Below are 72,089 nucleotides of genomic sequence, written 5' to 3' on the forward strand. Positions count from 1 at the left end.
CACCTGAAACCAGGTGTACAAAATAACACTGAAAGAAAAATAAAAGAGAGAAGTGAGGCTTTAGGGGGAACATTACTCTTCCATTTCTTAATCTGCATTGAGCATCTTCCCCCTGGTGGTCAGTGTGCATCATAGCAACCAGTCATTCCACAGGTCATTCTGTAGTTGGGTTGATTTGCATATTAGGATTTTATTATATAAGATTTCTTGTGTAAGGTTTGAGGTAAGGGCTGAGGTTCATTTTTTGCATGCGGATGTGTAATAGTTTCAGCACTATTTGCTGATCCGAGTATACTTTTCCTTTGAATTACCTTGGCACCTTTCCCATAAGCCAATCAAATATAGTGTTTACCTTTCATTTTGGGTTAGTTGAAAGATAATGATTCTGAAGTTGTGCTAGATTTAAATTCTGTCTCTTTATTTCCTAGCTGTGTTTTCTAAGGCCACTTATTATAATTAGATTTATGCTCTAGAAAAAAAGTGATTATAATAAGTAAATTTTTAGATTTCTTTAAGAATCCCATGAAATAGTAAGATATAACTAGCAGAAACTAAAAAGTGGTAATTTATTTGCTTTTAACAATTTTTTAATCCTCTCTTCTTAGTTAGATTAGTATACTCTAAGTAAAAGACTATTGTTGCCTCTCTCTACTTCTACAATAAGACCCACAATCTCCAGCACAGAAGTTTTGTTCTATGATGGACAAGATACTGAGAGGGTTTAAATCCTCAGAGAAGGTAGTAAAGAGAATGATGACTGGCTGTGAAAACAAATTCTTTTTAAAAAAATATATTTTATTGATTGTTTACAGAGAGGAAGGGAGAGAGATAGAGAGTTAGAAACATCAATGAGAGAGAAACATCGATCAGCCGCCTCCTGCACATCTCCCACTGGGGATGTGCCCACAACCCAGGTACATGCCCTTGACCGGAATCGAACCTGGGACCTTTCAGTCTGCAGGCCAACGCTCTATCCACTGAGCCAAACCGGCTTCGGCAAAACAAATTCTTAAACTAATCCAAGTTCAGAGGAAATCAGGAATGTTAGGCTAAGGTTACACTCCTTAAACATACATATACTGCTTTGTTAGCCTCTCCTAAGACAAAAATTCCAACATGAATCCTAGTAGTTTAGACCAAGATCAATAGCATTTTATTCTCTATAAGTCACTTTATTATTTTGCAGGGTCTCATCACCATTTCCAAAGCCTGAAATTAAATGTTTGTTTAAAATTGCCAAAATTCTGATCCATGTCAAACAGAATTGTTGATTTCTTTAGGAAGGATTTTATGAAGTTAAGATGAGGGAGAAGTACATTGCCTTAAAGGAATTTTCAATTAAACTAGATGCAGCTATGTTTCAAGGATAGATTATTGAACTGGGGGTCAATTTATTTTGGTTCAAATTCCACTTCTGCCTTTGAATAGAAAGCAAGTTGTTGAACTGCTTTAACTGTCAACTTTATTATCCTTAAGTTGGAGCTAATTCACCTCAAAAGGCCTTTGCATGCTTGAATGAGATAATAAATGTGAAAGGCCTTTGTAATCACTAACATCCTATACAAATATGTCATTATTATTACTAAGACTCAAAGCCAACATTAGAAAAGAATATGTTATTTGTTGATCAATGAAAATGAACCTTGGTGACCTTTTTCCCCAAATCAACCCACACTCTACTAAGATGTAATACTACCTGTCATTTTACTATGTGTAATGAATTGCTTTATGCTAAGTAAGCCTTCTCAGGTTTCCATTTATAAAATCCATTTATAAAATGGAAATGCCTCCTAGAAGAGTAGCAATTAAAGTCACAGCTCAGAGTGAATAGGTCTGAAGGACTCATATTAAATACCTGGCACCTACGCAACATATACTTGTGTCTTTCCCTCTACCCTTTCTGACTTGAGCAGTACAATACAAAGACATGAGTCCTATAAAACTTTTAAAAAATAGAAGAAAAAAACACTTAGAAACTGGAGAATATGTCGGAGAGAGCTCAAATGGACTCTGCTTTTCCAATTGTCCAGGGTGAGCCCTGTAAAGGGCAGATATTATAGATATATTGCACTGATTATTATAATTAGTCTGTATTTTTAACAGCTTTATTGAGATATAATTGACATAAAGATGAATTTTGGCATGCAGACTCGCACGAAACCATCACTATAATCAAGAAAATGAACAAATCCATCACCCCCTTATACATTTTATTCCCCTTGCTCCTCCCACTCCCCTCTTTCTAAGCAACCACTAATCTACTTTTTGTCACTCTATATTACTTTGCATTAACTAGAATTTAATGTAAGTGAATACTATAGTGTTACCAGAGAATTAAACAACCCTGTCGCTTGTGGGAGTGAGGTACAGGTTCTTGGGGTGCCGCTGAAATAAGAATTTTCAGAAGCCCTCACGGGATGATGGGATGTGGAAGAAGGCTTTATTTGCATGACGTTACATTTCTCGGGTTCTGAAGTCCCCTGCCCCATAAGCCAGTCCTGGAAAAGGTAGAGCTGGGGTTCCCGGAGAGGCAGAAAGAAGGCCAGTGTCCGGAGCTTCCATTCCATGTTGCGGCCAGGTGACATTCAGCACTGGAGCTAATTAAAGCCCATTGGTCCATGTGTGGAGCGCCACATGGCCATGAGCCATATGGGCTCCAGGGAGCACATCCCCTGCAATAGGAGTCACAGGAACCTGAAGCCAGGAGAGGGTGGCTCCTTCCTCTAGAAGTTTTAAACATTCATGTTTCCCATGCTTACAGTGGCCACACCCATCCTGGCCACTAATTTGTTTCCAGGTATGACTGGCAGACACCCTCTCAAGTCACTCAGACCTTCTGGGGCATGCTTCTAAATTGCCTTTGTCTAGTCCCTTCCCCCTTAAATCAGCAGGGAATATACTTGGAGAATGTTAAATGCAGCTTTTTTGACACAACTATATAAACGGCATGCCTATATCTAGCCTTCCCTTGCCTCCTTTCTTGTTAAATAATCACCAGCTTATTACAACAGCATCATTAGTACATATCTTTTTAAAAATCTGGTTCTTTTCACTCTTTGTACTACTTTGATAATAAGAAATGTATACTCGATCTTCCACCCGCTTCCCGGCACAGAGCTCCTAAAACCCTAGTAATTTACTGTGAGGAGAGTAATAAAGGTGTCTATTGTTATGTTACTAAGGCTGCTTTTACAGTATTTGGGAGAGGAGGTCCTCGTTCCTTCTCAGTTCTCCTCCCATATAGCCGTCTCCCTCACTTTGCCCTGTGAACTCGGTTTGCCCTGATCTTCCAAGGCTCTTAACTCGAATTCATCTTAGAGAGTCAGTGCAATATTGGGTTTGCTCACTGCAATCTGGAAATTCTCTCAAGGCACTATGGTGTGGCAATCTTAGGGCTACCTTATTCCTTTTCCCTCTCTCAGAGATTACTCTTCAGTGATTGAAATCCAGTGGCTTACAAACTATTCTTTCATACATTTCATATATATTTCATTGTTTCAGATGGCGGTAAGTCTATTTCCTGTTGCTCCCTCTTATCTGGAAGAAAAGTTTGTAGACTGTAGTAATTAGGTAACTCTAATTATAGCAAATAAACACCACATCTCCTTAAAAATTAGAAATAACTTTTTTTTTTACATCACCCAAGGGGGTCACTACCTGCCAAGTAGATGGTATTTTTTGAGTGGTAACTTAGGGAGCCAGGTTCTTTCCAGAGAATGGCTCTATCATTACATAGGTCCCAAGAGTATTTTGCATTCTGCTGGCAGGCAAGACAAGTGATCACAGAGAGGAGACACTGTTTCTTAATTACCTGGGCCTGAAAGTGACCTCACTTCTGCTCACTTCTGATTGAGGACTTGAAGGTACCATTTAGATACAATGGGACCAAGGAAATGTAGGCCCTCACAGGACACCCACTTTCCATGAACAACTTATTCTATGGAAGAGTTTGGGGTGGACAATAGTATACTTACACTACATGGTCCCCCCCATTTTCAAAATACTGACATTTTATAAAAATGTGCACATACATGACTTCATTTTGTCCTGTCAATGTTATTTAAAGTGTATTATCCCCAATGTCTAGTTGTAAAAAAAGGCTCTAAGACTGGAATTATTTTTATCTCATTTAGCTAGTGAGTGGCTTTATTTGAGACAAAAGCAATACATTGTTCCATGATGTCATGCTATTCTCAGTGGATCCTGCAGAATTCAACCAGATTTAATTACTTCTACTGAAACCAATCCCCCTGACCAAGAATATTGCAGATGAACTTGAATAAAAGTCATAAGAAAATTAAAACCATACAATTATTTTATGATTTCCTTCTACTTGTTCTTGACTGATTTGGGACAGAAAGTAATTGAACAAAGTTTAAATATTGATTTTAGGTATTATAATCCCTTTTATAAGTTCTTAAAATGCTGGGACGATACTACCTAAATTATGTCTATTTTCTTAATCCTTAGCACAGTGTTTGGGGACAAATATACAATTTGTTTTTGTCTGAAGACTTATTATTAGGACTGAGATTGGGTGCGAGGATAAAGCAAAGGTAGAAAAAATTAAGCATTTGTTCCTGGAGCTGATTTGGAAAAGTTACATTTTTTTCTTTAGCACATTTTGAGCAAAATAATTCCTAATCATTTCATGTCCAATTTTCTACTCATGGATATATAGGTTAGATATAGACACTGAAAATTATTGGCCTTCACAATAGCTATTGAGCCAATTAGGAATCCATGCTCCTGTATGTGCTCTAAGACGACACAACTGAATGAGAGGGTGATTGTCTCTGTGCTGGTCCAGAAGTTCTTTTATGGAACTTTTAGTCAGGCCATTTGAAAAGTCAACTTTCCTTTGCCTTGGCTGACTTCTCCAATTTAATAGCCTGGTTCCCATTCTACTGGAGACAAATACAACTCAATAACAAGCCTGTAACCAAAGAAATATCATGGTGTCCACCCAACTTCTCAAGTGAGAGAAGTGAGACGTACCAGCATGTCACCATGCTAGGCTTAGGGACAGTTGCACAACACATTTCATAACAACGAACAGACCAAGCAACTGCCAAAATAATTTAATTGTTAAAGCAGTCAAAACCCAGCAACTTGAACTTTATACAGACTAAATAATGTGTTTTCTTCCAACAGCCCAAGTGGCAGAAGGGCAATCCCCTAAATTATTATATGCTATACAGAAGCCAAGGTACACACTTCTTTCATTTGTCCCATTATTCTTATGATTATTTACATATGCGATATCTTAAATGTGTGCATCCATGAAGTATTTAACACTCTACCTTTCTATTATTCCACACAGTTTGGAATATGTTTTAAAAATCATTATTTTTTACTAGAGGCCCAGTGCATGAATTCGTGCATGGGTCGGGTCCCTCTGGGAGGCCTGCAGGGATCAGGCCGAAACCTGCAGTCCAACGCCTGCATGCAGCTCCTACCTGCCGCTCTTGCTCATCCCGGACACACTGTGCCTGCTGCGGGCTCACGCCCAATCAGTCCCAATCAGGAGAGGCTCATGTTGCCAAAGCAGTGCTTACCAGCCATGAGCCCTGCATCTGGCACCCTTCCAAGGGGAGTGGCCTGCAGGATTGGGCTGAAACCGGCTCTCTGACATCCCCCAAGGGGTCCCGGATTGCGAGAGGGCGCAGGCCAGGCTGAGGGACCCCACTGATGCACGATTGGGCCGGGGAGGAACGGCAGGAGGGCTGCAGAGCATGTCCGGCCCATCTCGCTCAGTCCCGATTGGCCAGACCCCAGCAGCAAGCTAACCTACTGGTCAGAGCATCTGCCCTCTGATGGTCAGTCCATGTCATAGCAACTGGTCAGCCAGTTGACTGTCTGCCCCCTGGTGGTCAGTGCACATCATAGCGAGTGGTTGAGCATTCTTAGCATATCATTAGCATATTACACTTTGATTGGTTGTTCGGTTTTCTGCCGTTCGGTCTATTTGCATATTACCCTTTTATTATATAGGATTGCCTGTGATTGTATAGAAAAATAAGGCTGAGAAATAATAAATTTGGTTTCTGGCCAAGATGGGAATAACAAGCAAAGTATTTAACCTGCTACCTGAAACAAGCAAATATTCTAAACAAATATAAGAAATAAAAATTTAGAAGACATTGGAAATCGATATACAAAGATTGGTGATCCCTGGAAGATGAGAACCAAAGGAGATGAATCAAGCGATTGGTCCAGCTTACTGCTTTGAGAAAATCTCCAAGCTTCAGTGCAGGGAGCTGGAACCAAGTCAGAACCCAGAAAATTCTCTAAGTGAAGAAGCTAGTGCTGCATCCATGAAGACCAAAGTGCTGTATTTGCAGAGCAAAATATCAGAGAGGTGAAGACTCTGGAGAGTCTGTGGCATTGGTGGTAAAGACAAACTACTGACACAGAAAAGGGAGTGTAGTATAGACTCACACTTTTGAAGAACTGATTTGAAATAAGTGCAAAAATGTAAGAGTTTAATCGTTTCCACAAATGTTACTGAAATGACTAGGTAACCTTTCGTAAAAACAATAACTCTGATTCATACCTAACAACATATACAACAATTAACTCTAAATAAATTACAGTATTAATTGTAAAAGTTGAAGTGGCAAAACATCTAGAAGAAAACGTGGGATAAATTCTTTGTAACATTAGGTGGTTAAATAAAAATTTTACAGGTATTACCCCAAAAGCATGGTCCATAAACACGTACATCCACACAGATAAATTGGTAATTCGTTAAATTAAAAGTGCCTACTCTTCAAAAGACACTGTTAAAAGAATGAAGAGACTAACCATAGAGGAGAAAATATGCATAAATGTGCACAAATCAAATATTTTATAAATAACTTACATTAAGAAATCCTATGGCTCAATAAAGAATCAACCCCACTAAAGGGTTGTGTTTTCTTCCAACAGCCCAAGTGGCAGAAGGGCAATCCCAACTTTGCAGGTCAGCAAATGCTCTAGGTCCCCTGTGCGTTTGTTAGACAGTTCCTATACACCCAGGTGGGTTTCTAGGGTTTCTACCTCAAACACCTGCATTTTCTGCCTGAAGGTTTTCCTCTTAGGAGCATACCAATTAGCACAGAGGTAAAGCCTGAAGTGCCAGGGGGTACTGGAGAGCAGCAAACAAGAAGCCATGACAATTGCTTTATATGTAAATGTTTCGGCTTCCTTGTTCTTGTATGGGATAATTCCTAGTTGTGTTGGACGTGACTCCTGAGACTGGCCCAGGGGTTGAGATCTAGTTACCTACAATGGTAAACTGTCCATTAATGCAACACTTACAGGTTTTCCTCCCCTCCTGCTTTCACTTCCTTGTTTCCTCATCATGCTTTCTGATTTCACCTTTGCTGGGATCTACATGTACACAAACCCTTGTTTTGGGGTCTGATAAAAACAATAACACATTAAGGAATTCAGTGAGATTTGCATTTAAAAAAATACACCTCACTTGTTGGTTTGTAGGGAATGTGCCCAATTTCATGCAGACAATTAAGTGATAGGTGGAGACAAATCTACACTAATAAAAGAGAAACAGCCCTAACCAGTTTGGCTCAGTGGATAGAGCGTCGGCCTGCGGACTGAAGGGTCCCAGGTTCAATTCCAGTCAAGGGCATGTACCTTGGTTGCAGGCACATTCCCAGTGGGGGGTGTGCAGGAGGCAGCTGATCGATGTTTCTCTCATTGATGTTTCTAACTCTCTATCCCTCTCCCTTCCTCTTTGCAAAAAATCAATAAAATATATTAAAAAAAAGAGAAACATGCAAATTAACCATCACTCTGCCACTCTGCCACACCCACCAGCCAATCATAGCAACTATGTAAATTAACCAAACAAAGATGGTGGTTAATTTGCATATGTAGGCACGGAGCGAAGACTGAAGACAACTGAAGATGGTGGTGGCCACCGAGCTGGAGCGAGCAGGAGGCTTGGATTGCTCCAGCAACTGAGGAAGCCAAGCTTCCCGCCCGCCCTGGGCTCCACTCAAGGAGTGGCTGGGGGCCTGGGTTGCTGGGGGCGACCAGGGCTTCCAGCCAGCCCTGGCCTCCGCTCGAGGAGCTGGAAAAAAAAAAGGAGGGGCTGGGAGCAGCTGGAGCAGAGAAGCCAAGCCTCGCTGCTGCAGCCGGACCAAAGGCCTGGGACCCGGGTGCCGGAGGAAAACCGGTGCCGGCAGCCAGGGGAAGGAAGGCCTATTACGCGAATCTTCGTGCAATGGGCCACTAGTATACATATATTTTTTGTCTACACAGCTTCCCTGGGACAACACCACTAGACATGTGCTGACTAAATTCACAGAAATCAGTGGGCTGTGAGGGAGGCAATGCTTGAGCAGCAATAACTAAACTTATGTATATTTACCTTGCTTCTGCCGCTAACTAACTGGGACATCATAGCCAAGAAAATTGCTGTCTCTGGGCATCAGCTTCTCCATCTGTAAAATTATGATGTTGGTCCAAATAGTCTCCAAATATTATTTACTAGAGGCCTGGTGCACGAATTCATGCACGGGTGAGGTCCCTCGGCTTGGCCAGCGATTGGGGCTGATTGGGGCCAATCAGGCCGGCTGGCCTGGGGGAGGGACTGCAGGAGGTTGGCTGGCCAGAGGGAGGGACTGCAGAAGGTTGGCCAGTCATGGGAGGTTAGCTGTGGGAGTGCACTGACCACCAGGGGGCAGCTCCTGCATTGAGTGTCTGCTCCCTGGTGGTGAGTGCATCATAACTACTGGCCAGTCGTCTGGTTGTCTGGTCATAAGAGTCACTTAGGCTTTTATATATATATATACTAGAGGCCCAATGCATGAAATTCGTGCAAAAGTAGGCCTTCCTTTCCCCAGCTGCCAGCACCGGCTTCCTCTGGCACCTGGGACCTGGGCTGGCTTCCCTCCAGCCCCTGTTTTGTCTGGAAGGAAGTCCGGTCTAATTAGCATATTACCCTTTTATTATTATAGATATAGATAGATGTTCTAACAGCTTATAATCCTACAAGTCTACAATCCTATAAGAAATAATTTTTCAAAAATTCATAGGTAGGGACTTTTTGGAGATATTTGATTCAGAAAAGATATTAAACAATATTGATTGAACAGTGTGTTTACAACCAGACATGTCTTACACACAATTCCCAAATTTAGGTTGTTGTTTATGTGTCGTAATGGGAGATAATTATGATTACAGAAAAACAGACTAGTATAATTAAAATGAGATGTTTCTTTAGAAACAAAATAGTTTGATCAAACTTAAGTTCTGTCACTTTGTAGCTGGGATATAACATGTGTCCTAATATTTTTGTGTATAATTTCCTAAAATTATTAATGGGATTAATAATATTTACCTTCCAGGATTGTGAGGATCAAAAAAATAATAACTGAAAACTTCTGGAGAATTTCATATACATGAGTTTTTGTCAAAATGTGCATATAAATTACTTTGATACTTAGGTTATTAATTTTTATGTTATAGAAAAATTAGGAAAGATGAAATATAATGTGTAGTGAAATGATGAATAACTTTTGGCTTAGAAAACTAATCATGAGAACATGAATATTTTACTCTGGGAATTTTGCTGCCCCCATGTTTGAAAACACCAGACTCAAAGTCAAGCTGTCATGGGCATTTTGGAGAAAACAGAAAATTTTGGTCTTTACCATATTATCCTATGTGGACCAAGGCTTAATTTTGAGTTTAGGTCTGGATCTCTCAATTATTTTTGTAAAGGTACGGGGAGAAGGACATTGACAAATACTTGTGGTAGAGATGGGACTTATATTTTACTTAATTCTCATAAAGTCATTGTATCATAGCTGATATTATGTATTTTGCAGGTGAGGAATCTGAGGATGAGAGAGGAAAAATATTTTATTCAGGATTGACAGACTGATTGGAAGTTGAATGGAACATAATCAGTCATGAAAGTCTATGGAAAGAGCCAGAGCTTATGGAAGGAGTTCTCACACTCTAGGTAACTGAGAGAACCCTATAGACAGCCATGGGCAAACTACAGCCCGCGGGCCGGATCTGGCCCGTTTGAAATGAATAAAACTAAAAAAAAAAAAAAAAAGACCGTACCCTTTATGTAAAGATGTTTACTTTGAATTTATATTAGTTCACACAAACACTCCATCCATGCTTTTGTTCCGGCCCTCCGGTCCAGTTTAAGAACCCATTGTGGCCCTCGAGTCAAAAAGTTTGCCCACCCCTGCTATAGGAGGAACTTTATGTTTATCATAAAGCTCTTTGGTTCTGCCTTACCCTTCCCTTAACTTCCATTTCCCTTTCATAAATACCCATCCAAGATGGCCAGAGTGTGCATGTGTCTTGCCATGTCTACATGCAGTGGTGACAACCTTTCTTTTTCCCAAATAAACCTTTTTTGATGATAAAACATCTAGTCAATGTTATTTTTCAGTCGACAGAATCAGAGTCTTGCTGGTGGAGCCAAAATTCAAACACAGATCTACTTGATTTATCCTTGCCAATAATTCACCCACTTTCTGATTAAGTTGGAACATTGGATTTTACAATCTTCTCAATGTTAAACAGTCTTTTTACTCCTACAAGTGCTAAGAGGCTATTTTCCTTTTGAAGCCATTGCCCTTTGGGTGGGATAAAAGAGGCATCTGCCTGAGGACATTGAGTGGAAGAATATAGGATGCCCTTGGACAGTTCAGTTATTTAGTCCCTTCTCCTGACAGCTGATCATCCCTGATGACCTTTTCTTTTGCTGTTGCTCTTGAGCCAGAGTAGGATCAGAAAGAACCTGGGTTTGAAGCCTAGGATGATTTTTATGGAGACCTTAAAAACAAATATTTTTAGATTCTCTCCACATTTAATGATGATGTTGCTACAGTTTTTAGACACAGTATTATTAATCCAAAAAGCTGTTCAAACTTAATCAGAAATTGGGTAGGTCAAGTAAGTTGAGGAGTGAGAACTGACCATTGAGTTTAGCAATGTGAAGGCCTCTGGTGACACTGACAAGGGTCATTTTGTTGTTGTTGTTATGGAGTAATAAAAGCTAAATTCTGTTCAGGGTGGTGGATTTAGGAGAGAAGAGGAGATGAGGAACTGGAGACAGCCAGTCCAGACAATTCTTTCAGGGAACTCTGCTATAAAGAGACCAGAGAGTTGGGGCAATACAACAAGGGGAAAAGTAAAATCAGGAGAAGTTCCTTTGTAATAAAATGAGAGAAATAACAGTGTGCATGGTGACAGCATTAACTCAGGAGATAGAAAAACTTGATACAAGGAGAGAAGGTAATTGATAGAGCGGCACACGAAAGTAAAAGGGAATAGAATCTAGTTTACAGTGGAAGGATTGGCCTTAACTAGGGGTATGGACAGCTCACTGATTATAAAGTGGGAGGAAGCAGAGTATGCAGACATTAATACTGCAAAGTAGATAAAAATGAGAATAGGAGTTTATAGAAGTTTTATTCTAAATTATTCTTTGGGAGGCAGTGGTGTTTTATGACTCCTTTTGCCCTACAAAGGCCGAATTAAATAGCTATAATAGAGTCCATATGGCCCACAAAGTCTAAAATATTTACTATATGGCCTTTTTCATAAAAGATAAAAAACCTTGCCAAAGAGATTGGAGCTTCTGTGTTCCAGCTTAGTCATGTATACAACAGATTTTTAATGTCTACTTTACACCATGTTCTTTGTCAGGTAATGGGACAGAAAGAGCTAGTGCAATTGATTTAATCTCCCATTCTTTCCCTTGCTCACAATGCTGATTATCCACAACACACCATCAAAGCAGCTCCTGCCAAGGTCATTGATGATAACTTAGTGGCACATACACGGGACAGCCTCTATCTTACTTGTTCTCTTGGCCATTTTGAACAAATTAGCATATACATACATTGGATGCACCCATATTCTCAAGACCCTAGAGTCATCCTTACATTCTTTTTACATGAAAAATTTGACCTGATCTTTCAAGAAACCAGGGACTATCACAGATGATTTACAAATTACTATCTTGGGAGTTTAGAAGGCATTCTCTAAAATGGAACAATGGAGGAAGTGTTGGATCCATAGGAAGAAGTTAGAAATAGTGATTTAGGCCAGAAAGAAATTCAATTTTTAGAATAGATGACAGTTGAACCCATGAGAGTAGAAAAAATAGTAATTTATGGGTTACTCAAGGAAATTAAAAATAATCAGCAGACAACAGTGTAGTGCAAGTCATTTCAACTCAACTAACTGACCCCCACCCCCGCCCAGTGCTCACTATTTGCCAGGATGTAGACTTTGAACAAAATAATATAGTCAAAAATTGAAGAAGTGATAAGGTGAAAACTCAACCGCAATCTACATTACTTGGCAAAAAATAATTGTAACGTGATAATTCATTGAATGAATTTACAACATGTACTGCATTTAGTCATATTTTGAACCCATTCCTATAACCATAAATTACTTAATGCCTTATCCTTACATTCACACAGCCAAACAACCCAAACAGTATCTTTATATAAATTTTACACAATTTATTCAGAACATCACATTTCTTATCTGAATCCACTGCAACTGGAGGTTCCTCAAAAGTGGCATCTCTGCTTCCTTCAGGCCACTGTTTGTATTTTGCCTCTGACTCAGAACCTGTCAAGAATGGCTGTATTTGTTGAATGATGGCCTATTTTTTTTAAAGATTGCTACTTTCCCACTTATTTTTTAGCCTTAAGATATTGTTTCCCATGATACCAGAATCAAAGCAATGTTGCCTGGTGATAATCTTTCCATCTTCTTGTTTCAATCTATAAGGAGCAGTAAAACTGTCAACTTCTTAATTCTTCCTCTGCCCACCTCTCTCTTTATGACCCTGAAGTTCATTTATAATGGGGGAAGCTGTTAGGTGCACTGTTGGTGGGCTGGGTTCTCAGAAGTATACAATTTCACAGAGAAAGCAGGCCTTGGCTGTTTCTCTCCTTTAATTTGTTAAAAGTTCTCCTTTTAACTAAAGACAAGAGACACAGCTAAACATGTGATGGATCTGATTAGAAAATTAGAAATCATGTGACACTGATTCAAAACAATTTTGTAGAATGATTTAAAGTAAAACATTAATTTTTATTTTGATTAATGCATTTTTAAACAAGGCATTTTTAAAATACATATAAATAACTTTATAATTCATTATTTGATTCTTGGTTTCTCAGTTGCCACAGGGAAGAACAATTGCTGTTTTTACAAAACTGCCATCTCGCTCTAAAATGATATTAATCTCGATCAGGGTTTCCCAGCCTTGGCACAATGGCCATTTAGGGCCAGAGGTGTTCACTTTGGAGAGGCTGACCCGTGGTTTTTTTTTTGTTTGTTTTTTTTAACATATTTTATTGATTTTCCACAGAGAGGAAGGGAGAGAGATAGAGAGCCAGAAACATCGATGAGAGAGAAACACCGATCAGCTGCCTCCTGCACATCTCCCACTGGGGATGTGCCCGCAACCCAGGTACATGCCCTTGACCAGAATCGAACCCGGGACCCCTCAGTCTGCAGGCCGACGCTCTATCCACTGAGCCAAACCGGTTTCGGCTGACCCGTGTTTTAGAGGATGTTTAGCAGCATCCCGGGCTTCGCCCCACTAAATGCTGGTAATGTCCTCCAAACTGTGACAGGTAAAAAATATTTCCTGACATTTGTGGGTGGCAGAGGAAGAGGGATTCTATTCAAAAGTAATTATTGAAGGAAGAATTTAATGAAGAGGTTTTAGAGTTTTGGCTTATTTTAGTTTCATTCTTCTGTTCCTACCTCCCTCTTCTCCTTCTCTTTACCCTTCCTTCCTCCTTCCTTCCTTTCTTCCTTCCCTCCCTCCCCCCTCCATACCAAACACACCAATCCTGAACTCCCTTCCCTGTCCTGCCTGGCATTGCCTGTGGAATTACCAGGACTGGCTGTGGCCTACACTTGCCCCTCAATCCTGTCTCCTGCCACCTGACCAAGTCCTGGCACTTCCCCTGTGGCCCTGCATGTCATGTTGTGACCCCTCTCTGGGACCTTCCTTCCGAGCCTCATCATCATGTCTTCCTGTGGCCACACCGACTTTACCATAAAAGTAAATGTGCCAAATTTTACACGGAAAGCATTAATGTACGAAAGTCTCACAGATGAACTGCTCTCCTGGAAACAGTGTGGTCCTGAGACTTCCTGTAAGAATCTTGTGTTTTATTTCTGTATTTTATGATCTTTCTGAATTATAACCAATATTCCATTCCTAAAACACTTACTCTCTCAGATCTGCCTTATCCTCCAAGTTATCCAGTCCTGTGACCATTGGACAGGTGCTGTCTATACCTTGGCTTCTTAAAGAAGGGATTATCATCCCCAAATTATAGAATTTCAGATATTAGAAGGTTGCCAAAATTTAATTATTTTTCCATTGCAATATACTTTCTTAAATTGAATTTTAAATAAGGGTGAGCCACTATAGTAGGCTTGTGCTATAAATGGTGTGTATGCCTATAGAAAAGATTAAATGTTGCCATCATTTGTTTTATGGATTAGTTTCAATCTCATCCATCTCACTTATCCTTGCCATTAGTTTACTTCCTCACAATTGACTGCATTCAAACTAAAATGCCAATATAAAAGTGCTGCTTTTGCTCAGAATTCCATGACTTTCCATCATTTATCATGTATGAGTTGAGCATCTTGTGGTAACATGTGAGGTCTCTATGACATAACCTCTGCCTACTTCTCCAGGTTTATGATTCTAATAGTATTCAACTGCTCATAACTTTCCCTGTGTCTACTCCTGCCTTTACAATGATTGTTTCTGACATAAAGGCTTATGCATCTTGCTTGGAAGAGACCCTTCCTTTTAGCTAATTCCTTTTCATCCTTCACAACTCAATTTATAGATTGTCAACCTTGGTAAAATCTTTCTTAACAACCCTACTCTTAACTCTGGGTTATATACCCTTTTATTCCTAATATCATTACAATAATCTGTTATCTTTCTATTATTACTCTTAGTACATAGCAATATAATTATTTGTTTTGATGCTTACCTCCTCTAATATCTGATATGTTTTTGAGAACAAGGTTGTGTAATTATTTGTATAATCAATGTCTTAAAAAGAGCTATGAATATAAGAATCATTATATAAATATTTGTTGGGTACGTGAATTAATTTCATCTCCATATCCTCAACTTACAACTAGGTTAAATTTTTATAATGATATTTTTAAAATTATCTTTTGAAAATAAGGCAGCCTCCCTAACTTGCCTAAAAAGTTCTACTGAGTGCAAATCTCAAGATAAGAAGGTGTGAAGAGATCTTCAGAAATTCATCCTTTTTTGAAAAACAATTATGACACATTTTTTCTTATTGATTGCCATACAATCAATAAGATTGATTTATCATCTTTGAGGATAAAGGATGGCATGTGATATTTCAGACAATTTTAATAATATTCAGAAATAGCACATGATTCATTGAGCCTTTAAGTGGAAGGAAACAGTTTTAGGTTGGTTTCCCATTTAGATAAATATATAAGCCACCTGGAAGGCATATGTTTTAAACTCTGACATTAAAGTCCAAGAGTGAAGGGAGGGGAGTCATGAGGGAGTTAATGGTTTGTAAAAAGTATAGATTTAGGTGATCTTGCTGAAGCTGTATTCTTATAAAACCTTAAATGATTAAGTTCACAGTATATAAAAGCTTAGGCAGTCCTTAAATGAAGTTAGTGGTTGAGGGGCGGGGGGTGGGGGCAGGGAAGGGGGTTGTAATCAGGTAGGCACAGATTTCAAGGTGATGTTTGTTTGGTAATTTAAGATTGTCCTACTCCAGGTGTTTTGTCCTTTATGAATCCTTCAGTGACTCCTCTCACCCACGCTTTCATCCCCTAAAACTCTTCTTATGGTGTCTTTCCTCCCCAATATAGTCAGAAGACTGCACTGGAAGTTCAAAGGCAAATCATGCCTTACCTTAACCAGATAAACTTCTTCCTTCATCTCTGGAAATGAAATCTAAGCTCTCATTGATTATACCTGTGAATTAAGGCTGACACATCATTCATCAGGGATCAAGGCTAATGATCTGTTCTCAGAAGACACATCTAGGCTAAGATCACTAAAGCCTGCATGGACCCGACAGTGATGTAATGTGTGAACGATTATACATGAGTCACTATGATTCCCCACCTTTGCAAAAGCATTTCTTTTGGAAAACCGGTGTTTTAAGATTATCTTTGCTTCCTCTGCTCTAGAGCCTCCAGGGCTCAGCATTTTACTGCCAATCTTCCTTGAGCTCAAAGTAGATGCCTGAACTTTTCCAGCTGGTCATGTTTGAACTTAAAAGAAGGACACCTCTGCTACAACGGGAAAGTTGAAACTAGCATTTTTTAAATAAGTCCTTGCATCTTTATCATAATACTGTGAGGTAGGTTGATTATACCCATTTTACATATGATAGGAGCAAGTATCACTACATTACCATGATTGTCCTTACCTTCTTCTTAGAATATACAACTAGCTAGAAGAAAGGAACACTTCAGGGTTACAGGACAGTTAGGCCTTGTGATTCGGGATACCCAGCCAGGACTGGAAGGGATGCTCAGTGCCCTTGAAGGACTCCCAAAAGACTTATAAAATTCATTTCCAAGCTCATACAGAATTAATAAAAGAGCTCTTTAATTCCAGGCCACTCTGACCATAAAATCTCTGCTTTCTCTGCTTCATCATATTGAATTTATTTCAGACTCTCCAAAGTTCACTCAGACTTGCTTCATTGGATCCCCACTGCAAAGATTTATGATTGATTGTGTATATTCTGTCTTCCTAAATCTGACTCAACAATTCCCATTTTCTTTGTGATTCTAATTACATTTTACATGCTGACTACATTTTTATTAAATGTCCCCCTATATCTGCTTTGCTAATTGTATAAAAACTGGACAGATACATGCAAAAAAAATGAAACTTGACCACTTTCTTACACCATATAAAAGAATAAACTCAAAATAAATCAAAGACTTAAATGTAAGACCTGAAATCATAAAACCCTAGAAGAAAACATAGGCAGTAAACTCTCTGAATTGCTCTTAATAATATTTTTTTCTGATATATCTCCTCATTTAAATGAAACAAAAGAAAATAATAAACAAATGGAACTACATCAAACTAAAAAGTTTTTGCACAATAAAATAAACCAACAAAACAAAAAGACAACCTCCTGATTGGGAGAAGATATTTGCCATTGATACATCCGATAAAAGGTTAATATCCAAAATGTATGAAGAACTCAGACAATTTAACACCAAAAAATCAGAGGACCTAAATAGACATTTCTCCAAAGGATATACAAATGGCCAATAGACATATGAAAAGATGCTCAATGTAATTAATCATCAGAGAAATACAAATTAAAAACACAATGAGATATCATGTCACACCTATCAGAATAGGTATCATCAATAAAATCAACAAATAGCAAGTATTGGTGAGGATGTGGAGAAGAGGAAACCTCGCACACTGTTGGTGAGATTGCAAATTGGTACAGCCCCTATGGAAAGTTGTATGAAGGTTCCTCAAAAAATAAAAAAAACAGCTCTGATTGGTTTGGCTCAGTGGATAGAGCGTCGGCCTGCGGACTGAAGGGTCCTAGGTTCAATTCTGGTCAAGGGCATGTACCTTGGTTGCAGGCACATCCCCAGTAGGGGGTGTGCAGGAGGCAGCTGATCTATGTTTCTCTCTCATTGATGTTTCTAACTCTCTATCCCTCTCCCATCCTCTCTGTAAAAAATCAATAAAATACATTAAAAATAAAAAAATTAAAAAAAAACAGAACTACCTTATGACCCAGCAATTCCACTTCTGGGTATTTATCTGAAGAAATCCAGAACACTAATTTGAAAAGATATATGCACTCCTATATTCTCTGCAGCATTACTTACAATAGCCAAGACAAGGAAGCAACCTACGCCCATTGAGAGAAGATTGGATAAGATATGGTACATATATACAATGGAATATTATTTAGCCATAAAAAGAAAAAAATCACACCATTAGTGACAACATGGATGGACCTAGAAGATATGCTAAGTGAAAAAAGTCATACTGAGAAAGTTAGCTCTAAAGGGTGCTGGGTGGCTGGGTAAAAAACTTAAAGGAATTAAGTACAAATTGGTAGTTACAAAATAGTTAATGCAGAGACTATAGTCAAGTACAAATTGGTAGTTAAAAAATAGTTAAGGGGATATAGAGTACAACGCAGAGAATATAGTCAGTAATATTGTAATAACTCTGTATGGTGCCTGGTGGGTGTTGGAAACCCAGGGACTATAACTTTGTAAATTATACAAGTGTCTAACCACTACGCTATACACCTGAAACTAATATAAAATATGTCTACTGTAATTGAAAAATACAAAAATAATATAATTTTTAAAATCTTTATGCTTTGGTTTTTGCATTCATAAAACAGGGGTCTAATATGCACACAAGAGTAATTGTGGAGTAACTGAATTAAAATCGACAATAATTAGAAGAGTGCTTGTCACACAATAGACACTTACTAAGTATTAATGGCTTCATCACCATCATCATCATCATCACCATCATTATTATATCTATTCTCACCAATATACAAAAAGCTGTTTTATCAACAATATTTTAGCTAACTCTTAACTTTTAGAATCAATAAGTATCAATCTTTGTTCCTTCTGATTCACACTTGTAAAATGTGGTCCTGTTGATCCTTGCTTGCGTCAGTAAGTGTCCAGTGCAGAAACAGAAACCACTCATATTTCAAGCAGCATGGGATCAAATACTGGGAATTAGTTGTGTGATGGCCTGGGGGAGTGCAAGTCAGAAAGGAGAGCACTATACTACTGAATCCAAGAGTATGTCATCATTGATATGACTCAGAGGCCACGATGCTGCTCCTTCCCCTGCCACTTTCATCACTACACATACCATTCCCACTCATTAAGCTAGGGTCTGGCTACCAGAAAACCAAACCAATGACTAACCTGTTTCTAAACTCACATTTCATACTGTTACTGTTAAGAGAAAGTGCAGCAGGAAGGAGATCAATAGCATATCATCTTTTCAAACCTCAGGCAAAGGAGTTTTGGACATGTAGTTTTCAGCTTCTTTTCCTTTTTCTTTTGTCCTGAAAGTTCTATCCTGTTAACTTCCAGTGGTTATTCAAGTATAGCTAACTACCAAATCCCCATTCATAGCTCCGACCTTCTTTCTCTAATGTCAAAAACATCATTCCAGGAAATATTGGAAATTTTCATATGCATATTATATCACTGTCTCAAACTCAATGCATTTAGAGTATAACTAAACAAAACCAAATTCAACGGTCTCTTTGTAGGTTAATGATACATTTACCTTTTAGTTAATGATACATTTTCTCTAAAATGTTCATGTACAAAATCAGTTTTTATCACAACCTCAAACCTCAAATTTCTTCTACTCTTGTTTGATAAATGGTTCAGAGTAGAAAAATCTAAGAAAGAAAGAAATAGAATGTACAGTCTTTAAATGATCTTTCATAAATATCAAATCTCTTATTTTGGCTTTTCTTAAAAATAGTCAGTAGCAGCTGAAATTTATATACCTTACCATAGAGCAAGATATTACAGTGAGTATATTTTAGCTCTGATTACAGTGAATTTTTATGTTTAACCATAAATAATTGGGAATGTTGACATCCCACTAGGAAATTGAGAAGTCCTACAAAGAGACTCACTGGATGGAGAGATTGTTATAACATATGGTATAAAATTACCAGCTAGATAGATAAAATCAGGATTTAAATTTTATCTTTGATATTTACTAGATGTGTGACCTTGGGAAAGTTACTCACAGTCATTAATCCTGGGTTATTTAACTGAAAAATAGAGGTAAAAGTGGAACCCACATCATAGGGAAGTCATTATGAAGATTAAATGTGATAATGCTATAATAAATTATTTAAATACAGTACTAGTCTCCTAGCTAAAAACAACCAATACATTTTGGTTAATATTAATATTATCATTGCTGATATTGATGCTATCACTCATTTCTTTTGAATATGTTTTAGGGCAATGCTGCAGTTGATATAATTCGATAGTGATTATTATGTCTTATAGATTCACATCTATAAAACTGATTAGAAACCCCTAGGGACCTGGTTACAATTCAGTGTAGAATCCTAAGGTTTCACATAGGTAACAGATGTACTATGTTGCATAGATTGGAAGATGATAAGAAATAAATAAGTCTGGCTCTAGTCCCCACAATCAATTTATAAATATTGGGAGTTAATGTGTGTATGTGTGTGGGGGGAGGGGGGATTTAGGTGCTAATCAAAATTTGAAAACCATTAGGCTAAGTCATCAGTAAAAATTATCTCTTCTACTAAGTAAAATGGTAGATTCTGTTGATACTTACTAAAAAGATGCGCATGTTTTATTTTAAGTTCAGCTATACTCTACAAATATGTTAAACTGAACAACATATAAAGAATCTTACAATACTAGAGAAAATGTTAAACTCTCACTTAAACCTCTATTTCTCTCTCTCTTGTAATCTTATTATTGAAAGTATTACATATGTCCTCCCCCCTCCCTCCCATTGACCTCTTCTACACCTCTATTTCTCAATTTGATAGTGGATTTGATTGAATGTTAAACAGGACTGAGAGAGCTCACTATAATAATTTATTATAAACCACTAGGAATTATACAGACTTGTATTTTGGGTCAGGGATTGTCTTACGAAGATATTGTAAATGATAAGTGAAGGGGAGCAGAATATGCCACCCCAAAATAAGCCACTTTGGCATACAAGTTATTTTGAATTAAAGCTACTTAAGAAACAGCCATTGCAAGAAGCACACTCTGACCCTTTGTCCCAATGAAAGCAGTGAATAAATCCCCCGTATGAAAGGTATGCTCCCTGAACCAGAAAGGTAGAAAGCATCCTTATCACCAGAGATAAGGAATTTAGGGCCCAGAAAGCTGTATAAATAAATCTTGTTTCTTCTTCACTAATTTACTTCTCTAAACCCAAACCCCTTTGTCTTGTCGAAATGTATTATTTCTTTGTTTAAAAGCTGTAAAAGCTGCCTTCTTTGCTCACTTCTTTGACTCTTGTATTTTAGTGGGTTCCCATATGTATGAAATTAAATTTGTTTTTCTCCTGTTAATTTGTCTTATGTCAATTTAATTACTAGGCCAGCCAAAGAACCTGGAAGGAAAGATGGCAAAAGTTTTCCTCCCCTACAAAAGATGAGTTCCCGTAACTCTATACATGGAGTTGGCTCAACAAAAACTCCTTCAATAAGTGAACAAAATTTAATTAATTAGAACTCAATTATCTATTATACTTTTGACCTCCAATTCCAATTATGAAAAAAAATTTACATTTTACATTAAATTTCTAATAACTGAACTTTGTCCAATGTGGGCAAGTTTCCCCCCTGTCTAACTGACCAGCTTTTAGAAGCACTTTTCTTTCTCTCTCAGCAGCTCCTACGGTCTATAATTCGACGCAAAGTTGGGAGGCAACAGAAGAACAGGGATGAAGTCATCAGAACATCTTACGGAGGAGGAAGTCCTCACCAAAGCATGAGCACACTGTTCCTTTCCAAACTGAGCGCACCCGTCCACAGAGCACACTCTGGGACATCCCACTGTAGACATGTGTCTGGCTTCATCTGGGAGAAGCAACAGAACGACAGTCTGTTTCCTCATGCAGTGAGAGACTTGCTGAAAGCCGATATCGTTTGCAGGGCAGGGAGTTGTGGGGAGTTGGGGCTGGGGCGTGGGGGGAGCTCTGCCTGCTTGGCACAACCAGGTATTTAACGGGAAGGCAGCAAAGTTTTGCAAGGCAAGGGAGCTAGGGGAATGCGCTGAAAACCACACCTCTGCCTTTTGGCACTGTCAATCAACTGGAAAACATTCTTTGGGGACTGATTTTGGAAAACGTTTTATGCTCATGATGAAAGCACACGGAAGGACTGTAACAGACCAGAGCTTAGGAAGTAAACTGTAAGAGGACATTTTTAAAGAAAGCCAGTGCTCTCAGGAGACAGCAGCCCACTGGGAACAGATGATGAAGGCTATGTTGGGAATATAGACATGCCATCATGGAGTTTGCAGTAGAGTAGGGAAGTAAAATGCACAGAAATATATATATATATACACACACACAAGGTATTGGATATGGGGTAAAGAATGAAAGAACACTTACTTTACAGAAGCAATGCATCCTATAGACATTATAAAACATAAAGATGAGGTATTTAAAACACACACACACACACACACACACACACACACACACACACACTGGAAGGATAAGTTTGAAGCCTTCCCATTTCAGGGAAAACAATTTCTGTGTCATGTTATTTTACCTTTATTAAATTAAAAGTAATTAGAATCTATTCAACTAAACAATTCTATTGGCATTTTCAAGGGTATTATATTACATTTATAAATTAACTTGGAGAGAATGGATATCTTACAAATATTTAGTCTTACTCTAAAGGCTTATCTCACTGAATGAACCCACGCTTTTCTCTATGTGACCAAGAGGAGTGTGCTGGGTTCTTGCTTTCTCATATAATATCCATTTCCATTGTTTCATCGTGCAGTTTGTTTTGTCTTGGTAAGTGTTTGGATTTCTTGTCATTAAAATTGATTGGGATTGGAGTATGGGATATAGTCATAGACCGATCCTGTCCAAAAACAATGTCTGCCTCAGGGGTAAGGGTAATAAAGACTATGTAGCCTCGAGACAGAAAATGTATTTTCCAGTGAGATTCACTCTTGTTGTGTGTTTTCTTAACCTTTGCTACACACATCTTTCTCTATATACTCTGCCTTCTCAAGTCTAAAAACAAAAAGGCTAAGACTCCCTGAGTGAGAGTGGATTAAAGGGATAAATCTGTGTTGAGAAATATACTCTCCACTGAGAGGATATGTTTCTACCCACCTTCCTGGGGCCCAGCCTTTGAGGCTGGCCATTCCTGTGAGAAATATCGACCACAATCCATTTTTAATTCTCAACTAAAATATGCTAAAGAGATAAGGTTATTTTTCTCTAAACTAATAAACTGTCTGAATTTAGGCACCAGCACCAAATCGTCATAGTCTTTAGAAAACGAGTCAATGAGTCAATATTTTCATAGAAGATTATTAACTGTTTCATAGACATATAAGGAAAACACACACACACACACACACACACAAAATACACACACACACACACACGGTTTTTGAGTCAATTTGAGGCATTATACTGAGATCTAGATGTCTGTTCTTGAACCAAGAATCAATAGATGTAGGTCAAGAAATCATGATCTATATTAAAATTATCTTTAAAGGTATTAGCAGCAGGTACAAATGATGGACATAAGCTCCAATGTGAGATGATCATAGCCACTGATGAAACTAGAGGGGGTCTGGACATAAATAGTACCTATTATAAAGGACTCAGGAGCCCTAGCTGGTTTGGCTCAGTGGATGGAGCATCGGCCTGTAGACTGAAGGGTCCCAGGTTCAATTCCTGTCAGGGGCACATGCCTGGGTTGTGGGCTCCATCCCCAGTAGGGGACGTGCAGGAGGCAGCTGATTAATGATTCTCTCTCATCATTGATGTTTCCATCTCTCTCTCCCTCTCCCATCCTCTCTGAAATCAATAAAAATATATTTAAAAAATAAAATAAAGAACTCAGGAGATAGTATTCACCCAAATTGCCCCCAAAATAAAGAAAATTTTTTTATTGATTTCAAAGAGGAAGGGAGAGGGAGAGAGAAAGAGAAACATCAATGATGAGAGAGTATCATTGATCTGCTGCCTTCTGCACGCCCCTCTCAGAAGGTGTAGCCCACAGCCTGGGCATGTGCTCTACCCAGGAATTGAACCATTACCTTCTGGTTCATAGGTCGATGCTCAACCACTGAGCCACACTGTCCAGGAAAAGAAAAGCTTTTAAATAAGTTATATTCATATGATTTAAAAATAATCACATAAGACAATAACCTAGATTGTCAGACAAGCTATTTTATATCATGTGTTCAAAACCTGGACACCAATGCTAATTTTAACAGAAAATAAAGTTTTATTTTACAAATTCAACAATATTCTTCACTATAGTCATCATCATATCTTGGTCAATAGAAGGAAGCTGGGCCCAGTGTATAGATGCTTTAAAAGAAGGTGATGTAAGTAATTTTGATGACATATTAAAAAATTCATCTATTTGATATTCAGAAATTTCAAATCACTTTCATCACTACTGTTATAATCAATATGGTACCTTTAAGTGAAAATGACAACATTCCCTAGTGATAAGGGGGGATACTTGGACCAGAAAATAAAGCCTCCAAAAGCAAACAGTATTGGAAGAGAGATCCAGATGAAAGCTATGTTTTCTTATATGGGGTAAGAGCAATGCTCAGAGAATCACTTTCCAGTCTTTCTCTCACACCCCGAAGGTTAGAGAAGAGTTATTGGGAGCATTTCTTTGGTGGACTGGCCAATTTGCTTCACATTCTACCACCGTGCTTTAGCATGGTGATGAGGTTAAAACAATTTAGGCTGAAAACCTAGCAATCTTGATAATGAAGAGCCCCAGTACTTCTGTCCTGAAAAATAATGAAACTCCTAGAGGAATAGTCATCTGATCCCAATGAAAGAAACTAAGCTTTCATCCAAAACTTTGATCAAATTACAGGAAAAATCAATGAAGTAAAATTAATGCTGGCTCTCACTGAAAGCCAGTGCTCAATTTGCACTGAGCACAGGGCCAACATGAAAGAATCCAAAGCCCTGAACAGCACCAAAGGCAGATCCAGGTTTTGTGGGGTCCAAAACTTGTATAGTCTGTGTATCCCTCTTTTAGAAAACTAATTTTAAACACCATACTTTCAAAAATTTACATACACAACCAAGCACACAGTGTTATGGCCACTCTAAGAATCTTGGAAAGAGCCCACGTAAGTTACAGGTCTGAAACTTAAGAAGCTTTTTTTGCCTTTGAGACAGATGGGGAAAGAAATACACAATTCAATATCTACTTTGTGCAACTGTTATGGAGCTTGTATGAGATAATATATTCCCTAGAGTATAATTAGCACACATTTCAATAAATTTTCATTTCTTCTCCTACCCTTCCTTTTCTATTTTACATAGATATCAATAATTGATGTTTCATAGAGGAAAACTCTATAACATTTTCATATACTATTTTTGAAATAGCTGATATTTTGATAATGAGTATGTCAAAGTGGGCATTATCCAGCAGATGGGAGATTTTGACATTTTTAAAAAGCACTTAAAGATTTATTTACTTATATATTTGTTTACTGGATGAATGGATGGATGGATGGCTATTATTGCAGACATGGTTCCTGGGGATACAGACTGAGATTAGCATGCAGGAATTTTATTAGAGTGCTCAATGATTAATTAAATCTTGGAAAAGGAAGGTAGCATACATTGGGCAGAGGGAGAGGCTGAGCAATGTTGCAGTCACACTGAAGACCTCAGCCAAGCCCCCAGAGAGCTCTGAAGATAGAATTTTTATTGCTAATCCCACCAAGGTGGGGAGAGGGTGCTTCATGACATGTGGGCTGCCTCTGGGAAATAGATGTGACCTTGACGAGGTGGGTCTTTAGCCAGGGCAACTTCCAGAGAGTTAACAAATTAGAACTGTCAATCAGCTGCCCTCCCAGCATCTGGGGGACAGGTCCTTTCATCCTGCACACTGGATCTGGGAAATGTGGCACAGAATCTGCTACAGCCTACTCTTTGCACCATCTAAATCCACAGTGCTCCTCCAGGATATTGGCAGGTCTCTTGATGGGGATAACATATAAGGTTAGCAGGGTCAACTACAGCTCATCTTTAATGTCCTTGTTCACAAAGACTGGCACCATGATGCTCATTATCTCTTTCCTCTTCCATCAATTATAGATTCATCGTCCCCTCCACTAGTACCTCTACAGGTCAGGGTGGCTTACCTAGTGATGTGACCCTAAAGGGTCACCATGTCATTCTAGGCCAGTGATGGTGAACCTTTTGAGCTCGGCGTGTCAGCATTTTGAAAAACCCTAACTTAACTCTGGTGCCGTGTCACATATAGAAATTTTTTGATATTTGCAACCATAGTAAAACAAAGACATATTTTTGATATTTATTTTATATATTTAAATGCCATTTAACAAAGAAAAATCAACCAAAAAAATGAGTTCGCGTGTCACCTCTGACATGCGTGTCATAGGTTCGCCATCACTGTTCTAGGCTGTAACTACTGGTATCTTTCAATTGTCATAAGAACTGGCTAGGGGTGTGACAAGAGACCCTGAAGTGGATCACTTCTATGTTAAACATCCTTGCTAGGTGGTGACTTCTCTTGTGTACTATTCTTTTAGGCCAAAGAGCCCCCAAACAACCAGGCAACAGCTATAGTTTAAATTAAAATAGGATTTTTGCTGTTTCGCTTAATAGAAACATTCCTCCTTTAGGAACCAAGACCTCTAAACCCAATAGCCACAGTTGTGGGTATGGAAATCCTAAATTATTCTTTAAGTATATCATCTGAAGAATGAAAAATGGGTTCATTTTTACATTCACACCTTAGTTTATAGACTTGTGCATTGTATATGTTGGGGACACAGTTACAATAGTTTGTGGGATCCTATATTGGTGGTTCAAAGACTGTGCAAGCCTGAAATAATGTTAGTAAAAGCTCTGAGGGTAGGACAGTAAACTAAAGGTAGGAAATGCAACTTGCTATCCAGAGTATGTACTTACTTCAGCCAATGAAATGAGTCATTGCTCTTTCCATAGTGGAAGAGATCCAATGTAGTCATCTTGGCCTCAATGGGGAATTGGTGTCCTGAAGGAATGGTGTAATATTGGAGAGTTTGCATATCTCTCTGCTGCTGACAGATTGGACATTTGAAAGGAACAGCAGCTAGATCAACCTCTTGTGAGTGGGAGCTTATGTTTGGGAGCACATGCATAACCTCCATCCCTGCCTAAATAGCTAGCTTCTACTTTCATATTCCCATTATGCCAGCACTAGAGTGGCTGATGACAGAGGATGACAGGTTTAGTCATCAACAGATTCATTAATTATATCTACTTGGTCATTTCTGCTTAATAGTACTTGCTTTTTGGTGGCATTAAGTTGGGATACAAAGACCTCCACACAATGTTACTCCAAATACCTCTTCTGTAGACACCCTTGCTCCTGATCTTCCAATTCTTCTAGGTCGCTTGACAAACTGGCCAAGACATTTGCCATTGCCCATGAATGTATAGAGGCTCTCTATAAAGCTAGTTTCCTCTTTTCCATGTGATTTGCTGAACTTGGACACCCTGTAGCTCCTTAATTCATGTCTTTCACCAAAGTCACATTACCATGGAGACTAATTAAAACTGGATGTCTAGATTTTAAACTCCTAGGGCAGAATTTAATTAATTTAATTCATCTGGAGAAAACTCTGAGCTAAAATCCTTTCAAGCCAGCTTTCCCAAGTTCACACCTAGCCATTAATGACTCTCCTCGTGGATGATCCTCTGACTACTGGCTAAATTAGTAGACACTGATTAGCATGCCCTTTTAACAGTGTCATAGGTGAGAATTTTTAACATTCAGCATAATTAGGAGTATGAAATTTAGACTCTAATGAGTGGTAATTGTTAGGAACACAGCTATGCAAAGTTAGCCTCATAAGAAAAGAGCACTACATGTATTCTCTGGGACAGCTCTCAGCAGCAGAAGAAACACTTAGTCTTGCCATATTAATACTGTTGCGCGTGCTCAGTAGTGGTTTCTCTCTCCTAACTGAAAGATTAAAAAAGTTCTCCATGAGACCCATACCCCACTGAGGTAGCCTCTAACACTCTTCTGTTAGTTTCTATCAACTACTGAGAGAAGGGGAATTCTGGGATTACTCTCTGACTAGTGAGCCCCCCTGATGTCCAAAGTATGACATCTGAGTATAGACCTCTGGCCATCACTGGGATAATTTGCTTGGATTACGTGTCCACACCTTGTCTGATTAGCAATAGCCAGAGGGGCAATGTCACTTACTCCAACAACCCTTCAGGATGGCTGTGTTTCTGTGAGAATCAGAGGAGTCACTTCCCAGAAAAGTGGGGCATGGATTAGGAAGACAACCAAAAAGTGTGTCTACTACACATGCAAATAAATCTGATATTAAACCATAACTATTGAAAATAAATCCCCAGCAGAAATGTTAAGATGTTAAAGTCAACAGCATATAAAATATTGGATCCAAATGGTAGTTGACCTCTGCTAAACTGGACCTTTCTGCCAGAGAACTCCAAGAGCTGGCTTAGAAAAATGTAACTTTCTAGAGTATTGAAAATTTTGAGCAACTAAATTCATATTTTGAAGAAGTATTTATTTCAGATTGAAGTGCTTTGCCTTTCTGTTGCATGTATTTTTTTATATACATTTATGAGCATCCAGTAAATTCTAGGCTCTCTGCTGGGGCGGAACAGATGCAGCAGTAAAAAAATAAGGGTAAATATAATTTTCCTATATCCAAAGGGCAAAAATTAAGATGCTGGCTACCATCACATATTGGCAGGGATTTGGAAAGACAAGTAATCTCTTGCACTGCTGGTAAAATTTAGCAATTAAATCTGTAAGCAGCCTGGCAAAATTTTGTGTAAATCAATATCCATAACCCCTGAAGCCCAGTGATAACACTCCTGATTCCAAGACACAAGTCTTTAAGGGGAAATAGACAAATATGTTTACTGTGGTATTAGTTATATAGTGAGGCCTTGGAGGCAAACTGGGATTGCATTAGTAGATAAATGTCCAGTGCTTGGAGATACCAGATGTACATACAGTGATAATCTGAAAATGCAAAGCTGAGTGGGAAACAAGTGAGAAATGTATACCATAGTATTCTCCATGTGTCTCAAAATATATACATAGAAAATACCAAAAATTATTGTACATGTTTACATATACAGGCATATATATATATATATATACACACACATATATATATATACACATATATATAAACATATGCATGTATAATATACATAATCTATATTTACATAATCTATACATGTATATGTATATGTATATGTATATGTATATGTATATGTATATGTATATCACATTTGAGTAGTTAGGTCTTGTGAGGGAATGGTACTAGGATTGCAGACAAAATAGGAAAACCAAATTAAAACAAGAGTGTCCTGTACAGACCCAAAATACCAGAGGCATAGTTGACTTGCTGTACTTGTGCACCTGTATACATTTCTCCCTTCCACACACACACCAAAGAAATATTTTTCAGTAAGAAAAATAACATAATAATGATGTTCCTGGAATTCTCATTCTAGAGAAGTAAATTCAGTGACTATTGGGACTGGACAAATAATGTTAACACTGCCAATAGAATGCTTACCATTTTATTTGGATTCTTTAGTTTTAGAAAATCCAAAACTAGAAGAATTAGCTATATTTGCCCGAGTCCTTTTTTATTTTTTAAAAATATATTTTTATTGATTTCAGAAAGGAAGGGAGAGGGTGAGATAGAAACATCAATGATGAGAATCATTGATTGGCTGCCTCCTGCACCCCCTAAACCAGGATTCGAGCTCACAATCTGGGCATGTGTCCTGACCGGGAATCAAAACATGACCTCCTGGTTCATAGGTTGATGCTCAACCACTGAGCCATGCCAGCTGGGAGCATTTGCACCTCTGTTGTTGTTGTTGTGTAGGTTAAGAGATGCTGTGTTGTTTTTGCTTTTTTTTTTTTCAAAGTTCTCATCAGCATTTTTTTTCTTCTGTGGTCTTTCTTCAAACAGTGTGATGTCCTTATACAAGGACAGATAAGGATATTAGATAAACCTAGTTCTCCTTGCCCCAGAAGTACCTGAATAGACAGACTTGGAAGCAACTTGGTTTATTTGGTTTGATGACATTACATAGCAGATTTTATTGAGAAAAAAGACATGAACTAGAACTGTTTTGTGGATTGTTAATACATATAAGATAGGCAGGTCAGACGTGCCCCTGTGATAGGTGACAAAATTGTCTCAGCCACTATCCGTTTGCCCTCATGCTCGGAATATCCTCCAGGATATTTTATCGTGGTGACTTCCCAAGAGTCCTTCTAATGCTTGAATATCTGGTAAAAATAACCCAAACTTTAGTTTTAGGTTCTGAGGCAGCTAAAGGGTCTTCTCATGACTTCCACATTTCTTCATGCTTCTTTCAGCTTCAGTGTTCTTACTTCCTTGCTTTGTGTGTTGGTTGAGTCCTAGTTCAGCGATACAAAAACTTGGCTCCTTCACTTCCATCCATTAGAAAGCATACTTGGCTTTTCACTAGTTAAGTAACTTTACTGAGAATTTCAGATTAACGGGCAGGGTCCCAGTAACAGCCTTTCAATATTTTGTTGACACTTAATTTACCCTTTTCCAGAATCCAAGCTCCTGAAATATCACTTTCACATTGCATGTTCAATTACCTGGAAACCTTATTCCTTTGCTCAAATTGCTTCTTACATATCACTGATAATATAGTCAACAAAATTATTTTTTATCTTATAATTACTCTATTTATTAACATGTTGATCCTCTGCAGTATTAGGAATACCCTGGGAGCAGATATCTTTGCATATTCACCTCTGTAATCTCAAACTAGAACAATAGGTACCCATAAAAGTTTGTGAGATTAATAAATAAGTTAATCAATGAACAAAGAGTGCTCGCTAAAATAATAAGGAAACCAAGAACAGTTAAATATCTGCAACATGAAGTATTATAGCCACAGACTTGTGGAAAGTCTCTGAATTCAATTGAAAACATTATGAATGAAATGAAAGAAGAGGTGTTTAATCTGTAAGAAGTAGCTTAATAAAATCAAGTGCTATGGGCAGTATAGTAGATAGTCTCTGAAGATGTTCCCCACTGAACCATCCCTGATGCATTTACCTCCATGTGTAGCCTCCTTCCTTTGAATCTGGACTGGCCCTTTGATTCCCTTTTGACAAATAGAATATAGCGGAGTTGGTGAGGCATGATTTCTGAGACTAGGTCCTATGATGCTGTACATCATACATGTGGATCTCTTAGAACACATTCTCTCAGGGAAACTTCCATCATGTAAGAAGTCTGACTACGCAGAAACTACCATGCACTGAAGAAACCCAAGCTAGCCAAAGGAGAGGCCATGTGGAGAGAGAGGCATGACTTGGCTCCAGCTCACCCCAATTGAGGTCTCAGACATGAATGGAGGAGCTATCTTGGACATATATTCCAGGGCAGACTTCAAGGAACTCTGACTCAGTCCCTGATATTGGAAGATTCTTTGGATGACTGGGATTCTAAATTGAAGCATCAGTCATCTTGACGCAATATTACATTTGGGCAATGAAACTCCTCATAAATTTCCTAATTCTTAACTTGCCTTGTATGTGATTAAATTTATTTTTCTGCAATATATATTATTGTGTTCAGTTTTTCTTTTTCAGTCTAGATCATTAAGAGATTTTCATTTCTAAGGTTGTATTTTTTTGCCTTAATAGTTAAACTTATAATATCATGCTATCTTTATATTTTAAATTAAAATGCACTACAGAGTTCTATTTTAGTAGAATGTATTTTTAAATTGAGTTCTATCCTCACCAAAGTCACCCTTTAACTAAGTATTTTTTATAACAAATTATAAGTCCCTGTTCACTAAAAACATATTTATCACATTCCCAGAGCCTGAGAAATAATCACATATATTGTTGGGGGGAAAATTCCTTAACATTAAAAAGATTTTAAATAATCAGTTAACATACATGGTAAATAGAATATTTGAAACAATGAAAATCATGGGAAATTACTGATAAACTTAAATTTTGAATACAGTGCTTGCCAGAATCTACTTTCTGTTTCAGCTCTTTGCTAATTTTTCCTGCCTTAGAGAATAATAAACAATTTCATCCATTCCCTAGTTTAGAATCCTGAGGTGCTCATGGCTCAATTTTCTGATCAGTAACCTTAATGTGCAAGATTCTGGCTTCAGAAGAAGATGTTTTTAATTTGGATTCACTAGGCTAGTTTTATTAAAATTAAAGAATTTCCTGACAGCCTACCTTATAACACACATGTAGACTTCTTTTTCTCTTCAAATAAAGTGCACGATTAAAAAAAAAATTTTTTTTTTTTGCTGATTCAGGAGTTTGGTTATTTTGGCAAAAATTACTGTGATATGATAAGGCTTCCTGGCTAAATTTACTGCAATCAATTCTGAATAAAACAATAAAGAATATGCTGGCAATTGTACAGCCCCTGCTTATAAAGCAATGGGAGTTTGACCTATATTGTATATTTCTATTTGTTAATCATTTCCAAAGGAACTAATTCTGCTAGATACATATGTGCTCTGTACTCTAATTCTGGCTCAAGCCCTAAAATTTGATATACTTGGATGTATTTTTCAGAGGCACCTTATCATAAGAGCATGTTGAAAATAATGTTCTGCCCATCTATATCTACCTATTGTATGCTTCCTTTGTATGGCACTCAGTTTGGAAAGCAATACTAGTTTAATTTCTATAGCGTTTTAAAGAATATACTATTGATATCTGCTATCTCATTTTTATTTTTCTCACAGGCCTTCCTGCTAGAGTTGAGCCTAAGTGATTTATCTAAGCTTTCAGGCCAGTCAACAGCATAATGGGAACTTTTGTTCTAAGTATCATGCTCGATCCAGTAGAATCCTCTTTCTAGCCAAAAATTCACAAAGTAAGATTGCCTAACATATCTCCACCCAGAACACTGCATTGCCTAGGCCTTTTAGAATGAAATGCTCAAGAGAGTTTTCTTCCTTTTGACCTCAATGATTTGCGTGTGTGTAATTAATGTCTGTGCATGGTTCAAACTTTTCTTTCTAACAAGAACAATAAGATATATGTCCTTCTGCCCTTCACTACTGTCTTCTCTACTTCCCCATTTCTTTCTTATTTATTTTAGTGTCTGTGTTTCTCTTTTGATCCATTCATAGACTTTCCCCCATGCTTATCTGGAATCATGGCTCCTCTCTTATCGTCGAGGCAGCTTTTTCCAACCAGAAGGTGAGCTCATGCTGCTTCCTGGAGACTGAAAATAGCCCCGTGGAACAGTAGGACCACGTCTACTCTGAAGGCTTTCCCAGCTCCTCCACTATGAGTCCTTGGGAAAGGGGGACACTTTGTAATCACAGGATGATTGAATCCTAGAGTAAACGGAACACAAAGAACTACAAGCCTGCTCGGACTCTTCTATGCTAAGTTCATTATTCCTCCCCTGAGTTCAGGGAGCAGGTTCTACCCACATTCATTACATTGTACTTATCACATTGTGACCAAATGCATCTTTTTATCTACTTATGGAACATATTTTTACTGTGTGTCTACCATGTGCCAGGATTGAAACAACAACAACAAATCCCAATTCTCAAAGAGCTTCTAATCTAACAAGAAGAAAGAAACAACAAAAATGATAGAGCATGGAAGGGATCATACATGCCACATGACATGTGTTTTTGATCAAGAACATTAAGAATCATGGTCCTTTCTGAAAGAGCATGCTTCAGGCTCATCTGGGGCTCAGGAGAAAATTCCCCAGGAATACAGAATGAGAACTCTAACGAAGTTATAATCACGAGCTTCTGTAGAGGAGCTAACAAAGATTATTTCACTTATTTCTTAAAACAACCCTATCACAAGTTTTTAAATAAATTCACATAGCAGGAAATAAATAAGAGGCTTAGGAAGGTAAAGACATAAGGCGAGCTTAAAAATTATTTTGAAAGTCAAATATCCAAACACTAGAATTAGTGAAGTATTCATTCCAAAAAATATATTTAAAAATTGGCTCATTGGTCTATACCAGTGATGGCGAACCTATGACACGCGTGTCAGAGGTGACACGCGAACTCATTTTTTTGGTTGATTTTTCTTTGTTAAATGGCATTTAAATATATAAAATAAATATCAAAAATATAAACCTTTTTTTTTCTATGGTTGTAAATATCAAAAAATTTCTATATATGACACGGCACTAGAATTAAGTTAGGGTTTTTCAAAATGCTGACGCGCTGAGCTCAAAAGGTTCGCTATCCCTGGTCTATACTATGATCTTTGGATATAGATAGTGCAGTACTATGGGTGATTCCTATTTCACTTGGGATATATAGCCATATTCTTATTGTCTTCCCAAGGAATAGGAAAATCAACTTAAAGAGTTTTCTCTTTTCCTCATGCAAGCAGCCCATCTCACTCCTCTTGACCCCCTCATAACTCTACAAATCCTGGGGAAGAGGCAGAGACAACATAAACGTTAGCATCTTCATTAGGGCAGGTGTCTTTTATACATATATTATTAAGTTTAATGGGATGACATGGATTAAAATTATGTAGGTTTCCAATGTACAATTTTCCCTCTCCCTCTTTCTGACCCTCTTCTTTTCTCTCTCCACCTGTATATTGCATTGTATTTTAAAAAAATACGTTTTTGTTTATTTTAAAGAGAGAGGAAGGGGGGAGAGAGAAAGAAATATTTTCGAGAGAGAAACATAGATCAGCTGCCTCCAGCACGTCCCCACCACCCAATGGGAATCCAAGCCCACAACATGTGCCTTGCCTGGGAATTGAACTGGTGACCTTTTGGTGTATGAGACGATGCCCAACCAAATGAGCCATACTGACCAGGGCTGTATTGTATTTTTTAAGTTGGAATAAAATAGAGAAGGTTGTGACTGGGCCTAAGACTGACTGCTTCTAACTAATCTACTCTCCCCTCTGCCACACACACACACACACACACACACACACACACACACACACGCACACACACACACACACCATTAATCCCTAGGAAGAAAGAAGTGGGCAGCATTAACCCAAACCAGCCAGGTGCTTGGGCTAAATGGAATGGGAACCTTTCCCTGGGGGTTATCTAGGTAAATCAAACAGGTTATCAGACTCAGGGCATCCTCATGACACCAAGTGGATTATGAAGTTTGGGCAAAATTGTCTGTGCACATGGAGAGCTGGCCTCAGGCCTCGAATTTTCCACTGCAAATCTCAGCTCAGACAAAAAGTCTTGGCTATTTCCTGCAGTGCTGGTAGTTGGCAGAAGCATCCACTACACAAGTTCCAAATGATTATTTTTCGGATGCTGTAGGAGACTAAATATGCCCCACAGAAGGGATATAAGAGCACTAGCCTGTGATAAAGATTTCGCCACAAAGTTTACTTTTTTAAAACTTGAAGAATATCATTTCCACCCTAAAATCCTAGCTCGTGCACACATCTTGTTGATGCAGCCACTTTAAACATACTGTCACCACCAATATAAGCAGGCTCCCGCAGGGCCCACTGTTCTGTCCCTGTTGCTGGCCTCACTCTTGATTGTCACTCAGAACACTGACTTCTCTCCTACATTGTTATTGGTTTTTGTTTTTGTTTTAATCTCAAGGCCTTAATTGGGAACATTACCCCAAAGAGAAAATTTAGGCAAAAAACACAATAGAAAAAGAAAATGAGAATCAGCAATAATGAAATCACCCATATTATCAATTAGAAATACCAGTTATAAATATATTGGTTGACAATGAGACTGGTACTGATGTCCATTGTGGAACCCTGGAAGAAGGTTGTGTGGTAACCATTTGTCAGCTCTGAATATTGTTTTCTTTACCTTCTCTGAACTAGAATTTACATAGGATTCTGATGATGGTTTAAGTAATCTTTTCTGGAGGGTGCAGGATAGGGGAAGGAAATAAGACAGTAAGCCTCTGATCTAATTATCTTATTAACTTATACCTAACAAAGTAAAAAAGGATCACTGCCTAAATACTTAGAAGAGAAAGGTCCACATGGGTGCTGCCTTGGCCTTTGCCTCCCTTCACTCATTGTGGCTAATAATCCTCTCATAATACTTCCTTTCTCATGTGGTATCTTTATATTACACTCTCTTCTGGGATGTTCCACATCTTCCAGAAAATATAATATTCCAGTTCCCTATTTACTATCCATTTTTCAGGTTTTCAATTTCAAAAGTTACAAGAATTCTCTGAAAGTCAATGCCTTCTGCTGCCCAGTTTCTGCTGGATTGTGGAGGGAATGGGGTCAGTCTGTGTCTAGTGTCCCAACTTTTTGGGGAGAGTCAGTGGGGAGTTTCTACTCTAAGAAGGGTTTTGTATTTTCATAAGGTTTGGAAATTATATACCTTATACCATCAGAATTTATTACATTGTGTAATGTACCTATCTCCCATGATGCAATTCATTTCATCTACTGAACACAATCCAATCATATTTTTCTTGCAAAATAACTCTGATCCAGAAAACATTTTCCCCATCTCCCCCACCTACACACACAGACACACACACACACACACTGATATACACACTTCTAAAGGTAATTCATGCAGCTCTCTCATTATAACTAGAATCACTTTCTCATAATTCCTAGGTTTCCCTTTGACCATCCAAGAAGTTTCCAGTTCACCTGCTATTTTTTCCTTTACAAATATTTGTTACAATAATCATTACTGGCTGTTTTATATGCCACTGCATTACTTAACCAGTCTTAAAATTTCAACATTTTGATAAAGCTTCTGGTCTAATTATCTTATTACCTTATACCTAACAAAGTAAAAAAGCTCACTGCTATGATCACTCTCCTCATAGTTAAATCTTTTTAACATCTTTCAGTTATGGCTGTTGAATAATGTCCTAGAAGTAAAATTGCTACATCAAAGAATATAAACTCTGCAAGGATATTAATCTATATGGCCAAATTTGCTTGCTGGCAGATTATGTCAATATTTACTCCTAACAGCCATCATTTCAGAATAGTGATTTTTGTTTTTGTTTTTTGGACAACATTGGACATTTTGGCTTATTAAAATTTTTGTTCATTTATAGCATCTAATTATTACTATGACTCATGCATTTATAAGTAAAAGAAAATAATGAGAATAGGTTTGGGGAAAATAAAATTAAAGTAGGAATCAAGGAGTGATACATATTGTGTTCTTAATTGAAGTAGATACATAACTTAAATTTTTTGAATTAAAAAAAACTTCAGAGTCTGAGGCTTAATTTGTTCTCAAGCATGCTGGGGTTTTTTGTTTGTTTGTTTTCAAATCTGCTGGTTTAATCTATAGAAACACATTGTTGCTATTTTAGAAATTCTGGTAAGCAAAACTACACTGTGCATTTCTGTACTTTAGTACATTTCATAGATGTTTCCAGTTGTGCCAAATTTGTTCAGTGGGTGATTTTGCTCTCATTTAAAAACGATGAGGAGGACATTGGGGCCCCCAAAGGTTCAGTGACTTCACCACTGTCACATATCTAGTGAGTGCCAGATCCCAGGCAGTATAGGAAAATAAAAGAGTCATTCCTTTTTTCTTTTTTTTCCTACCTCCTGGGAAATTCCCAAATTAACACTGGCTCAGTGAGTAATGAATAGATCCTTTCAGAAATAGAGTTGTCACAGTCTGATCTAAGTTAGCAAGCTTTCATTTTGCGTAGACAAAGAAAACAAAACGTTAAGCTGGCTTCCCAGCCTGAGGGCCTCGGAGAGGAGGAAGCTGTCTGGAGCGGGCATCCTTTCAGCTACAGTGAGCATGAATTAGCCCACTAGAAAGTACACACTCTGCCTGAATACGGGCACATCCGCATTGTGATTTACCTTCCCTGGAGGGTAGGTAACCCGATGCGACCGCAGATTGCAGATTTTAACAGACAGAGAAGAATGTGGATTTGAAGCTTATAATTGTATAGCATCTTTCAGGCGAGAAGTTCCCAAAAGACTTTTGGAGCCAATAGTCAAAATGATGATGAGGCCGTGAAACACTAACTGCCCATCAGTAAACATGCAGGTTATGGGAAACCAGGTCCCCTCTAGCCTTTGCAGCTGTAGAGGAAATGTCATGAACAGGGCTCATAAACAACTATCCATACCTGACCTGGAGGTAAAAGCTCCTGGAATTTATGCTTAAGATCTGAGGGCTGTAGTCTAAAGATTTCTGAAATCTATTTTTGAGGAGAAAAATCTCCGAGGTGGTTCAGTCATAGTCAGAATCATTTTAGTGTTTTATACACACTAGAGACTCGACCCACAAAATTCGTGCAAGAGTAGGCCTTCCTTGCCCTGGCTGCCAGAACCCGGGACCCGGGCTTCCCTTGCAGCCCCGGCTTCATCCAGAAGGTCGGAAGGTCATCCAGTCTAATTAGCATATTATGCTTTTATTATTATAGATTAGAGGCCCACTGCATGAAATTTGTGCATGGGGGAGGGGTCCTTCAGCACGGCCTGCACCCTCTCGCAATCTGGGACTGCTGGCTTCTAACTGCTGGTCCCCCTGCCTGCCTGATCGTCCCTAACCCCTCTGCCTCGGACCCCGCTGCTGAGGCTTCGTCCAGAAGGACGTCTGGAAGGTTGTTTGGCTGTCTGGTCTAATTAGCATATTATGCTTTTATTATTATAGATGATCACACCTGATTTATATCAAATACAAGCAGTACTTATAAATACCATTGTCCCTATTTTACAGGTCAGTGATAGGCACATAGTACAATTGAAAAAAATCATTGTCAATACCTTTACTTTCCAAGGGAGATGGACCCTGAGAAAAAGGAGACCGTTTTGTTTTCGTTGCCTCCTTGATGGTTTTGAATACAAGAAGAAGAACACAATGGTGGTTTCCAAAGACTGGAGGTTGGGGAAAATGGGGAGTTGTTATTCAATGGGAAGAGTTTCAGTTATGCAAGATAAATACATCCTAGAGATCTGCTGTACAACATAGAGCTTATATAGTTAACAAAACAGTATTGTGCATTCAATATTAGTTAAGAGATCTCATGTTAAGTGTTCTTGTCACACACACACACACACAAATAGACACAAAACATTGGAAAGTATTAGACTTGTCTAATACCTTGATTTTGGTGAGGTATTATGGGTATTTTCACATGTCCATCCCTGCATACATTAAGTATATGCAATTACTGTAAAACAATTATACTTCAACAAAACTATTAAAAAGAGAAAAGAAAATTGAAAAGAATAAGCAGAAGAAAAAGAAGAAAGAAGATTAGGAAGAGGCTTCCACAAATCATCTTTGAAAATTTTTCTTTGGTTGAAGGTACTTTGAAGAATAATGTGCAAGTAACATTTATTTGTGTTTTTGTGTTGCTGTGATGTTAAACTATCCTACTCTTTAGGGAACTTGGGAGTTTTTTGAGAGGTTGATTTAGCACTTGTAAATAGAAACCAGGTGATAACCAAGTTAACAATTTTTTTCCTCCGTTACATTCATAGGTACTTTGGGTGAGATTTAGGCTTCATAATATTTTGAACTGGTTGTTCTTAATACTATTACCTATATTTTTAAAGAAAAAAAGACCCAGGCAAACAACTGAGCTACACTCAGAAAAGCAGTGTGCATGTACACATAAGATGTGTGATGAAAAAGAAAGAGTGGGCTGTGTCTCAGCTTTTCCCATGCCGCTGAATCTAAGGCGCTCATCTGGAGGGAAAATAAAGAATAAAATAAAATTATATATACACACACAAAGTGTGTGTGTGTGTGTGTGTGTGTGTGTGTTTAATTATATAAGGCTGAATTATCCTAATAAATATAATAGAGTAATTAGCACAATGATTCACAATGATTCTGGATGGGATATCAATACTCAAAGATAAACTATAAACCCAATTGATCCTCCACTCACCCACTGCCTATCACCAAGTGACTAGGATTTTATATTCCAAGATTCTCTCTTGCTTAGTCCCAATATCTGAATTATGGTCTATGCCTATCTTTTAAATTCCAAGTGTTAGAGGCTAAGGAAGACAACAGAAATAACATTTAAGTTATTTAAGGTATATCCTTGAGAAATTGACAATAAAAATTATTTCCAAATTAATTCCCCAAATTTTTTACAAATTTCCCAAGTTTAAAGGAATATGAAGAAGTCAAATGCCTTTATGAAAATTTGCATCTGAAAGTAGGATAGGTACTAGAGAAGTACAAAAATGGTTTATTTAGTCATTTTTTCAAAAGCTATTTATTAGAAACTGGTTATGTATTTGAGCTTTCCCTAGATTCTGACAATATATGTCAGTAAGACTAAAAAAAGAATAATAGACAATATTTATAAAAATATACTAAATGCACTAGAAAAGTTTACATACTATCTATAATATGCTAAGAAGAATCCTTCAAGTATAAATAATATGCTATGAGGATCCAAAATAGAGTAAAATCAATAGTCCATATAAGGCTTGGCATTTGGGCAAAGAACATTTATTTCTTAAGAAATATTTAACTGAAGGGAAACAACTGGAGATGAGGCAATAGCATAGTCAGAAGTATCAAAAACAAGATTTCACCTTGTATCCTCCCGGCTCTATAATCTAATATTATGATTCCTAGTTATATCCATTTTCATTTCTACAAATATTTTTAAGTGCAGTTATATTTGGGGCATTATGCTATGGAAATTTCAATGCATTCAGTTCTTTTCATTTATAAAATATTTGCTCATTCAGATACTGATTGAGAAACTACTTTTTGTTTGAAATTATATTAGGGTGACATAGTGGTGATTAAGATATACATGATCTTTACCTTTATTAGTGGAATCCCCTAAAGGAGCATCTAGCAAGATTAAGTATTAGGGTTATGTTAAAAGGCTTTAGGTAGAAACTTATATTTGAGCTGAGCTGTGCATAGTGAGTGAGGAAAGTGAAATTGATGAAAGTCATTTTTTGGTAGACCAGTCAGATATTTCGTGTCATACATAAAGCCTGATCTAGATCTGCCTTCATATATTAAAGACAGTATAATGTGTCCTGCTGTTGGTTTTAGATAATACATTTCCAAAAGATACAGTTTCACATCAGAATTTTGTCTATGTGATGGAAGGAAAAAAGAGGAAGAGGAAGAAACTGAGGAGGAGGAGGAGAAGAAATCATCGCATTTTATAATGTAGAATCTTGGCTTTTTAAGCCATGATTTAAGATTACCATCTTTATTTTAACTCTCCCAACAATAAGATGTCACCAAAGAGAATTGGCTGTCAAATTACTTTGCAAATTAAACTGCAGCCTAACATATCTCTCTGGGAACTAAAGAAATGAGAGTCCTAATTTTTTATGACATTAGAGATCATTTCATCCAACTTTCTCATTTTACATATAATGAAACTAGGGCTGAGAGGGTTTAAATGTCAGTTGCCAAATTCCACAGTGGATTTGAAGCGAAGGCTTATTGAAAAATAATAATGGTATTCTGTGGAGATGTAGTAAAATAAAATAAGAAATGAACTCTGAGAAACAGAAAGTTTGCAACTATGTCTGCTTCCATTCTCTAATATTTTTTTGTAAACCACAATATCTTTAAAAATTGTAAATGGTCATATGTTTTATAGTGTTTTTCTTTTCTCCCTTTTTATCTGTTGCCCAAAGTAATTTAGAATACCGCTTTCATTCTACACCCCTTTTACCTCTTTCCCATCTTTGATCAATGAACCTCAGTCACCCATAAAATTTAGGTAACTTGCCTTACAAACAATAATGGGGAAACTATTGGATCTTATAAATCACTGAATGTTAGTTGAGATAAAGGACATGAAAACCTCAGTGTATGTGTGTACTTTCTTGGATGTAGTGCCACAGTGACTAAAAAGGAGTAGTTAAAATACAGTAATATTTTAATGTTAAAGTATTTCCAACATGTTTTCTCTTTTGAGTAGGTGACAGCATGGGATATTACCCAACTACCAAAAGTAATACCTCCCCCCCACACCCACACACACAAAAACAACCTAAGATTTTTCACACAAACTAAGTCAACTTTCTCTTTTAAGTTACCCTGGAATTATAAAAGACCATGTTTACTAAGGAAAATAATGAGATACTCATATTAAGGTTTTAGGGGTTTTATGTTTTGAATGGCTCAGGATTATGCTAATATTTTTACATTGCCTTGTTTTATTTAAGTCTTATAATGACTTTGGGAAGTATTTTCATTTTAAATAAGTGGAAATTGAGGTGCAGAGACAGAACCATCTTATATTAGGTCACCCAGGTTCCTTTAACATGTAAAAATAAATGTCTTTAGGCCCTGGCCTGGTAGCTCAGTTGGTTAGAGAGTTGTCCATATATGCCAAGGTTGCAGGTTCAATCCCTGATCAGGGCACATATAAAAAACCACCAATGAATGCACAAATAAGTGGAACAATGGATTGGTGTTTCTCTCCTCTCCACCCCCCACTCTCTGTCATATATACACACACACACATTCATTTTCTCTCTCTCTCTCTCTCTCTCTCTCTCTCTCTCTCTCTCTCTCCCTCCCTCCCTCTCTCCCTCACTTCAAAATCAATGAATAAAAAAAATTAAAATAAAATATATGAGTTTATCTTGGTTTCTGTGGCCTACACAATTCCAAATAAATCTGGTAGTAGCCTCTGTTTCCCATCTCTCTCATATCAGTCTTTTTTTGTTTGTTTAAATATATTTTTATTGATTTCAGAGAGGAAAGGGGAGAGAGAGAGAGAGAGAGAGAGAGAGAGAGAGAGAGAGAGAAACATCAATGATGAGAGAATCATTGAACAGCTGCCTCCTGCATGCCCCCTACTGGGGATCGAGCCCGCAACCCAGGCAGGTGCCCTTGACCGGACTTGACTGTATCGAACCCAGGACCTTTCAGTCTGCAGGCTGACGCTCCATCCACTGAGCCAAACTGGCCAGGGCTCTCTCATACCAGTCTTTACTTCCTATGTTTCAGTTGTACTGGCTTTCCAGATATCAAAAATTTTCTATTTTATGGCCTTTGTGTCCGCTTTCTCCCTTGCCTCTTCTTATAGCAGACTTCTTTGCCTTACTCAGGTTATAGCTTTTGTGCCATCTTTTCAGAAGGGCTTTTCTGAACCTTTCATCTAAAATAGGTTGGAAGAGTTTTCACCACCCCAGCAACCTGATATTTAATACTTATCACAATATATAATTATATAAGTATTCTTTTATTTCATAACCTCTGGGAGGTCAGGGGTCTTAGAATCATATCTGGAGCAAACTAGGGACACAGAAAATGTGAAGATATAAACATATTAAATTTTTTTAAAATAATATAAAGAATGGAAACAAGATGTTTCATAGTGCCTGTGTTTCCACCCATTCCCGCTAAGTTGCACTTGTATTTGGACTCCCTGGGATATCTCCTTTCTCTATACTCTGTATTCTTCTGGAATTTATTATGAATTAATTAGACTTAATCAGTTCATAATTCAAGGGTTTATAGCTTATCTTCCCACCTGGATTGTAACCTTTATAAGCCATAGTTTGTGTCCATCATAGTGTAGGTGACTTCTCACCAGTGATATCCTGATACTTCATTGGCCAGTCCTGGATGCAGGATCCAATGAGACTCTCAGAGGGCCAGACTGTGAAACCCACCATCTGTTCAGAAAGGAGGAGAAGCAGAAGAATGTGTGGACACAATGACTCCATGGGAAGAATAAAGGAAAAGAGATAAGAGGAGAAGGAGAGAAGGAAAACAAAAGAAAAAAAAGAGTTAGAAGAGAGTGAAATAGTAATTGAGAATTATAATTGTGACAGCTCTTTGGACGTGTCAACGTGGTTGAGCTAGAGTCCCCAGTTATTCAATCAAACGTTAATATAAGTATTGCTGGGAGGAGATTTTGCAGACATAATTAAAGCCCTTAATCAGTTGACTTTAAGGAAGGGAGATTATCCTGGATAATTGGATGGGTCTGACTTAATCAATTAGGCTTAAATGCAACTCTGAGGCTTCCCCTAATAAAGTCTTAGGAATATTGTGTCAGTTATAACATGTTGAATAAAATAAACTACCTGTCTTCCATGGGGGAGGCACTTTGGACATTTAAAATGAGTGGAAATTCACAAATTCGATTAAAACCACTGAATATCAATGGGGAAAAAAGGAGACACATGTACTACTATTTGTAATACTTTAAAAAATTAAATTAAAACAATAATTCTTAACTGCAAAAAGTCGATGTTAATTGAATACTTGATCACAGTATTTTATAAAATTTGTCAAATACAGCACTAAAAAGAACAACTAACAAATTAGAAAGGAAGATGTGAGAACCAATCAGGGAAGCTGAGAAAATATTTCTCCCCATTCTCTTAAAACACAAAAGCAAAGCAAAGGCAAAAACAAAAACAAACAAAATGCAACATTTTCTCAGGGTGTTCAGTAAAGCACGGGGGGTAAATTACCAAAGTTCCCACCTCCCACTGCCTCCCTTGTAGAGATTTGGCTTTGGAGGACTTTCAACCAAGGAGCTGCCAAATTTTGATTCATTCACTTTGGCAAGTGTCATGGAGACGGGCTTCTAGGATGGCAAACTACTGTTTCAAATCTGAAGTAGACTGTTGTGTTTAAAGGAGACAGCGGGGCCCATTGGTGCATCTTTCCCAGGGGTGTTATAAGATGGGGCCTCAAATGATCCATGCCTTCTGAAATTCCACTGAATTTCAGTGCCATTATACTACTGCATTTCATATTACCATGAGAAGGACAAAAGAAATAAGTGCTTGGGGAGAGAGAAAGGATGAAGGGCCAACTTAAGAACAAGAAATGACATCAGAATGTAGGAAATTCTCCTTCCTATGAGCTCATTTGGGAAAGATGGCCAAATTAACTGCCCCAGAGTCCTCATGCTGCCTACTTTTGAGCAGAGAATTCTGAGATGTGCTTTTCCAGGGACAGAATTTGAATATACATTCTGAGCTCTTGTCACCCAGCTTATTTAGCACCAGTCCAAAAATCACATATTCCCTGGGCCCTGAGTTGTATGTAGAAGGAAGCTGGGTCTGTATGGGTCATATAAGTACAGAGGAAGGCAAAAGATATAGGCCTGGTTTAAAGAGAAAGTGTTTCTTTATCACCAACCCTTGTAAGAATGAGAGCCCTTAATCAGTTGACTTTAAGGAAGGGAGATTATCCTGGATAATTGGATGGGTCTGACTTAATCAATTAGGCTTAAATGCAACTCTGAGGCTTCCCCTAATAAAGACTTAGGAATATTGTGTTAGTTATAACATGTTGAATAAAATAAAGTACCTCTATAATAAAAGGCTAATATGCAAATTAACCAAACGGCAGAATGACCGGTCGCTATGACACGCACTGACCACTAGGGGGCAGATGCTTAATGCAGGAGCTGCCCCCTGGTGGTCAGTGCACTCCCACAGGGGAAGCGCTGCTCAGCCAGAAGCTGGGCTCACAGCTGGCAAGCACAGCAGCGGTGGTGGGAGACTCTCCTGCATCCACAGCAGCGCTAAGCACCCCTAAGCCGGCAGTCGGACATCCCCCAAGGGGTCCCAGACTGTGAGAGGGTGCAAGCCGGACTGAGGGATCCCCGCCCCCCCATCCAGTGCACAAATGTTGTGCACCGGGCCTCAAGTATATATATAATTTTATATAACTATTTTGCAGTTATTGGTATATTCTCTGAAACATTTATAGTTCATTTAAATACCAATATTTAAAAATTACACTCATTTATTATTTTTCTTGGTTTATAGGAATTAATTTAATTTTTAATACTGCATTTATAGCCAGTAATTAACTTCTATAGTTCCAATTATTTATGTAGATTATTTACTTTTTGTAAGTAGAAAATCATCTCTTTATACATAATAAGTGCTTTATTTCTTCATTTTTAATCTATTTATTTTGCTTTATTTTATTTTATTGAACTTTGTCCATTTCTCTGGTCTGAGATGTTAGAATATTAAAGCAATGGAAAATTGATGTGGTAATAAGCATTTTGATTTTCTTTCTAATTAAAATGTTTTTATTTTTTAAATCTCCATACTTTAAAATTCTTAACTTCCAATTTTACATGTGAAAAATAACATATATTTCTTCTGCATTATTTTATTTATCTAATTATTAACAACTTTGAGTATTTTTTCAATTGTTTATCAGCTCTTAGAATTATCTTTCATGAGGTGCCTGTTTTTTCCCCTTTTTTCTTTTTCTTTGCGATTATTTGGTTTATTTTAAGTCTACTTGATTTTTATTTTTTCATTTGTTTTCTTTCTGCCTACAAATGTTACAAACTATGTGATATGATATATAATCAATATTGATGATATAATGACATACACTGTAATTCATAATTTTATGAAGCTTACAGTCTATTGGGGAAATTGCCAATGTCATGTATTTATTGCAAATCATTTCCTCAGTTAGTCTTTTGATATTTTGTATATCTTTTCCTTATTTTCTCCCTTCTACCTGTCCTGTCCTTCTCATTTGCCTTCCTGCCTTGTTTCCTTCCTTCCCTTTCCTTTTTTCTGGCATTATTTCTTTTCTCCCTCTCTTTCTCCATCCTTCCCTCCATCTATTAATTTCACTTATCCCCCAGATAATAATGCCTGTATGACATGCATTCTTCCTAGAGAAATAAACTTTAAAGTCAGAATTTAAAGATAAAGTTTCAATATTAAACTATTAACTCACAATAAATACATAGGGAGCAAGCAAACAGGACCAAGATAAAGCTTTAATACTAAATCAGAGACAAAAGTACTGCTGATATTGAAAGCACTTCTGTGTGTATAATACAGAATACTGTATAAAATAATTTATGTTAATATGTTCAAAAGTTTATACATAATATCTAATGATCCAGAGGCTATCAATAATTGCCTTTTAAAAAGTTAACAAAAAATCAAAGTTTTAAAACAAAAAGAATTAAAATTAGAAATTTAATAACTATATTAAACATCAATTTATACAAAGTCAAAAAGTGAGTAATTTGAAGGTAGATTCAAGAAATAGTGCAGCACAGAGAGACTAAATGACAGAAACCATGAAAGAAATACTAAGCCAGACAATAAAATAATGGGTATTTTTGAAAACATCTGTTTCATTGGAATTCCAGAGGAGCCAGAATAATGAGAGTAAGCACATTTAAAATATAGTAAAACATTTTCACTCATGAACAAAGACAGGAATCATTATATTCAGGAAGCTCAATTATTACAAACATTAACAACTCAAACTATTAGAGTAAAACCAAATAAGGATGCCATTAAAGACAAACAAAAAGCAGTCAAAAATAAAAAACAAATACCAATGAGACAGATGATTTTTGCAACAGTTAAAAGAAAAGCCTTAAAAAAGTGTCACATATGAGACAAGAAAACAACTCTCAATTATGAGACATTTCAAGAACAAATTAAGAATTCAGACACAAAAGTTAGAAAGGTTTACTATAAGGTTATTCAAATATAATCAAGGAAGATAATATACTTTTAAAACTATTATTAAAAATATACTCAAGGAAAAATAATGTCAGAATAAAGATGAGATGACAAAAGGAAGAATAATGAGAGAAAAAAGTAAACATATGGCTAAGTCAAGGAAAATTAAGTTATTAAACAAAACAATTATAAAGATCATAAGAATATCTAATTTTTGGATTTACAGTTTACAAGATGGAACATAGCCACTCAATTGCAGTAGCATGCCATTCAGAAGAAAATATAACTAACACTATTCTAATATCCTTGTGTTGTTTGAAAAAATGATATAACTATTTTGTTAAACTAAACACAAATTTTGTTAAGCTAAATATTAATTTAAATATGACTAGTATCAGAAAGGATTAGGTGAACTTTCAAACGAATAAAGAGAAAAATAATGAAATGAAAAAAAATTCTGCATCTAAAGAAAATGTGTATTTGAGGACAATGGGACATCATTTTCTCAAATGTTTCTGTTGGGCTCCTTCCCTGGCTGATAGACTTCCTCTTGGTTTGCTCTGCTTCCTTTGACATTTTCAGCCTAAATTAGAGTCTACAGGCTGTAGCCTTCGAGACCCCACCCATGGAGCTGGTTTGCTCATGAGCTTGAGTTTTCTTCCAATTCTCTGTCCAGCTCTTGAGTGAAGCTTAAATCACTAACGTTTAAATCACTTGGCTTGGGTGTCACCACATACGAGATACCAGACAGGCCTGGAAATGTAAAACCCTTTTATCTGTCTCTTTGAAACACACAGTCTCAACCACAGAATGAGTTCTCCTGTAAAACCTTTGAAAAACTTGCCCACGAGGAAATGACGCCTGGATCTTTGAGGTAACATACCCAGGAAGTGACACTAGCACCACCCTGAGAAGAGTAACCCTTAGGTAGGACCGTTTGGCAAGTACCAACTGTGCCTGAATGTGTTGATGAGCCACGTCTTTACAACAGAAGAAAGGTCCCTGCTGGGTCGCGTGGAGTTTTGCGTCTTCCACAAGCAAGAAGAAAAACAAACTCCATGGAAACTCACTAAAAGTCAAGCCCAGTTTCCCAAGTCTGTTTATTTTCTTGGCTCTGCTGACTTTTAATATAACACAGTCAGTCATCCAAGAATTCGTGCACCAAATTGTCTTTGCTTCCACTGTTTTCCTATCTAGATTTCTGACCAAGTGACTTCTCCAAGAACAGGTTCTAAAATCTAAGCTTTATTTCTTTGACTGTCTACCTTGTTGTTTTAGCCCTCCTGTTCAGCTCTGGCCTTTCCCAGCCCAGCAGTGGTATCAGTAAAGTGGGAATGAGTTCTGGAGACAGAGCCAAACTGCTTGGATTTAGACATGATCTTTGTAATAAACTAGCTGTGTGTATAATATTAGGGAAAACACTGAAGCTCTTAAATATCTGTTTTCTCATCGGAATAAAGAAAAATAATCTGAACCAGAAATACAATCAGAAATAGGAAAATACTATAAGCATGAAGTTCATAGAAGAAAAACTGCAAATGATCAAATATATGTATAAATTAGAAAAAGATGATTTCTTTGAGAGATGTAATTTTCTCCTATTACATCGTTAGAAATGAGAGATATTGGTGTTACCTCATGTGAGGGAACAAGAACTTCAAAAAATACTTGGGAAGAGTGAAAAATAATTCTGATTTTTTAAAATAATACTCTCTCTCCAAAGAGATATTTCTAAAATATACTTTATAGAAATATTTGTACATTTGCAATGCATATGTAATAGGATATTGATTGAAAATGTCAATATAGTAACAAACATTTGAGAATATCCTAAATGTATTGATAGTGGAAGAATGAATATAATTATGATATAGTAATAACAAATGTAATCATGCTATGTATATTAAAATAGGTTCATAATATACAATAAAGTAGAAAATCAGGTTACAGAACAATATATAACTGCCATATAGACACCATATAAGAACAATGTATAAACAAGCAGAACTCATATTTAGTCGTTCTCAGTGGTATGGTTAAACTGCAGTGATTGGTAAATAGCCTCTCCCCTTAGCTATGGGGTTCAGAGAAGGGTAGGATACTGGCTCACTTATTTAAGTCAAGCTTCAACTGATTAGAAATCTCACAAGATAAATGGATATTGACATAGAGTTGTCAAAATGTATTTTGCCAATAACTACATACCTATCAATAATCACTTTAAATGTAAATGGTTTAAATGCTCCAATCAAAAGACATAGGGTAGCTGAATGGATAAGAAAATAAGAGATACTCCAGATCAAAAGACACACAGAGACTGAAAGTGAAGGGATGGAAAAACGTATTTCATGCAAATGGAAAAAAAAAGCTGGGGTAGCAATACTTATATCAGGCAGAATGGACTTTAAAACAAAGGCCAGAATAAGAGACAAAGAGGACATTACATAATGATAAAGGGATCAATCAATCCAACAAGAGAACATAATCCTTATAAATATTTATGCACCCAACATAGAAGCCCCTAAATATATGAAGCAAATATTGGGGGGCATCAGGGAGGGATTGACAGTAATACAGTGCTGGTAGGGGAGTGTAACATCTCATTGACATCATTGGATAGACCTTCCAGAAACAGCAGCCTTAAAAAACACATCAGACCAGATGGATTTAAATGATGTTTTGAGAGCATTTCACCCAAAAGCAGCAGAATATACATTCTTTTAAAGTGCACATGGGACATTTTCCAGGATAGACCACATGTTAGGCCACAAAACAAGCTGGAAAAAACAAACTTTCCGGACAAATTAACCATTTTATCCTAGTTTTTTGTTGTTTTTTTGTTTTGTTTTGTTTTGTTTTCTGTTCTAATAGCAGACTTTTGAACATTCTGTCACAGAGCTACAGCTTGTCATTTATGAAATACTGATTTAGATAGTTCTTTTCTATTTATGTCTATTCCCAATAAATAGAAAGAAAAAAAGCATTTATGCACCTGAAGCAAGGGTAAGCTGAAAAACCACATCTCAACTAGGATAGAAATGTAAGCAAAGCTTAATGGAAAAGGTGAGTTTTAATCTTAGAACCCAAAATTGCATCTCCAATAATCCATGCCAGTAATTCCCCACTCAGGCTGTCCACGGGAATTACCTTGACAGTTTTAAAAGAAATCTGATACACTAATCCGATCCCTAGAGGTTCTGATACAATAGGTCTGGTGTGGGGCCCACGCTTAGGCACTTTCTAAAGAATTTCTCATGTGACTTTAATAAATAGCTAGAGTTGAGAGTTGCTGGTCAAACTTTTTCAATAATAGGAAAGAATCAATAGTAAAGTGAATTATAAGTATTTGTTTTGAGAAACATGTTTTAAAAACAAGCAAAATAAACATTAAAAAATAAAACTCACGTTTTTCAGAAATAATAGTCAAATACCTTATTTTGTCCTAATATACTGGGGGTCAGATATTTTAAATGACTTATTCCAAGTCAAAGCTACATCAAAATATTGGTGTCAATGTAAAATATACACATAAAATTGTCCCTCGCCTTTTCAGATGGCTAGCATTTTTTCCAAACATTATGACTATAACTATGATATGATTAAACATAAATATAAAGCTAATTATAAATACTGTCATTATAATTTCTTGATATTAATAAGGTGATCTCACATACTAGTCGGTCTCATGTGGAAAAAAATCAGTTTCCTTTTAAAAAGTAGTACCAATTCCTCACGGAAGAGATACATTCATGTAGGTTAGGGGTATATTTTCTTAATGGTTAGAATTTGGGACAAGTCTAAGAATTTCTGGTGAACACAGAAAGCACAGGTGGGGGTTGAATCTCTCTTTGAACAAAACAATCCAATTAGTTCTAGAGCAACTATTTCTCAAAGCATGCTACTATAAATTTTACTGTACTAGAGGCCCGGTGCACAAAATTCGTGTGTGTGTGTGGGGGGGGGGGTCCCCTCAGCCCAGCCTGCACCCTCTCCAATCTGGGACCCCTCGGGGGATGTCCGACTGCCAGTTTAGGCCCGATCTTGGGAATTGGGCCTAAACTGGCAGTCGGACATCCCTCTCACAATCCTGAACTGCTGACTCCTAATCACTCACCTGCCTGCCTGCCTGCCTGGTCGCCCCTATCTGCCCCCCCCCGCCCGCCTGCCTGGTCGCTCCTAACTGCTTCCCTTAACTGCCCCCCCCCCCCCAGGGGCCTGATTGCCCCCCAATGCCTCTGCGGGCCAGAATGATCCCCCCTCACTAACCTCCCTGTTGGCCTGGTTGCCCCACGCAGCCTGCTCTTCAGTTGTTTGGTCATCCCTCACTAACCCCCCTGATGGCCTGGTCGTCCCATGCAGCCTGCTTGTTCAGTCCTCTGGTCATCCCTCAGTAACGCCCCCTGCCGGCCTGGAAATAGGCAGCCATCTTGTGAGGGTGTGAGGGTTAATTTGCATATTACCACTTTATTATATAGGATTAGCACCATCTGATAGTAAAACATGCAGTGCCTATGACTAGAGAAGGTCTAGAACAGTGCCTATGTTAAAGATCCCTTTATGTTTCTTTTATTTTTCAATCAAAAAATTTATTGTGGTAAAATGTACAACATGTAAAATTTACCATTAAGTATATAGTTCATTACTGCCATCATCTCGAACTTTTTCATCTTCCCAAACAGAAACTCTGTACCCATTCCCCTCTTCCCCCAGACCCTGGCAATCACCATTCTACTCTCTGTCTCTAGAAATTTGAATATTCTAGGTATCTCATATAAATGGACTCCTTCAGTATTTGTCTTTTATAACAGCCTTATTTCACTTAGTATAATGCTCTCTGTATAATGTATTTGAGACTAAGTTTTAAAAATGTTAACTATCAACTGTAATTGAAAAATAATTCAAATGACTCAAACAGATATTTGCACACCCATGTTTCCAGCAGCATATACACAAATGTTCATCAGCAGCTGAATGGATAAACACACACACACACAATGGAATATTATTCAGCTGTAAAAAGGAAGGAAATTCTGACACATGCTACAACATGGATGAACCTTGAGGACATTATGCTAAGTGAAACAAGTCCCTTCACATTTCTTATTCAAACAAAAATTTAAGAACCATTGTTCTAGGTGTGAATCAGGTAGTCTACATGAGACTCTAAAGCACAGCTTTTTATGATACATTTTTTATTTTTGGTTTTTTACAAATAACCTATTGTGTTCATATAGGAGTTTGATGAAATATTCAGCACAGGGCCCCATTTCTGAGCAGGGTTTAAGCTAAGCCCCTACAGTGTGATTCATATTCAGAAGCGATGCCTTAGAAATCTCAGTTCCATTACATAAGGTAGCTGGTGTTTACTGAGTAGGGAGATTAATAGAAGAAAACACCATCTTTTAATCTTTTCTAGACATTCAGACTCCTACCACCCAGAACTCCACCTCTCCTGCCAAAATAGAGATAAAGAAGCTTAATTGATGCACAATTCTATTTCTAAATTTCCCATGGCTTTTAAAATTCGTATTAGCACTTGGTCCATGAGTTCTCTAATCTTGTGGCTGCAATATTTCTATGTGGATAGTAAGAAATTTCTAAAGATGCAAGACTCTTGCATAAATAGTTGTATAAAAAGTGGGAAATTATTACTCCAAGAAGGCATAGTTACAATGGAATGAGCAAACCAAATTTGATTCTAATTTTGCTTAGAATTTGTAGAATAACTTTGTATCTGTAATCTGTGAGAATTTGGATTCCGTTACCAATATCTGTGTCCAATATAACTTGTTATCAGGTTAATGGCAATTTTGCTTTTGCCAAAATTGGGCATTTGTCCTGATCCAACTTCTTAGTTGGAAGCAAAAAATTCCTGAAAATAAAATAAAACAAAACATGTCTCTGATGAGGCTCAGAAATAAAATGTATTGAATAATTTATGGTTTTAGCTAAGTTTCTACCATTTATTCTCCATTACAAAATGGCCGCATGCTTGTGCACCATAATTAATTGCACCTGCCCTCACAAGTTTTTCACAGCAGAACCCTACGTGGACCCCATCATCAGCCATACACAGCATGAGTTCAAAATATTGAATGTCCCCATGGAAAAAGCAGATGAAGATTAACAGTACATTTGAAGCATAATTTCTCTCTGAAGTTTGCAATGAGTCAACAGAAAAATCATCAGAGGAATGAGCATACTTTGAAATCACTGTTAGGATCACTTTTACCATTAAGTAAATTATAATAATAATAATACATAGATCACATATTTTGAATGTCTTAATTGAACAGAGTACTGAGAGAAATCTATAGAAAGGAGAAAAATACAGACATTCAAGACCAGTTTGAGAGGCAGTCTCTGACTCTATGGATATTTCAATCTATTGGTAACTCAGTACCTACATTAACCCCCTCACTTCTCATTCATTCTTCAATATCTGCTATCCAGTGTTGGTCCCTATGTCATGGTAAACACTGCTACATCTATTTTGCCCCTTTCCTCAATATTGCTAGAACTTTAAATTTTACCTGGCTTATCACCCTCCCTCCCCCTAAAAATAAGGTTATATTCCTAGGATGACTGGGATAGGAACAATCAGAGATTCTTTAAAATTTGATAGATTTTCTTTTTTTAATATGTTTTTATTGAAAGAGAGAGAGAGAGAGAAAGGGAGAGGGATAGAGAAATAGAAACATCAATTGGCTGCCTCCTGCACATCCCTGACTGGAAATCAATCCCATGACTTTTTGGTTCATGGGTCAACCCTCAACCACTGAGCCACACTGGCCAGGCTAAAATTTTGTAGATTTTCTTTCAAGAGTGGCTAGTTGAACTGTAGGCTAAAGTAGGTGGTGCACTTTGTCATTTGATATGAAGGACACCTCTGAAATAACACCCTTACCCCAAATTCCTTTTGTGGTTTCCAGTCATTATGTCACACTCACTAAAATGTTACTACAGTTGATATATTCCATTGACTATACAATAAAATGTACACCAACTGTCCCAATTCAAATAAATACAGGTTTATTATTTTTCACTTTTACCAGCAATGACATACAGTCTCTTATTAATAGAATGGAAGAAATAAATCATTCCAAATAAATAGAATGAAAGAAAATTAGAGATATTCTAAGCATTTCTAACCTTACTGAACAAATTAAGAAAATAAGATAAAAATATTTCATAACCTTCTTCCTGAATTGGAAATATAAGGTCTTGGTATGGTCATGAACTAAGAAAAATTCTAAAATTGGAATAAAATAATTCTTTTCAAAAATAAAATATTTTTGTGTATATGCTTTGGGGACTAGAGATATTAAGAAGAGTGAATAGGAAGAATGGGATCTTAAAAGGAACAATAAACAATATTTTAGCCTAAGAATCCAGAATCCAGGAAAAGAATGGCTACTGAACAACCTATTTTCAGTGTAATCTTTTAGAATAGGAGGATGAGCAGAATGGTAGAATGAAGTCCTTTCTATTTTAGAGATAGGATTTCTTTTTATCACATTAAAGTGCCCCGGTGCACTGATTTGTGCACATTAAAAGGAAATTGATTAGAAGGTGGCTGGTGGGGTGGGACTGGGCTAGATAGGCCGAACACGCCCTGGAGCCAACCTCCCACCGTCCCTCCCCGGCTGGCCGCACCTGGGGTGGCACAGTGGCTCGAAGGGCATCTGTGGAATAAGCGGGGTCCCTCCAGCAGGTGGGGTCCCTTGGCCTGGCCTGCGGGGATCAAGCTGAAACTGGCTCTCCGACATCCCCTGAGGGGTCCCGTATTGTGAGGGTGGTTCTTGAACCTCGAGAACTGCGCTGCCAAGTCACTGCAGCTCAGCAGCTCCTGTATTGAGCGTCTGCCCCCTGGTGGTCACTGCACATCATACCTATTAGATGGTCACTTAGCCTTTTATATATATAGATATTTAGAGAAAGAATTAATAAAGGTGTCTTATGCTAATAATTTTAGGGCCTAAAAAGAATATATTCATGAATTTAATAATATCCTATTGAAATAGAGATAAAACTTACACTTGAAAGAATGAGTGATCAGTAAAAGATGATTCCTATTATGAGCCAAGTGGGCCTCTTTCAGGCAAATACAAGATTAAATCAAGCCAGGCTCCTCTGTCCTCAAAAATTTTAGACTTGTTTAACTTTAGATGTTTTGAGTATATATTTTTTCCATCTAATCAATCTCTTTCATGATCTATCAGAATCTCCAATGGACATATCCAACCATCTAGTTGTTATTCATTAATATGTACTTTACCCTCAATAATTCAATGTTCATATTTTTCTCTGGCAGAAAATGATCATCTGAGCCCTGACTGAGTAGCTCAGTTGGTTAGAGCATTGTCCCCGTACCCAAGGTTGCGGGTTCTACACCCATCAGAGCACATATAAGAATCAACCAATGAATGCATAACTAAGTGGACTACAAATCTCTTCCCCACACCTCTCTCTCTCTGTTAAAAATCAATCAAATAAAAAAGAAATAAAAATAAAATGTCATCTGAAAAAAATCACAGATTCTGGAGTCGGAACAGACCTTTGACCACATTTGTGTTTCTGAGTTTGGAGTCTGCAAAAACAATGAAAATGATTTCCTTTGGAAGTCTGAAGAAACTATGGGCCCCTTGTTCTGATAAAAACATGCAGCTGTGTGCACATGCACATACCCATTACAACTACTTTGTTCACAAATTCCCTGAAAGTCTCCTACAAACTCCTTGGATTGCCTGTTTCTGAGAGCAAAATTCTAATTTTAGGGATTTTCCATCCTTTCAATGCCTTCCATTATTATTTGATGTCTGGATAGTCTCAATCAAGCTGTTCTTTATTTATGCAATTTGAATCTTACATTATAGAAATTTAAAATTATCCCTTAGAGAAACTGAACTTAATTTTTCCCTGGCTTTTAAAAACAATTTTTTCTTGTTGCTGTATTTTTTAATTTTATTTTTATTTGGCTGTTATGCATAGTAATAACTGCTGCAAGTGGTAATTTTTTATTATATTAATTTTAGAAAAAAACCTGTCAACCATATTAAATTAGAGAAAGAATAAAATTTAAAATAAGAACCAATTCACAACTTTTAGAGTTTGATAACTGAAGAAAATAATATATTACAAAGGAATGATCAGCGGTCAGAAAATCAAAATATTAGGGAGAATCGAAGATGGCGGCATAGGTAAACACCGGAGACTGCTGCCGCAAACAACCACTTCAAAAATACAACTAAAAGACGGAACGGACATCAACCAGAACCACAGGAAGGCTGGCTGAGGAAAGACTCTTCAACTAGAAGGAAAAACAACAGCATACCGAGGGTCAGAGGAGGCGCAGTGTGGAAAATTGAAAGGTACCGAGGTGCGCGCAAAGCGGGCTGGTGGCTGAGGGCGCGGTTGTCGTTTTCGGTCGGGAGTGAGTCTCAGACTCTGAGCTCCAGATCCGGGCGAGTCTCTAGGGACCCAGACTCAAACGGGAGAAGCGGGACTGTCTGGCTACGGTCCCTCCGAGGTTTGCAGCGGTTGCTGGGACAGAGAGGCAGAGCCCCTGGGGACGGACTGAGAGCAGCCATAGCTGCTCCCTCCGCCCACCCTGTTGATCCCGCCCCACCCAAGCCCTGCGCTGAGCCATTTGCAGGATCGCCTCAGGCAAAGGCTAGATTAGCACTTCCCAGAGGACAGAAGTTTTCCCACAGCTGATTCTCACAGCCAGTCGGCCTGGTGGTCAAATCCCTCAGTATTAACTACAACAATTAAGGCTTAACTAGAACAAGACTGTGCACAAAGACCACAAGGGGGTGCACCAAGAAAGCATAAAAGATGCGGAGACAAAAAAACATGACAGAAATGGAGGATATGGAGGTAAAAATCGCCATTTTGAGGGCTTGCAATAAACTTGAGCAGAGCCTCACGAAAACTAATGAGACCCTCGATGCTATGATAAAGAAACTAGAAAGTAAGCATACACGGACTGAAATAAAGAATATTATACCCAATAGCAGACCAGACGAGCACAAGAATCAAACCAAAGATTCGACAAAAAACACCCAATTGGAAAAGCAAAATGAAAAAAGAATCCGAAAGTGTGAAGATAGTGTAAGGAGCCTCTGGGACAGCTACAAGCGTACCAACATCAGAATAATAGGAGTGCCAGAAGATGAGAGACAGCAAGATATTGAAAACCTATTTGAAGAAATAATGGCAGAAAACTTCCCCCACCTGGTGAAAGAAATGGACTTACAGGTCCAAGAAGCGCAGAGAACCCCAAACAAAAGGAATCCAAAGAGGACCACACCAAGACACATCATAATTAAAATGCCAAGAGCAAAAGACAAAGAGAGAATCTTAAAAGCAGCAAGAGAAAGAGACTCAATTACCTACAAGGGAATATCCATACGACTGTCAGCTGATTTCTCAACAGAAACTTTGCAGGCCAGAAGGGAATGGCGAGAAATATTCAAAGTGCTGAATACCAAGAACCTACAACCAAGATTACTTTATCCAGCAAAGCTATCATTCAGAATTGAAGGTCAGATAAAGAGCTTCACAGATAAGGAAAAGCTAAAGGAGTTCATCACCATTAACCAGTATTATACGAAATGCTGAAAGGTATCCTTTAAGAAGAGGAAGAAGAAAAAGGTAAAGATACAAATTGTGAACAACAAACATGCATCTATCAACAAGTGAATCTAAGAATCAAGTGAGTAAATAATCTGATGTACAGAATGAACTGGTGATTATAATGAATCAGGGACATAGAAAGGGAATGGACTGACTATTCTTGGGGGGGAAAGGGGAATGGGAGATGCGGGAAGAGACTGAACAAAAATCGTGCACCTATGGATGAGGACAGTGGGTGGGGAGTGAGGGCCGAGGGTGGGGCGGGAACTGGAAGGAGGGGAGTTATGGGGGGGGGGAAGAGGAACAAATGTAATCTGAACAATAAAGATTTAATTTAAAAAAAAATAATAAAAAAAATAAAAAATTTGGCTCTCAAAAGAAATTTCAAAAAAAAAAGAAAATCAAAATATTAATCTTAATTATACTGACACACACTAGCCAAGTCTGTCTAGAAAACCTAAGAGTTGGAAATACTTCTCTCTCTCTCTCTCTCTCTCTCTCTCTCTCTCTCTCTCCCTTCCTTCTCCTTCCCTCCCTTCTTTCCTTCCCTTCTCTCTCTTTCTTCCTGCCTATCTTCTGTCTTATTTCTTTTCCATTTTTTTCTTTCTACTTTTGTTCAGCCTGTGAGAGTAGCATTAAATATAATATTATACAGAAACCCAAGATAAGAGGACATTTTATTAGTATAACTTTATTCTGTATGTACTGAAACCATCACTATTTTAGAACAGTTTCTTCTTAATATAAATATTTGAACTATAGAATTATGGAGAGTGTTGTAGTTTTATTGAACCTTAGAAGTGATGCCATTTGAGTAGAAGGTTGGCAGATTCTCTGAAGCACGTGGTGGACTGAGAAAAAGAAATGTCCACTTTGTCAAATCTTTTACATTACAGTGAAAACAGGGCAGTTAAATCAAATTGAGCTAAATCCCAATGTGGCTTTGCCATTTGTGAGCCATATGATATCCAAACTTCCTAATTTTTCATTTTGTGTCTTTCAAACTAAGAAAACAATACTAACTTCTAGGACGATGTTAATGTTAAGCAAATGTTAAAAGTTATCAATTCAATATTTAACACATACAGAGGCAAAAAAATAACACTTCCTTTACTCTCTGAAATAGTCACTTATATTCTCTAGGTTTAAATTTCACAAAACGTGGAATGAATGTGTTGCACTACTAGACTGAGTCACCTAAACAAACTCAGAATTCTACAACTAGTTGACTCCACAGCTAATGTGGGCTTTTGTGTCTGGCCTGCATTGCTCACATATGTGTTACTTCCTTTAGCATACCAATATCACCAGAGACAGAGAAGAAGTCAAGTTCCCATGCATTTTATCAGAGTCTGTAAGTGGCAGGAAGAACTGCGGAAACTGATACTAAAAACTGGACAAAGCTTTGGTTTCTGTTACTATCTATGTAAAGGAAGAGGTCATTGCAGAATCAGGATTAAACACTTTCCATGAATTTCTATCTCTCCACCATTATTTCAACAACATCCCAGGAACACACACACCATCACTTACCACCAGGATTCAGTTCCCTGAGGCTGGAATGTGTTCCTGGACTAATTTTTTTGTGCTGAAAGATACAAAATTTTAAATGCTGAAAAGTCGTTCTGATCTTTAACTGGCGCCAACCATGATTCAGATATCAGTCTGCCCTTTAGAGTCTAGAAAGAATAGTTGCCCAATCCTGGAAACCAGAGAGGCGATCATTCCGCTCTGCCTAAGACATGGTGAGAAATCCTATGGTGAAACCTCTGCGGCCTGAAAACGGAGACTTTCATGAGTCTTACGATGCACTTTCCCTGCTGGTTCTTTTGGGAACTCTATATGACTCACGGCCCTGATATGACATTTTAAGCACTTACCAAATAGTTGGTACATAATGATAAAATAAACTTAAGCATTATTGCCTGATTTTAAGGTGAAGAAGATGTAATGGGGGATATCGTATAGAATAGGAGATGAGTAGTTTTGTATGGCAACATCCAAAACTCCACTGGAATAGAGCTTGTGTGGAATCCAGACCAATGTACCATTAGCAGGATTGCTCTGAATTTCAGGTTACGTATGGAAGATGAGAAGGGATGTACCAAGAAAATATTGACATCCTAGAAGAAAAGAGAGGATGAGAGAGAAATGAAGAAGAAATTAACAGTAGAAGCTTAGTCTTGCCATCGCCTTGGGTAGGTCGCTGCCTTGAAATGCAATATTTATTAATTTATTGCTAATCTATAGAGTAACTTTCATATGCCCCATGAGTACTGTTTCTGTTTTCTCATTTTGCTCAATTTCACCTTATTTTCAAGCTCTATTTTTATTCCTTTCTTTTATCTGAAAGCTAACTTCTTTTATACACGGTGGGGCAAAATTACATTTACAGTTGTATGCAACACAGAGTTTATTCTTGTATTATTATTTATTAATTGCTGTATTGTTTTCCAGACAAACAACTGTAAACCTACTGTTGCCCCACCCTGTACTTTGTGGCTATGAGGAGCAACATGCTATAAAGTGTGGTAGATTGTAATTAGGAGACATTATTGTCTCTTCCCCAGGTTGGCCATCAGCACATACATCCTGTACCTAAGTGGGCTCTAGTTTTCAACACTCTAAAAACTAACTTATCAGAGCATCATTTTGTTGAAAATCCAACAATGAATCTACCAAGATCTTATTGATGATAATAAGTATTCTCATAGATGAAAAATCTCATTCTGAAAGGAATGTTATTGAATACATTTAACATATATCAGCTTGTAAGCTCCACTTTAAAAAGGATGCCCAATATATATCTAACCTGAAGATTAGTTTTTCTCTCACATTTTGTCTTTTTTAAAAAATATTTTATTGATATTTTACAGAGAGGAGGGGAGAGGGATAGAAAGTTAGAAACATCGATGAGAGAGAAACATTGATCAGCTGCCTCCTGCACACCCCCTACTGAGGATGTGCCAGCAACCAAGGTACATGTCCTTTACCAGAATCAAACCCGGGACCCTTCAGTCCGCAGGCCAACGCTCTATCCACTGAGCCAAATCGGTTAGGGCTCACATTTTGTCTTTATGACTATACATTTCATTTTATGGGATACAAATTATATATTGATTTGTTTTTTATCTTTTTCACACCCCCCCCCATTTTTCCTACATGTTAGTACTTTTCAAAATTCTTTTTAAATTCTGTTGATTGAAATTTTTTTTGTATTTTTATATTTACTTGCAAATATAAACTTGTCTGTTTTAACTGTTTAGGCATTTATAATGCTTAGTGTTAATCTAGATGGGTTTAACTGCGTCGGGAGATTTCTTAGAGGGTCGTTAGGCCAGTTTTTATTTTGCTATCATCACAGCTAATTAAGAAACATTCACTAGACTCTGCCTGCTCCCTGATACTGGATCTGGGAAGCTGGTGCAGAGCGAGGGGCCCCTCTGCTGGCAGAAAGACAGAGGAGACTGGATGCAAAACACTGCCTCTCTTGGCAGTGCTTTGGTGCAGATCTGGCTGGGGAGAAGGAAGGGAGGCTAGTGACAGGAGGATGATTTGAAGGTGTTCATGTCCTCAGATCAAAGCTCCATTATACCCCTCACCTTAGCTTTGCCAATCCATCCCACCTGAATGGCTGCAGACTTTAGAAGTAGATCAAAGTATAAGTTGGGGTAAACTTGGTGAATTAAATGAACCTTGTTTGGCTAAATGACCCTCTGGGCGTCAGCAAATTAGTGTCAGCATTAATATTAGTCACAAAATGAAAAGCTCTCTAATATATATATATATATAAAATTTGATTTTTTTTACAGAGAGGAAGGGTGAGGGATAGAGAGTTAGAAACATCAATGAGAGAGGAACATTGATCAGCTGCCTCCTGCACCCCCACTACTGGGGATGTGCCCGCAACCAAGGTACATGCCCCCGACCGGAATTGAACCTGGGACCCTTCAGTCCGCAGGCCGACGCTCTATCCACTGAGCCAAACCGGTTAGGGCTCTAATATTTTTTTTGCATTTTATGACTCAAATCAGCATTCTTCTAAAAACCCATTTCATATTTGATAAAATAGTAATTTCATCACCTGTCCTAATTCACTCATTTATGGAGTCAGAAAATTTTTCCTGAGTACCCATCGTGTGCCAAGTATTATTTGGGGTGATGAAATGAATTTTGTTAAGAAACTGGCAAAGGCATTTCAATATTAGAGGTAATAATGACAAATCTGCCTAAAGTACAGAAAGAGGAGAAAAGATGGTATTAGTTGATTTCCACTGTACCAGTAGAAGTGGAAATTAAAGAAGGTGGAATGGTGTTAAGGAAAAGGCACCCTTTTGAAATGATTCTTGCCAGTTGAACCTAGAAAAGTGGGTTCAAGAAGAAAGAGCATTAAGGATAAAGGAAGTACCCCACATGTAATCAGTGTGATTAAAGGGTAGAGTGCAGGGTACAAGTCCTGAGAAAATGGGCTGAGTGAAGTCAGTAGCCCAATTAGGAAAAATCATGAGCAAGAATGCAAGAGCCTAGGTGGGAGAGAACTAATAAGCGACCCTGATAATTGGAATGCAATATTTTTTAGAACTGTGGTAGATGCTTGGATTGGGCCGGAGTAAGATTCTAGGCAAAGACCAGTAGAAACACTATTGCAACAGTTCATCAGGGATGCATTAATGTGATAGTTTTCATGCGGGCATAAAAATAGTTTTAATGTTGCCATTTGGTGAGAAATACATTTAGGAAGTATTCAAAGATAGTTTACAAGATGGTTTATGACACCACCAAGAAAGGAATACAACAACAGGAGTGAGTTTCACGGGGAAGAAAGTCTTTCTAATTTGGATATACCGATATGATATAGTGACAAAGTCCATGGTTAGTGACCTCACTAAAGGACTGTCTCAGACATTCAGGTAAGTATGTGCATTACATACTTACTGACTTGTATTGCTTATTTTTATTCCTGCCTCTCACCTGCCCTTGATAAGAAAAGGGGGCGGGAGAAGGAAGACCCTCCTTGGAACATAAATCTTTCTAATATTAGAAATTTGGAGGATGTTTCTTGAATTATGCTAACAGAGGGGAAGAAGATTGGTAGCTAAACTCGGTGGTGTGAACCCCCTAGGTTTTCAGATGTATTATTTCTGGTCTAAAGAGAATCTTTACTTCCAGCAGATCCCGAGATATTACAACAGATCAAACCATTGCTTTGAGCAGAGCTCTCACCTTTTTCTCAAACTCTTTGTAGTCACGGTTTTTGTCAGTCACCACAAAGGGTACTTAACTGGGTCTCTCTCCATCCCATTCCAAACACTCATTCCACACACATATCTATGTCATCACCAGTCATTTCACTATTTGAGAGTTCTACCAATTTAGTCAGTAGTCTGGTGACCTTTTACAGGGAGACTCATTAAAGTAGTGAGAGAGAAGAATACCAGTTAGTGTACAGGGTATGGTGCTTTAAATAAAAAAGACACTGAAATAATTACTCAAATAAAATGGAGGTTTTATTTATCACTCATGTTGACAGTCCAAAATTGCCAGGGATCCACAGTGGGGAGGCAACTCTGCCCGACAAAGTTAGCCAGGGTTCTGAGTTCATTCTCTGTTGCTCCCTCACTTATTATGGTTTTTGTCTTATCTGCACAATTATCAGTAGAATGTTAAATGTCCAGTGCTATGAAACTAAAAGAAAGCCCAAAGCCAGTAATGTAAAGAGGTGACCAGGAAGTTGTACACATCACTTTTGCTCATATCCTATGATTCAAACTTAGTCGTATGCCCCACCTAGCTGCAATGGATCCTGGGATATGTTTTCATCTGACCTGTTATATATCCTGCTAAAATCAGAGAAATTATATTATTAAAAATAAGAGAGGAATGCCTGGCCGCCATGGCTCAGTGGTTAAGCATTGACCTATGAACCAGGTGGTCATGGTTCCATTTCTGGTCAGGGCATACTAGTATGCCCAGGTTCAGGCTCAGTGTGGGGCATGCAGGAGGCAGCAGATCAATGATTCTCTCTCATCATTGATGTTTCTCTCTCTCTCTCTCTCTCTCTCTCTCTCTCTCTCTCTCTCTCTCTCCCTTCCTCACTAAAATCAATAAAAATATATTTAAAAAACAAATAAATATAAAATAAAAAGAGAGGAAGAAAATATAAAATAAAAAGAGAGGAAGAGAGACATGGGAGGAAGTGAAAAAGGATAATATTTATGAGACTGTATAAATAGAACTAGCTAGTGGCCAGTATCTCACAACAGTTTTTAAAAATTATATCTGATCTCTTCATGTAATATTACTTAAGTTTCAAAATAAACAAATTATTATAACCAGACAATGCCAAAAAAACAGGAAAACATTTGCCTTGTTTTCAAATGACTACCCTACTGTGAGATTGTGATATATTTCTGTCCTGAATTGATCTAAACATTATTAACAAATTATGATATGTGTACAGGCTACACACAGTACCAGAAAAGAGATCTGGTCCAGAAATATATGTTATATATATACCCATATACATATATACACACAAGTATGCATGTATTTATGTGCATATATATGCACAAATATATGTCTACATAACCATACATCTACACTAATAAAAGAGAAAAATGGTAATTGGCGTACGACCGCTACCCTTCCCATTGGCTAATCAGAGTATCCTTATGCAAATTAACTGTCAGCCAAGATGGCGGATGGTGGCCAGCAGCCAGGCAGCTGGAAGCAAACACGAGGCTTGCTTGCTCCAGTGACTGCAGACTCCAACGTTCCCTGCCTGACTTGCCGGCCTCTGAGCTGGCAGTTTGAAACATTCTAACAAATATAGCCGGCTGGGATCTCAGAGCTGAAGTTATACATTTTTTCGATTATAGAACGGCAAACAAACCAGCAGCGGAAGCCTCAGAGCTAGAGCCAGAGCTAAAGCTGGCCCAGAAGAAAAAAAGAAAAGAAAAAAAGGAGTGGTTGGGAGCTTCCCGCCAGCCTGAAAGCAGTCAAAACCGCCAGCCTGAAAGCAGCCCTCAGCCCCTCACCCAGACTGGCCAGGCACCCCAGTGGGGACCCCCACCCTGATCCAGGACACCCTTCAGGGCAAACCAGCCGGCCCCCAGGCCTCTATCCTATATAGTAAAAGGGTAATATGCCTCCCAGCACCGGGATCAGCGGAGCCGCAAGGCCTCCTGGCACCAGATCAGCATGACAGGGTGCAGCGCCCAAACCCCCTGATCGCTCTGCGGCTCTGTGTATGACAGGGTGTGGCGTCCCAACCCCCTGATCAGCCCTGCTCTGTGTGTGACAGGGGGTGGCGCCCCAACCCCCCCCCACCACGGGCCCTGCTCTGTGTGTGACGGGGTAGAGCCATAACCTCCCCATCGGCCCTGCCCTGAGTGTGACAGTGGCATCGCCCCAACCCCCTGATCGGCCCTGCTCTGTGGGTGATAGAGGGCGGCGCCCCAACCCCCTGATCCGCCCTGCTGTGTGTGTGACAGGGGGCAGTGCCCTAACTCCCCTATCAGCCCTACTCTGTGAGTGACAGGGGGGAGCTCCCCAACCCCCTGATGGGCCCTGCTCTGTACGTGACGGGGGCGGGGGGCACTGCCCCAACCCCCTGATTGGCCCTGCTCTGTGCATCACAGGGGGTGGCGCCGCAACCTCCCCATTGACCCTGCCTTGAGTGTGATAGGGGGTGGTGCCCCAACCCCCCAATCAGCCCTATCCTGAGCATGACTGAGGGTGGCATCACAACCTCCCAATCCGCCCTGCTCTGTGCATGACAGGGGGCAGCGCCCCAACTCCCCAATCAGCCCTGCTCTGAGCCCCACCAGGGGCTGCACCTAGGGATTGGGCCTGCCCTCTGCCACCCGGGAGCAGGCCTAAGCCAGCAGGTCATTATCTCCTGAGGGGTCCCAGACTGCGAGAGGGCACAGGCCGGGCTGAGGGACCCCCCTTCCCCCACGAGTGCACAAATTTTTGTGCACCGGGCCTCTAGTATAATATAAATAGAAACACACACACACACACACACAGTGTCCCCAAAACATGTGTATACACTTTAACAGCTGATAGCTCAATTGATGTTTCTTTCTTTCAGCTAGACTAGGCTTTCATAAAAGAAAATCCATCCTAAAATGCTACTAGAAGTTTGAAAACACAGTTGAAGTATAAATACTGACTTTATAGTTATTCAAAGTATATATCTAGTACACATTTTTGGGGGACAAACCTTAACAATTGACAACTCAATTTTCACTTTTTTTCAGATTTAACTGATTAGAAATAATGGGTGAAGCCAGACTAAACTTTGAACAAAGAAAATTGATCCACTAAACTTTTTAAGGGGATACATAAAAGATAGTTTATGTAAAAATTGTCAACAGTTGATGAACTGAAAGCACAAAAATATGAAACAAAATGATTCTTGAAATTTGTGATTTCATTGCTTTGAGTTATTAGTAGTGCCTGGACCAGAATGGCGGTCATCAGTTTGAAAACAGGCATTGACAAAAAAATTATTCATTTCTGTAGATTCTTTTAAATTTTGAAATTGAACTGCATGTTAATAAGTACTGACTTTATAATGATTCAAGGTGTGTATACATTATGGGGGACACCCTATATATATAAAAGCAAAGTGAAACTGTATGACTAATTACAGTAATAAACTTTTCTATGGAGATTGTATAGAGTGAAAAGTAAAGAATGTCTAGTACAGATTTTAAAAGAGTTTAGCTCTCAGAAGAGTGAATCTAGAAGAAGGTGAGAAAAAAACAAATGGAAAACAAATTTTGGCTCATGGAAATGGGAAAAAGGAGTTATAAGAAGTTCTGGATGCCATGATGAAGTCAAATAAAATGACTACAAGGGATCTGCCATATTGACCAGTTACGTAATTATTAGATATCTTGGTAAAGGTTGAGTCAGTGGGATGTGGAACTGTAATTTAAAATTTTAAAGAGTGAATATAAGATGCTTACATTGGACCAAGCCTGTGTAAGGAGAGCTGGGGATTGAATAAAATCAAAGGGATAAAGCTCAATTAAATATACCAAGATGTGGAGGCTGTATATATGATTTGTAGTGCATAGAACCATGACTGATTTATCTTGCTAGGTTTTACTACATTCTGGCATCAACTTATTCTGATGAATTTTAATTTTATATTTGAGAAAAGATTTGGAGAAGTTTTCTGGTGAACTTGGGCCTTTCGTCACACCTAATTGAGTTAGAAATGATTTTGCAATATACAGATGATATAATATAAATTGAATAGTTGAAACTTATATAATGTTATTAACCAATGTTACCCCAGTAAACTTAAAAAATAGCCCATTCATTCTGCCTTTCTGGATCCTGGCTATCCTGTGAAGATTAAGTTAACACAGTTAATTGAGGGTAAACTTCATGGGTCTTGCTTAAAAGTCAAGGAAAGATATAATAAAACAAGAGACAAAGTGTCATGGGAGATTGTTTTTAATTATTATTACTTTAGAATGACAGCGTGTTTACTACCTATGGGAAAAGAGTCAGTACAAGACATATTGAAATAAAGTGAAAGAGGAAAAGGGAGAGAGAACAAGGAAAGAATCAATGTCCTGAAGGGAATTCTTGGAGTGTTGAGCTGAAAATTCTAGTAAAGTGGAAAGACTTAACAGTTCTTAAAAAGGGAAGAAAATGTCCTCTCTCTATAATTATATGGATTTTCCACTCAAGAATATCCCACCATTCACCTCAGCTCCTTCCTTCCCAGGTGAGAAAGCTGATACTCAGATAGATGGAGCAACCAGTCAACATCTGAGAGAGACCCTTTTAGGCATTTTTTAGTGATTTGTATGTTTTTAATCATTTGGTCATTTTTTGTCAAGTTCTATTGAGGTCTTCCTTGCCCTACTTAAATATTTGTGTCTTGAGTCAGTTATGAGTTTCTAATTGAACTAATTCATAAAATGCTAGGGGACTGAGGGAAAATGCTCCTTTTAACATATTCTTGGTCACTTTTTTTTCTTTATTAATGATGTTCTCTCATAACCTACTAAATTTGTAAATCAGATAAGAACTATCCCTAAACCTCTAACTCTCTTCCTATTATCAAACAATAGTGTTTGGACACTGCCAAGGCTATGAAGCTCTGTGTGTTGCCTACATACAGCAGCACCTAAGCTAAACACGTGTATTATCATTCTAATTAAAATAGTGGAAACAAATAAAACAATGTTCTCTGCATGGTCAAATCAAATTTTACTTTTAAGTATCATGAAAGGTTATTTTTTCCTTTTTCCAAAAAGGAAATTCAAGCCCATTTTATGAAGCTCCATTCCAGTGACTCAGTTTTTTTACAGGCTTGCTCATCAGTTCTCTTTTGTTCCCCATTCCCCAACATCTGATACACCATTTACTCTGCCCTGAGGGACATCTTGGGAAATATCAGGCAGCAGCATATGGGAGCTATTGGGATCCAACCCAGACTCTGCTTGTCCAGAACACTGCTCATAAAAGCTTGAGTGTCATGAAGACAGCAGAGGTCTCTTACATTTTTCTCAATGAATAAAGAGAAAACCACCAATATTCTTCGCAATTGAGAAGAGTATTGACCACAAAATATACCCCAGTAGCCAGGATTGATACACCATTTAAAGACACTAATGTGTCACCAGGATAAAATGTATAACTGCTTTCCATCAGCATCTAACATCTTTATAATGCTTGACTTTCATCTCTCAGCCAAGGGTTGGGTTTGGCTTCATGTGCAATCAGTTGGACTGTTATTCTTGGGGAATCTAGGCATGACTTCTACAGTATGCAATTTGTACCTGAAGGAGGCTCATATAAGAACGTCAATAAATGACCCAGAAAAATACACAATCTCTTCTACCATTTCTCAGCACTCCTGGCAACACGTCAGTACAGCACCTGCTATCGTTTCTGCCAGAGAAGAGCCCCAGATGGACTAGGGAGCTTAACTCTATGCTGGCAGCTCATCCAACCAAGGAACTCACACTATTATCAGGGGAAGGCAAGTAGCATGTGGAATTTTCTATACAAACACGTTCACTATATTTTCTTTGCCTGCCCTTGGAGTTTTAATGGTGTTCTCCCTGGACTCTGTTTTGGGAGGCTTTTAGGAGACTCTATGTTTTATTTAACCGTAGGCTGCAGGATAATCAGGAGCTACATTTGATCTACCTGAGAGTTATGAAAATCACCTCAAAATTCTTTACGTAGAGCTGAAGGCAGATATTAAATGTAATTCTAGATTGTCTTTTTAGGAGAGGGGAGAACAGTAATATGTCTCTGTGTGTAAATGATTGTATATATGATTGTTAATTTTATGTGCCAACTTTGGTTGGCTACAATGTCCAGTTTGGTCAAAAACTAGTCCAGAAATTGCTATAAAGATATTTTTCGATGTGATTAACATTTACAACCAGTAGATATGATTAACATTTACAATCAGTTGACTTTAAATAACGGGGATTGACTTCCATAATATGTTGGGGCCTTATCCAATCCATTGAAGGACTTAAGAGCAAAGAACACGGTTTCCTGAAGATGGAATTCTACCTCACAATTTCAACATAAAAACCCTGTCTCAGTTTTCAGAGTTCTGGCCTGTCCTACAGATCTCAGATCTCAGGCTTGCCAGCCCCCACAAGTGCCATCTACTTAAAATATTTCTCTCTCAACCTGTCTATACTGTCTATATAAAACTACTGTTAGTTTTACAAAGTATTTGTACAATATATATATATATATATATATATATATCATACACTTTGTAAAACAATTGGGTAGTTTCCTCAATGACAATGTGCAGCTACCATATGATCCAGCGATTCCATTCTTGATATTTACTCAAGAGAAAGGAGAGAATGTGGATCCAAAGACTTGTGCATGAATATTTATAGTAGCTTAATCTGTACAATCCAAAAATTAGAAACAACCTAAATGTCCTTCAACAGGTAAATGAATAAGTGAATTGTGGTAAAGATTATATAATGGAATATACTCAGCAACCAAAAATGAAAGGAACTATTGATACATGGAACTAATGGATTAATCTCAAAATAATTATCCTACATGAAAGATTCCATACTAAAGGGGTATACACTGTGCAATACACTTTTTATACAAATCTAATCTCTCTATATATGTGAGTTTGCATTTCCTAGACTTGTATATAAATGGTACCACACAGCATATACTTTTCAAATTACAATAGTTGGTTCATAAATGTGCCTCTCCATGTCTTTACTTAATTTTGAATCGCTTTGGGAAGTGAAAAAGAAACCCATATTTCTATTCCTTGTTTATTTTATTTTACTGGATATGTAAATATTGGCTGCATTATTCATTTCCTATAAAAGGTAGTATATTCCAAATTTTTATGAATAAATAATTCACCTACTGCCTTTTTAAATAGAATACAAACTCTACTCCATTTAATTACTATTCCAGTTAAGGCTAAAATTCAAGAAAATCACACACACTGTGCTACTAGGAAATGAGAGGCTCTTATGGGAAAATTGGGGATGGGAGTTGGTCTCCCTGGAACATTTCTATTCATTCCTCAATTCATTCAAATATTGAATTCAAAACTTTTGTTTTTTTCCTCCCCCCTCATAGGAACAACCAGATGACAATGTTGGCTGTCTTCACTGGTGCCCATAGAGACGCTCCAAGATTCCCCGACACTACGCAATTCTCAACTCATGCAGGCTGCTGATGCAAATGCCAAGTATTGTTTGTGAGACAGGGGTAGGATTGTGGATGCCACAGACCCATCTGTGGCTTTAGAATGACTGTTGTTTTAAGAATTGGCCTTCACTGTGACCTGCCTGCTATTTAAAGAGTTGGTATGTCAGTCACCATCAAGCGAACTTGGCATTAACATAAAGATCAAACAGTGGAGTCAGGGGGAGCATTACTGGAAACTAGAAGCACTGTGGTGAAGTGTTCCCCACTCCAGGGAAAAGGAGCTTTCAAAGTAGACTGTGCAATTTGCAAATCTTGGTCAAGAATGTGCCCTTTGAGATTCTTTGTGAGCTGTACTTTACGACCTGCTGAAAACAGAACCCTGAATAATACTTGTGGTGATCTCAAGAACTTTTTTCCCCTAATTGCATGAATCCAGTTCTTAACGCCATCAAATCCACTCATCTCCCAAGGTGCCCTGGGTTTGTCATATCTGAACATAGTCACGCCAGGTTGGTTCTTCTTCTATTTTTTGGTATTTGGGACACTTAACAACAAAGTTAATAGTAACAAGATCAAGTTGGCAGCACTGTACTGATAAAAATTAATTTGTATTTCTACAGTGTCATCTCTTTAAGGAAACAGAAATTCAAATACTGAGGCCTTCATTCATACTGAAGATGAATATCTTAAAAGGGAAAGATATTGTGCAAGCCATCTTTCTGGGAAACATCCTAAATACATTTAATGACTTACAGCCTTTAATCAACTATGTGCCAACTGAGATACAAACACGCTTAATAGAGGAAGCTTTAACATAGCAAAGACAGATGGTCAGGTAAATACATGATTGCTATTGTACGTTCACACTACCATTATCTTATAGAAATCCATAGATAGAGGTTCTCAACTCTTCTCTGTCTCTAACACACCTGAAGAATAAGATACAATTTCATCAATAATAGTTGATCCTGAGGACAAAATGAGGAGAGACGGAAATAAAGAGAACAGTGTCCACAAACACAGCAAGATATATAGGAACAAGTAAGTCTCACTCATGTGGCTGGAACACAGAAGATAGGACATGAAGAAGAGGGTGTTAACTGTGTGGAGAAGACCCAATCGGACACAAATTCTGAAGCACCTTGTATGCCACAGTAAAGTCTGTGCTTAACAAAAGTAAAGGAGAACCACAGAAGGATTTTACATGAAAGTAAGATGATATTATTTAGAAATTTCTACTGGGGAGAGGTGTAGAGAATATTTTTAAGAAGGGCAGCTGCAGCTGGGACATGAACAAAGCTAACTATAATTGCAAATGCATGACACCCATATAAATTTAATGCCGCCCTTGCTTCCTGTAGGCCAGGCGTCCTCAAACTACAGCCCGCGGGCCACATGCAAATACAAATATTGTATTTGTTCCCGTTTTGTTTTTTTACTTCAAAATAAGATATG

The sequence above is a fragment of the Myotis lucifugus genome, unplaced genomic scaffold, assembly GCF_000147115.1.
Source record: "Myotis lucifugus unplaced genomic scaffold, Myoluc2.0 scaffold_17, whole genome shotgun sequence".
Lineage (NCBI taxonomy): Eukaryota > Metazoa > Chordata > Mammalia > Chiroptera > Vespertilionidae > Myotis > Myotis lucifugus.